Below are 72089 nucleotides of genomic sequence, written 5' to 3'. Positions count from 1 at the left end.
AGAAAAAAGCAGAGAAAAGCCAAGTTTATAAAATTAGAGATTATAGATATCATAGATATCACAGAAATCCAGCGGATCATTAGAGACTATTTTGAAAACTTGTACTCCCATACATTGGAAAACCTAGAAGAAATGAATACATTTCTAGATAAATAGGATCTCCCCAAACTGAATCCAGAGCAAAAGAAAACCCAAACATACCAATGACTTGTAATGAGATGGAAGGCTTTTCATTACTGTCTCTAACAAAGAAAAACTCAGGGCTGGCTGGACTCCCAGCTGAGGTCTACCGAAAATCTTTGAAGAAGAAGTGATGCCAAAACTCCTCAAATTACTCCATGAAATACAAAGGGATGGAACACATTCCAAATTTATAAAGCCAGCATTGCACACATACCCAAACCAGATAAGGACACATCAAGGAAAAAAACCTACACATCAACATCCCCAAAGAACTTAGATGCACAAATATTGGATGTACGTTTTCTCTGATATGCAAAAAAATAAAGAACAAAAAGGAAAAGGAATGTGGGAAAGATGAGTAGAGAAAAGGGACCAAGTGGTAGGGGTAGGGGAACTGAGCCATATTGCATCAGTAAAAATATGGGGAAAATGATAAAGATTTCCAAGAAGTCTTGATACTAACCCCAACAACTGAGACAACCAGTCATTAAGAGAATGGAACAGCTCTCAAAAACTGAGAGGTATCTCATTTCGCATAAAACCACTGTTTGCTTGTTTTGGGGGGTGGGGAGAGAGGGGACTTGTCAATTAGCCTACCCTTTAATAGAGACAAAATGCCACAAGATATTTGTTTGATGGCATCGGAGGAAGCCCTAAAAGAAACTCCAACACAAGTCTTCACAGGTGTCAGCTTTCTGAGGCAGGCAACATGGCTCTCAGTAAATTAAGTGTCCTGGTAGAAATGTGAAGTGATCCAAATCAAGCTAAAGGACAGCTGGAATCCTAGAGGTGATGACCCAACCAAGAGCTGCTCCTGGATACTACATTCCCCCACCCCCACTTTGGGTAGTAGTTATGACCGTTTGATTTTTTCTCGTGAAATTTATAAAATAGGTGCAGAATAACCATCTTAGTGTATTCTACTGTGATTAAGTTTTTTGTTCACACAGAAAACACCCTACTGCCATTCCAATTCCAGAAAGTGGGAAGATGTACTCAGGGGGCACTCTTCCTCTGTCAAAGCAGAATGACACCAATGCCTCAAGAATATGTTACACCCTTGAAGTGATTTTTCCCTAGGTTCAAAAACAAGTGAGTTTTCTTTTCTTGTTCTTCCTGGCCCAGGTGTTCTGATGCCAGGCCTGCACTCTCTTTTAAGATGTTTGTGATGGTGATTGGCCCAAGACTCACAAACTGCACAAAGGATCCAAAAGAAGAGGCCACCTCAGAAAGGGCAAAGTGTGGGCAGTGGGGCCCCTAGTGGATGAGACAGATGATTCAGACCCTTCAAGACCATTTTCCCATCTCCAAAACCTATAGGGAGCAATTTAAACCCATTATAGACTGCTTACTTGCCCAGGGACCCCGCTTTCCTACTGACTCCCCCTGAAACACTCCCAAATTGCCAGGATGCAAACCCTCAGGAGCCTATCACTTAGTCCAGAATCTTCGCCTAATGAATGAGACAGTTATTCCCATCCACCTGGTGGTTCCCAATCCTGACACTCTTCTTTCTCATGTCCCCCCTTTGAACACTCACTTTATTGTCCTGGATCTTAAAGATGCATTCTTTTCTGTGTCCCTCCATCCTGACTCTTATTAGCTCTTTGCCTTCACATGGGAAGGTATCATCAGCTGACCTGGACAGTCCTACCCCAAGGCTTCAGGGACAGTCCCTATCTCTTTGGGCAAGGCTTGGCATGGGATCTAACTGCTTGTGACAGCACACTTGGGGCAGCACACTCTTACAATATGTGAATGACCTTCTATGCGGTTCATCATTCAAGGCTTGTGAACTCACACTGCTCAGCTCCTCGATCTCCTGGGGTCCCTGGACTATTGGGCCTCTCCAGCCAAAGCCCAGCTTACTACCTCTTCAGTTAATTATTTAGGTACACTTCTCACTTCAACCTCTAAAAGCCTCACATCAGACAGAATTCAAGCTCTCCATGACCTACAACCACCCAAAACAGTGGAATACACCCTCTCTTTCCTGGGTCTGGCAGACTTTTTCAGGCATTGGGTTCCCCACTTTGCACTTCTTACCAACCCCTTATACAAGGCCACTAAGGAGACCCCTCATTGGACCCTCACCTCCCCTAAGCTAGTAGCCAATTCCTTTTACAAACTCAGGAATGCTCTTACATATTCTTACACTCTCTCTCTCTTCCTAACCCTAAACACCCTTTCCACCTCGTTATGGATGAAAGACAGGGTATCACCACTGGCCTCCTCGCTCAGCCAACTGCACCCTCCTATAAGCCGATGGGATACCTCTTCAAGTAGCTTCACTCTATGGTTCATGATGACTTCCGAGAAATGTTATAAAATTTTATGTTCTCCTGAGAAGTCAACTCAAATATATCTCTAAAAGACAACAAAGAGAGCCTAGCTTATTTAAAGTTTAAAAATGTTTTGCCTCTTTCCCTTAAGAGGGAATTAAAGGCTCTCTTACCTTTACATAATGATAAATTACGTTCACTAATTAATATTAATTTTAAAATTATGTATAAGTTTTTGTAAAATAATATTCAAGTAAAAAATTAAGATTAGTTTCAAAATCAAAACATCTTGCCTAAGATTGAACAAGCGGCCACCATACCTAAGTTAAAATTCTTTCATATCATTCCAAGATAAGACAATTGTTCAAGTTTATTTAAAATTAAATTCAGAAGATAGGCTTTTGTCATAAAGATTACTCTATTCCTAAAGTAAACAAAAACACTATATATAAATAAGTAAATGTTTCAAATTATAAAAATTATATTTCTTAATTTATAACTATTATAAAATTAAATCTTTTACTCTTATTAGTTTTATATTGTATTATCCTTACAAGTTTCAAAACTATTATCTCGTAAAGCCTTATGCAAGTACAAATTTTAATGTAACAACTGAAGGTAATTTATAATAATAAGGTGATTACTTATAAGACAAACAAGTTGTAATTCTGTATTTTAGTATCTATACTGGCCCCAGTTTATACTTTTATTGCTTAGCCCATTAGTAGAGACAAAGGAAAATCATAAGACTCATAAAAACAAACAAAACAACAAAAATCTAGGCCTCCTTTTGCTGTGGTGCCCTCTTTGGTTCGACAGCATGGACTTTAACAATCCTCCCTTGCATCACAGGTCACTCTTGCTAATTTTCCTGGCCAAATAAAAATATGTATTGTCACTTCTTGCTGTTTAAATACTTGTACAGTGCTGGGCCATTCTCTAAAGCTAATGGTGGTCCAGTTTATATCAACTTTTTTCTACAATTTTAAAAATAAAAAGGGGGAAACAAAATCCCATATAACCCCACTAAATCTCACAATTATTTTGAAAAGTTTCAAAGTTGTGATATTAAAAGTCTCACTCCTGCTGAGTGACACATGGAGCTTCACTGGGGTGGATGCCCTGGCCAAATTGAGTCTTCAAGGGCTACAGCATGCCAGACTCACCATCCTATGGTGGAGGTGATAGGATGCCCAGTGGCCCCATGGCGTGGAGGCAGGGCCAGCTGAGGCCCAGATGGGGGCAGTGGAAGACTGTTGGGATCTAGGCAGCGTCAGTCCTACCTGGGTAGAGGGCTGAAGGTGTTAAAGCCCAAGTGTGTTCTTAGCGCTTTCTCGCGCTTCTTGTTTCTCCACGTGGGCTGATGACCATGGCTCCAAAAGCAGAGATCAGATCTGGGAGCCAGTCTGGGCTCCCAGGCCTCATAGATACATTATGGGAGGACGTCAAAGTAGAGGTTGATTTTGAGGATGTGGTGCTGGTTCCCCCAGGAGAGCTTAAGCCTTTCTGTGTGGGCAGGCTTTGGGGGATGGCAGTAACTGTGGCCACACCAGACGTTGCTTTCCCTGGGGTGTGCCTTGCTTTCTGTCCCTTGGTCCCCATGGTGGTGCTCTGGCTAGGGGCACTGGAGGTGTTCTGTTCTAACTGTGCCCCATGTTGCTGCCTGTTGCTTGGGGTACCTCCTCTTTTGGAGGAGATACACAAGGCCTCAAAAGCTATAATGAGTTCAGGGAGCATGTCATGGCTCCCAGATCCTCTCGATGTCATTGGGACCAAAGGGTAACTAGAGGTAGCCTTACTGGCTGTACTGCTTGTCCCGCAAGGTGAGCTTAGGTGTTTCTGGGTGGGCAGGCTTTGAGGGATGGCAGTCAGTGTAGGAACATGAGTGTTTCCTTGCCCCTTTGTTCCCTTTTCTGTGTGTTTCCCCAGTGCCACGGTGGTACTGTGGCTAGGGGCACTGGAGGTGTTCTGTACCAACTGTGCCCCTTGTTGCTGCCTGTTGCTTGGGGTACCTCCTCTTTGGGAGGAGATACACAAGGCCCCCAAAGCTGTAATGAGTTCAGGGAGCAAGTCTTGGCTCCCTGATCCTCTTGATGTCATTGGGACCAAAGAGAAACTAGAGATACCCTTTGTAGTGCTTGTCTCCTGAGGTGAGTTTTGGTGTTTCTGGGTGAGCAGGCTTTGAGGGATGGCACTCAGGGTAGAAATTCTACTGTTTTCTTGCCCCTTTTTAACCTCTTTTGTGTTTTTCCTGGGTGCCATGGTGGTACTCTGGCTAGGGGCACTGGAGGTTTTCCGTTCCAACCTTGCCCCATGTTGCTGCCTGCTGCTTGGGGATTCTCCTCTTTGGGAGGAGCTACACCAGGCCCCAAAGGCTGACATCATTTCAGGGAGCAAGTCTGGGCTCTCTGATCTCCTTGATGTCCCAGGGGCCATAGGGAGACTAGAGATGCCCTTTTCAGTGGTAGTACTTGTCCCCTGAGGTGAGCTTAGGTGTTTCTGGGTGGGCAGGCTTTGAGGGATGGCACTCGGGGTAGGAACTCCACTCTTTCCTTGCTCTTTTTGACCCTCTTTGGTGTGCTTTCTGGGTGCCATGGTGCTGCTCTGGTGAGGGGCACTGGAGAGGTTCTGTTCCAAACTTGCCCCATGTTGCTGCCTGGTGCTTGGGGTTTCTCCTCTTTGGGAGGAGCTACACCAGGCCCCAAAGGCTGACATGAGGTCAGGAAGCAAGTCTGGGCTCTCTGATCTACTTGATGTCCCAGGGACTGAAGGCAAACGATAGATACCCTTTTCAGTGGGAGTGCTTGTCCCCTGAGGTAAGCTTTGATGTTTCTGGGTGGGCAGGCTTTGAGGAATGGCACTCGGGGTAGGAACTCCACTCTTTCCTTGCCCTTTGTTACCCTTTTTGGTGTGTTTTCTGGGTGCCATGGTGGTGCTCTGGCTAGGGGCACTGGAGGTGTTCTGTTCCAACATTGCTCCTTGTTGCTGCCTGTTGCTTGGGGTTTCTCCTCTTTGGGAGGAGCTACACCAGGCCCCAAAGGCTGACATGAGGTCAGGAAGCAAGTCTGGGCTCTCTGATCTCCTTGATGTCCCAGGGACTGAAGGGCAACTAGAGATACCCTTTGTAGTACTTGTCCCCTGAGGTGAGCTTTGGTGTTTCTGGGTGGGCAGGCTTTGAGGAATGGCACTCGGGGTAGGAACTCCACTCTTTCCTTGCCCTTTGTTACCCTTTTTGGTGTGTTTTCTGGGTGCCATAGTGGTGCTCTGGCTAGGGGCACTGGAGGTGTTCTGTTCCAACATTGCTCCTTGTTGCTGCCTGTTGCTTGGGGTTTCTCCTCTTTGGGAGGAGCTACACCAGGCCCCAAAGGCTGACATGAGGTCAGGAAGCAAGTCTGGGCTCTCTGATCTCCTTGATGTCCCAGGGACTGAAGGGCAACTAGAGATACCCTTTGTAGTACTTGTCCCCAGAGGTGAGCTTTGGTGTTTCTGGGTGGGCAGGCTTTGAGGAATGGCACTCGGGGTAGGAACTCCACTCTTTCCTTGCCCTTTCTTACCCTCTTTTGTGGGTTTTCTGGGTGCCATGGTGGTGCTCTGGCTAGGGGCACTGGAGGTGTCATTTCCCAAACTTGCCCCACGGTGCTCTCTAGTTTTGGGGGTTTCTCTACTTTCTGAGCCTGATATTTCCTTGCGTGATGTACGGCCCAAGGACAAGTCTCTCCTCCCATCTGCCTTTGAGGTCACTGCATGTGTCTGGGTGCTGCCACGAGGACCCACAGTGGAGTTTCTATGTTTCTCAGACCCAAGGGCTGAGTAGTTTAGGCTGCCCACGCTCAAGGGTGGCATCGGAGCTGCCCCCCCTGGACCTGGAGCTCCTACGTGTCCATGCTGACGACAGCTGACAAAGCTAGGGGCTCCAGGCTTCATCCCACCAGGAACCCCAGAACTGGGTGAGACGGTGGCTCCAGGGGTGAGAGGCTGCTTCCCCTGCAGAATGTGTCCTCGCACCCTTGGAGCTGGAGAGCTGGAGCTTGCTACAGGTGAGGGCCTGTGTGTACAGTAGGGCTTTGGGCCCTGGTGAGAGCGCCGGAAGCTCCTACCCAAGGTGGAGGGAGGCCCCAGATGTGGGGGCTGTGAAGGCATAGTGGTGTTCGAAAGTGTGACCCCAAAGGGGGCCACTGGCTGTGCAGCCAAGCCTGCCAATGTGCTGAGAGAGGGCCTGGGAGGAAGGGCCAAAGCAGCAATTGGCAGGCTGGGGGAGAGCGGTCCTGTAAGGTTGGTGATGGGAGGATGGCTCTGGGAAGAGACAGCAGAGCTGACCCACACTGGGGTGTGGGCCACCATGGTTGTGCTGCTGGGGGGATGGGGAAAGGTCTGGCTGAGGCCCACTGATGCCAGAGGCCTGGCCCCTCCCGGTGGAGAGGGGACCCCCCCATGGGCTTGTGGGGCCATGGCACAGCTGTTCCCAATGACCTGGGTCTCACCCATCAGAAGACCGTTGATGCGCTGCAGAGCTTTCTTCTTCTCCCTGTCTAGGTCTTCAGCAGTCACTACACAGGCCAGTAACAGAGGTGGTGGCAGCTTCAGAGGTTCCCCTCGGCGGCATTGCAGGAGAGGAAACTTGCGTTTCCGTGGCCCACTGGTGTCTCCCGTGGGTGAGGACTTCTTCTTGGGAAATGGGTGTCCCGCCCTGCCTTCTGCCACTTTCTCACCCTGGGCCTTCTTTGGGGCAATCCCTGGGGATGAAGAACATCCCAGGGGCGGCTCCCCGTTGGATGGGTCTGGAGCCCTCCTCTTCAGGGCTCGCAGACCTCGCGTGGAGCTGTAGGAGCTGCTGATGGGGTTTCTTTTGGGGCAGGAGCTCATGCAGATGGCCCGGGAGCTCTCAGCTCTGTCTTGGGAGCTCTGGGTGCAGAGGTTACTCCACAGAGGCCCAGGCCTGGGCACAAAGGCAGGCACACAGCTATGGGCCCCCAGGGGCCTAAAAGCAGATGCTCTCCCAGTGACCTGAGGGCGCCCCCTCTGATGTTCTGTGTGTACAGGGTGCTCTGCTTGCTCAGCCACCACTTGGCCACTGTCCCCAGGGGCTGTGATCACAGTCCTCCCTGGGCAGGGTTCTTGGGGTGCTGGAAGCTGGCAAGGAGCCACTTCCTGCCCCTGCACCCTACAAGGCGGCTGTCTGAGTCTGCGGCCTGGGATGCAGGAATTCATGAAAGCTGCAGTTGACAGCAGCATCCTCTTCAGGGGACCTGGCATGCCAAGGAAGGAGGCAATATCCAAGTCTCCGAGAAAAGATCCAAGGGCCCGCAGGACCCTGGAAAAGCACCCACCAGGCACATTTCGCAACCGCTGAGGAGCAGTTGCAGGATGGTGGCAAGACGACCTGCGCACAGCCCAGGAAGCCCTTAGTGGCCCACCAGTATAGGGATGTCGGCGCGGCCCATGATCGGGCTTCTGGTGGGACCCTTCTGGCAGGTCTCTGGCCCTCAGCGCCAGGGGCAGGGGTGAGGGACAACACTTGCTGTGAGAAGTCTCCATGGGAGTCTCAGCGAAGGCGCTAGTGGCTAATTCTAGCGTTGATCGCAGAAGGCCTTCTTCCGTGACTCACACAGCTTCAGGAGGAACGGCTGTCACAACTGTTGAAAGGGCGCAGCTGAGGATGGAATGCGTGGAGAACACGCGAGCGCGTGAGGAAAACCGTCAATACCGGACAAGAGGCAGGCGCGCGCCAGGAACGGCCGAGCGCATGCAAATTCCGCGTGCCTGTGCAAAGTCTGCATGCACGTGCAAAGTCCAGGTGCGTGCATCAGATGCGGAAGAAATAGGCAAGGGAACTGCGTGCCTGGTGGGTGCGTGGGTCCTGGGGGGACTGTTGAGTGCTGACACTGGGAGGTGATTCAGATCCCGCTGGTCCACCTCCTGACCCAGTGAGGTTTCCGGGTCATCTCAGAAGGGATGAAAGCAATGTCATTAGATAGGCGGTGCACCAGCAGGGGAGCAAGTGGTGGTGGCATCTCCAGGATCTCGCTTGCTGGGGCTGGGCAAGGACACCTTGTCCTCCCTTGAAGGTGTGAGCTAGGGTTTGTATCTAGCCTTGCTCTGGTGAGGGTGGGCGGGGCTTAGTTTGACAGCCAGGAGCTCTTGCAATGGCAAGAATCCCTCAGCCCAAGCCCCGCCCTGACCTGTCAGACTGTTGAAAGGGCGCAGCTGAGGAAGGAATGAGTGGAGAACACATGCGCGCCTGAGGAAAACCCTCAATACTGGAAAAGAGGCAGGCTTGCGCCAGGAAAGGACGCGCGCGTGCAAATTCCGCGTGCCTGTGCAAAGTCTGCATGCACTTGCAAAGTCCAGGTGCGTGCACCAGATGCGGAAGAAATAGGCAAGGGAACTGCGTGCCTGGTGGGTGCGTGGGTCCTGTGGGGACTGTTGAGTGCTGACACTGGGAGGTGATTCAGATCCTGCTGGTCCACCTCCTGACCCAGTGAGGTTTCCGGGTCATCTCGGAAGGGATGAAAGCAATGTCATTAGATAGGCGGTGCACCAGCAGGGGAGCAAGTGGTGGTGGCATCTCCAGGATCTCGCTTGCTGGGGCTGGGCAAGGACACCTTGTCATCCCTTGAAGGTGTGAGCTAGGGTTTGCATTTAGCCTTGCTCTGGTGAGGGTGGGCGGGGCTTAGTTTGACAGCCAGGAGCTGTTGCAATGGCAGGAATCCCTCGGCCCATGCCCCGCCCCTGAGCTGTCAGACTGTTGAAAGGGCGCAGCTGAGGAAGGAATGAGTGGAGAACACTCCAGCGCATGAGGAAACCCTCAATACTGGAAAAGAGGCAGGCGTGAGCCAGGAACGGTCGCGCGCGTGCAAATTCCGCGTGCCTGTACAAAGTCTGCATGCAAGTGCAAAGTCCAGGTGCGTGCACCAGATGCGGAACAAATAGGCAAGGGAACTGCGTGCCTGGTTGGTGCGTGGGTCCTGGGGGGACTGTTGAGTGCTGACACTGGGAGGTGATTCAGATCCTGCTGGTCCACCTCCTGACCCAGTGAGGTTTCCGGGTCATCTCGGAATGGATGAAAGCAATGTCATTAGATAGGTGGTGCACCAGCAGGTTGAGCAAGTGGTGGTGGCATCTCCAGGATCTCGCTTGCTGGGGCTGGGCAAGGACACCTTGTCCTCCCTTGAAGGTGTGAGCAAGGGTTTGTATCCAGCCTTGCTCTGGTGAGGGTGGGCGCGGCTTAGTTTGACAGCCAGGAGCTGTTGCAATGGCAGGAATCCCTCAGCCCATGCCCCGCCCCTGACCTGTCAGACTGTTGAAAGGGCGTAGCTGAGGAAGGAATGAGTGGAGAACAGGCGAGCGCCTGAGGAAAACCCTCAATACTGGAAAAAAGGCAGGCTTGTGCCAGGAACGGACACGCGCGTGCAAATTCCGCGTGCCTGTGCCAAGTCTGCATGCACGTGCAAAGTCCAGGTGCGTGCACCAGATGCGGAAGAAATAGGCAAGGGAACTGCGTAACTGGTGGGTGCGTGGGTCCTGGGGGGACTGTTGAGTGCTGACACTGGGAGGTGATTCAGATCCCGCTGGTCCACCTCCTGACCCAGTGAGGTTTCCGGGTCATCTCCGAAGGGATGAAAGCAATGTCATTAGATAGGCGGTGCACCAGCAGGGGAGCAAGTGGTGGTGGCATCTCCAGGATCTCGCTTGCTGGGGCTGGGCAAGGACACCTTGTCCTCCCTTGAAGGTGTGAGCAAGGGTTTGTATCTAGCCTTGCTCTGGTGAGGGTGTGCGGGGCTTAGTTTGACAGCCAGGAGCTCTTGCAATGGCAGGAATCCCTCAGCCCATGCCCCGCCCCTGAGCTGTCAGACTGTTGAAAGGGCGCAGCTGAGGATGGAATGTGTGGAGAACACATGCGCGCCTGAGGAAAACCCTCAATACTGGAAAAGAGGCAGGCTTGGGCCAGGAATGGACGCGCGCGTGAAAATTCCGCGTGCCTGTGCAAAGTCTGCATGCACTTGCAAAGTCCAGGTGCGTGCACCAGATGCGGAAGAAATAGGCAAGGGAACTGCGTGCCTGGTGGGTGCGTGGGTCCTGTGGGGACTGTTGAGTGCTGACACTGGGAGGTGATTCAGATCCTGCTGGTCCACCTCCTGACCCAGTGAGGTTTCCGGGTCATCTCGGAAGGGATGAAAGCAATGTCATTAGATAGGCGGTGCACCAGCAGGGGAGCAAGTGGTGGTGGCATCTCCAGGATCTCGCTTGCTGGGGCTGGGCAAGGACACCTTGTCATCCCTTGAAGGTGTGAGCTAGGGTTTGCATTTAGCCTTGCTCTGGTGAGGGTGGGCGGGGCTTAGTTTGACAGCCAGGAGCTGTTGCAATGGCAGGAATCCCTCGGCCCATGCCCCGCCCCTGAGCTGTCAGACTGTTGAAAGGGCGCAGCTGAGGAAGGAATGAGTGGAGAACACTCCAGCGCATGAGGAAACCCTCAATACTGGAAAAGAGGCAGGCGTGAGCCAGGAACGGTCGCGCGCGTGCAAATTCCGCGTGCCTGTACAAAGTCTGCATGCAAGTGCAAAGTCCAGGTGCGTGCACCAGATGCGGAACAAATAGGCAAGGGAACTGCGTGCCTGGTTGGTGCGTGGGTCCTGGGGGGACTGTTGAGTGCTGACACTGGGAGGTGATTCAGATCCTGCTGGTCCACCTCCTGACCCAGTGAGGTTTCCGGGTCATCTCGGAATGGATGAAAGCAATGTCATTAGATAGGTGGTGCACCAGCAGGTTGAGCAAGTGGTGGTGGCATCTCCAGGATCTCGCTTGCTGGGGCTGGGCAAGGACACCTTGTCCTCCCTTGAAGGTGTGAGCAAGGGTTTGTATCCAGCCTTGCTCTGGTGAGGGTGGGCGCGGCTTAGTTTGACAGCCAGGAGCTGTTGCAATGGCAGGAATCCCTCAGCCCATGCCCCGCCCCTGACCTGTCAGACTGTTGAAAGGGCGTAGCTGAGGAAGGAATGAGTGGAGAACAGGCGAGCGCCTGAGGAAAACCCTCAATACTGGAAAAAAGGCAGGCTTGTGCCAGGAACGGACACGCGCGTGCAAATTCCGCGTGCCTGTGCCAAGTCTGCATGCACGTGCAAAGTCCAGGTGCGTGCACCAGATGCGGAAGAAATAGGCAAGGGAACTGCGTGCCTGGTGGGTGCGTGGGTCCTGGGGGGACTGTTGAGTGCTGACACTGGGAGGTGATTCAGATCCCGCTGGTCCACCTCCTGACCCAGTGAGGTTTCCGGGTCATCTCCGAAGGGATGAAAGCAATGTCATTAGATAGGCGGTGCACCAGCAGGGGAGCAAGTGGTGGTGGCATCTCCAGGATCTCGCTTGCTGGGGCTGGGCAAGGACACCTTGTCCTCCCTTGAAGGTGTGAGCAAGGGTTTGTATCTAGCCTTGCTCTGGTGAGGGTGTGCGGGGCTTAGTTTGACAGCCAGGAGCTCTTGCAATGGCAGGAATCCCTCAGCCCATGCCCCGCCCCTGAGCTGTCAGACTGTTGAAAGGGCGCAGCTGAGGATGGAATGTGTGGACAACACATGCGCGCCTGAGGAAAACCCTCAATACTGGAAAAGAGGCAGGCTTGGGCCAGGAATGGACGCGCGCGTGAAAATTCCGCGTGCCTATGCAAAGTCTGCATGCAAGTGCAAAGTCCAGGTGCGTGCACCAGTTGCGGAAGAAATAGGCAAGGGAACTGCGTGCCTGGTGGGTGCGTGGGTCCTGGGGGGACTGTTGAGTGCTGACACTGGGAGGTGATTCAGATCCCGCTGGTCCACCTCCTGACCCAGTGAGGTTTCCGGGTCATCTCCGAAGGGATGAAAGCAATGTCATTCTATAGGCGGTGCACCAGCAGGGGAGCAAGTGGTGGTGGCATCTCCAGGATCTCGCTTGCTGGGGCTGGGCAAGGACACCTTGTCCTCCCTTGAAGGTGTGAGCAAGGGTTTGTATCCAGCCTTGCTCTGGTGAGGGTGGGCGGGGCTTAGTTTGACAGCCAGGAGCTGTTGCAATGGCAGGAATCCCTCAGCCCATGCCCCGCCCCTGAGCTGTCAGACTGTTGAAAGGGCGCACCTGAGGAAGGAATGAGTGGAGAACAGGCGAGCACCTGAGGAAAACCCTCAATACTGGAAAAGAGGCAGGCTTGCGCCATTAACGGACACGCGCGTGCAAATTCCGCGTGCCTGTGCCAAGTCTGCATGCACGTGCAAAGTCCAGGTGCGTGCACCAGATGCGGAAGAAATAGGCAAGGGAACTGCGTGCCTGGTGGGTGCGTGGGTCCTGGGGGGACTGTTGAGTGCTGACACTGGGAGGTGATTCAGATCCCGCTGGTCCACCTCCTGACCCAGTGAGGTTTCCGGGTCATCTCGGAAGGGATGAAAGCAATGTCATTAGATAGGCGGTGCACCAGCAGGGGAGCAAGTGGTGGTGGCATCTCCAGGATCTGGCTTGCTGGGGCTGGGCAAGGACACCTTGTCCTCCCTTGAAGGTGTGAGCTAGGGTTTGTATCTCGCCTTGCTCTGGTGAGGGTGGGCGGGGCTTAGTTTGACAGCCAGAAGCTCTTGCAATGGCAGGAATCCCTCAGCCCATGCCCCGCCCCTGAGCTGTCAGACTGTTGAAAGGGCGCAGCTGAGGAAGGAATGAGTGGAGAACACGCGAGCATGTGAGGAAAACCGTCAATACTGGAAAAGAGGCAGGCTTGCGCCAGGAAGGGACGCGCGCAGGCAAATTCCGCTTGCCTGTGCAAAGTCTGCATGCACGTGCAAAGTCCAGGTGCGTGCATCAGATGCGGAAGAAATAGGCAAGGGAACTGCGTGCCTGGTGGGTACGTGGGTCCTGGGGGGACTGTTGAGTGCTGACACTGGGAGGTGATTCAGATCCCGCTGGTCCACCTCCTGACCCAGTGAGGTTTCCGGGTCATCTCGGAAGGGATGAAAGCAATGTCATTAGATAGGCAGTGCACCAGCAGGGGAGCAAGTGGTGGTGGCATCTCCAGGATCTCGCTTGCTGGGGCTGGGCAAGGACACCTTGTCCTCCCTTGAAGATGTGAGCTAGGGTTTCTATCTAGCCTTGCTCTGGTGAGGGTGGGCGGGGCTTAGTTTGACAGCCAGGAGCTCTTGCAATGGCAGGAATCCCTCAGCCCATGCCCCGCCCCTGAGCTGTCAGACTGTTGAAAGGGCACAGCTGAGGAAGGAATGAGTGGAGAACACGCCAGCGTGTGAGGAAAACCCTCAATACTGGAAAAGAGGCAGGCTTGCGCCAGGAACGGACGCGCGCGTGCAAATTCCGCGTACCTGTGCAAAGTCTGCATGCACCTGCAAAGTCCAGGTGCATGCATCAGATGCGAAAGAAATAGGCAAGGAAACTGCGTGCCTGGTGGGTGCGTGGGTCCTGGGGGGACTGTTGAGTGCTGACACTGGGAGGTGATTCAGATCCCGCTGGTCCACCTCCTGACCCAGTGAGGTTTCCGGGTCATCTCAGAAGGGATGAAAGCAATGTCATTAGATAGGCGGTGCACCAGCAGGGGAGCAAGTGGTGGTGGCATCTCCAGGATCTCGCTTGCTGGGGCTGGGCAAGGACACCTTGTCCTCCCTTGAAGGTGTGAGCTAGGGTTTGTATCTAGCCTTGCTCTGGTGAGGGTGGGCGGGGCTTAGTTTGACAGCCAGGAGCTCTTGCAATGGCAAGAATCCCTCAGCCCAAGCCCCGCCCTGACCTGTCAGACTGTTGAAAGGGCGCAGCTGAGGAAGGAATGAGTGGAGAACACATGCGCGCCTGAGGAAAACCCTCAATACTGGAAAAGAGGCAGGCTTGCGCCAGGAAAGGACGCGCGCGTGCAAATTCCGCGTGCCTGTGCAAAGTCTGCATGCACTTGCAAAGTCCAGGTGCGTGCACCAGATGCGGAAGAAATAGGCAAGGGAACTGCGTGCCTGGTGGGTGCGTGGGTCCTGTGGGGACTGTTGAGTGCTGACACTGGGAGGTGATTCAGATCCTGCTGGTCCACCTCCTGACCCAGTGAGGTTTCCGGGTCATCTCGGAAGGGATGAAAGCAATGTCATTAGATAGGCGGTGCACCAGCAGGGGAGCAAGTGGTGGTGGCATCTCCAGGATCTCGCTTGCTGGGGCTGGGCAAGGACACCTTGTCATCCCTTGAAGGTGTGAGCTAGGGTTTGCATTTAGCCTTGCTCTGGTGAGGGTGGGCGGGGCTTAGTTTGACAGCCAGGAGCTGTTGCAATGGCAGGAATCCCTCGGCCCATGCCCCGCCCCTGAGCTGTCAGACTGTTGAAAGGGCGCAGCTGAGGAAGGAATGAGTGGAGAACACTCCAGTGCATGAGGAAACCCTCAATACTGGAAAAGAGGCAGGCGTGAGCCAGGAACGGTCGCGCGCGTGCAAATTCCGCGTGCCTGTACAAAGTCTGCATGCAAGTGCAAAGTCCAGGTGCGTGCACCAGATGCGGAACAAATAGGCAAGGGAACTGCGTGCCTGGTTGGTGCGTGGGTCCTGGGGGGACTGTTGAGTGCTGACACTGGGAGGTGATTCAGATCCTGCTGGTCCACCTCCTGACCCAGTGAGGTTTCCGGGTCATCTCGGAATGGATGAAAGCAATGTCATTAGATAGGTGGTGCACCAGCAGGTTGAGCAAGTGGTGGTGGCATCTCCAGGATCTCGCTTGCTGGGGCTGGGCAAGGACACCTTGTCCTCCCTTGAAGGTGTGAGCAAGGGTTTGTATCCAGCCTTGCTCTGGTGAGGGTGGGCGCGGCTTAGTTTGACAGCCAGGAGCTGTTGCAATGGCAGGAATCCCTCAGCCCATGCCCCGCCCCTGACCTGTCAGACTGTTGAAAGGGCGTAGCTGAGGAAGGAATGAGTGGAGAACAGGCGAGCGCCTGAGGAAAACCCTCAATACTGGAAAAAAGGCAGGCTTGTGCCAGGAACGGACACGCGCGTGCAAATTCCGCGTGCCTGTGCCAAGTCTGCATGCACGTGCAAAGTCCAGGTGCGTGCACCAGATGCGGAAGAAATAGGCAAGGGAACTGCGTAACTGGTGGGTGCGTGGGTCCTGGGGGGACTGTTGAGTGCTGACACTGGGAGGTGATTCAGATCCCGCTGGTCCACCTCCTGACCCAGTGAGGTTTCCGGGTCATCTCCGAAGGGATGAAAGCAATGTCATTAGATAGGCGGTGCACCAGCAGGGGAGCAAGTGGTGGTGGCATCTCCAGGATCTCGCTTGCTGGGGCTGGGCAAGGACACCTTGTCCTCCCTTGAAGGTGTGAGCAAGGGTTTGTATCTAGCCTTGCTCTGGTGAGGGTGTGCGGGGCTTAGTTTGACAGCCAGGAGCTCTTGCAATGGCAGGAATCCCTCAGCCCATGCCCCGCCCCTGAGCTGTCAGACTGTTGAAAGGGCGCAGCTGAGGATGGAATGTGTGGAGAACACATGCGCGCCTGAGGAAAACCCTCAATACTGGAAAAGAGGCAGGCTTGGGCCAGGAATGGACGCGCGCGTGAAAATTCCGCGTGCCTGTGCAAAGTCTGCATGCACTTGCAAAGTCCAGGTGCGTGCACCAGATGCGGAAGAAATAGGCAAGGGAACTGCGTGCCTGGTGGGTGCGTGGGTCCTGTGGGGACTGTTGAGTGCTGACACTGGGAGGTGATTCAGATCCTGCTGGTCCACCTCCTGACCCAGTGAGGTTTCCGGGTCATCTCGGAAGGGATGAAAGCAATGTCATTAGATAGGCGGTGCACCAGCAGGGGAGCAAGTGGTGGTGGCATCTCCAGGATCTCGCTTGCTGGGGCTGGGCAAGGACACCTTGTCATCCCTTGAAGGTGTGAGCTAGGGTTTGCATTTAGCCTTGCTCTGGTGAGGGTGGGCGGGGCTTAGTTTGACAGCCAGGAGCTGTTGCAATGGCAGGAATCCCTCGGCCCATGCCCCGCCCCTGAGCTGTCAGACTGTTGAAAGGGCGCAGCTGAGGAAGGAATGAGTGGAGAACACTCCAGCGCATGAGGAAACCCTCAATACTGGAAAAGAGGCAGGCGTGAGCCAGGAACGGTCGCGCGCGTGCAAATTCCGCGTGCCTGTACAAAGTCTGCATGCAAGTGCAAAGTCCAGGTGCGTGCACCAGATGCGGAACAAATAGGCAAGGGAACTGCGTGCCTGGTTGGTGCGTGGGTCCTGGGGGGACTGTTGAGTGCTGACACTGGGAGGTGATTCAGATCCTGCTGGTCCACCTCCTGACCCAGTGAGGTTTCCGGGTCATCTCGGAATGGATGAAAGCAATGTCATTAGATAGGTGGTGCACCAGCAGGTTGAGCAAGTGGTGGTGGCATCTCCAGGATCTCGCTTGCTGGGGCTGGGCAAGGACACCTTGTCCTCCCTTGAAGGTGTGAGCAAGGGTTTGTATCCAGCCTTGCTCTGGTGAGGGTGGGCGCGGCTTAGTTTGACAGCCAGGAGCTGTTGCAATGGCAGGAATCCCTCAGCCCATGCCCCGCCCCTGACCTGTCAGACTGTTGAAAGGGCGTAGCTGAGGAAGGAATGAGTGGAGAACAGGCGAGCGCCTGAGGAAAACCCTCAATACTGGAAAAAAGGCAGGCTTGTGCCAGGAACGGACACGCGCGTGCAAATTCCGCGTGCCTGTGCCAAGTCTGCATGCACGTGCAAAGTCCAGGTGCGTGCACCAGATGCGGAAGAAATAGGCAAGGGAACTGCGTGCCTGGTGGGTGCGTGGGTCCTGGGGGGACTGTTGAGTGCTGACACTGGGAGGTGATTCAGATCCCGCTGGTCCACCTCCTGACCCAGTGAGGTTTCCGGGTCATCTCCGAAGGGATGAAAGCAATGTCATTAGATAGGCGGTGCACCAGCAGGGGAGCAAGTGGTGGTGGCATCTCCAGGATCTCGCTTGCTGGGGCTGGGCAAGGACACCTTGTCCTCCCTTGAAGGTGTGAGCAAGGGTTTGTATCTAGCCTTGCTCTGGTGAGGGTGTGCGGGGCTTAGTTTGACAGCCAGGAGCTCTTGCAATGGCAGGAATCCCTCAGCCCATGCCCCGCCCCTGAGCTGTCAGACTGTTGAAAGGGCGCAGCTGAGGATGGAATGTGTGGAGAACACATGCGCGCCTGAGGAAAACCCTCAATACTGGAAAAGAGGCAGGCTTGGGCCAGGAATGGACGCGCGCGTGAAAATTCCGCGTGCCTATGCAAAGTCTGCATGCAAGTGCAAAGTCCAGGTGCGTGCACCAGTTGCGGAAGAAATAGGCAAGGGAACTGCGTGCCTGGTGGGTGCGTGGGTCCTGGGGGGACTGTTGAGTGCTGACACTGGGAGGTGATTCAGATCCCGCTGGTCCACCTCCTGACCCAGTGAGGTTTCCGGGTCATCTCCGAAGGGATGAAAGCAATGTCATTCTATAGGCGGTGCACCAGCAGGGGAGCAAGTGGTGGTGGCATCTCCAGGATCTCGCTTGCTGGGGCTGGGCAAGGACACCTTGTCCTCCCTTGAAGGTGTGAGCAAGGGTTTGTATCCAGCCTTGCTCTGGTGAGGGTGGGCGGGGCTTAGTTTGACAGCCAGGAGCTGTTGCAATGGCAGGAATCCCTCAGCCCATGCCCCGCCCCTGAGCTGTCAGACTGTTGAAAGGGCGCACCTGAGGAAGGAATGAGTGGAGAACAGGCGAGCACCTGAGGAAAACCCTCAATACTGGAAAAGAGGCAGGCTTGCGCCATTAACGGACACGCGCGTGCAAATTCCGCGTGCCTGTGCCAAGTCTGCATGCACGTGCAAAGTCCAGGTGCGTGCACCAGATGCGGAAGAAATAGGCAAGGGAACTGCGTGCCTGGTGGGTGCGTGGGTCCTGGGGGGACTGTTGAGTGCTGACACTGGGAGGTGATTCAGATCCCGCTGGTCCACCTCCTGACCCAGTGAGGTTTCCGGGTCATCTCGGAAGGGATGAAAGCAATGTCATTAGATAGGCGGTGCACCAGCAGGGGAGCAAGTGGTGGTGGCATCTCCAGGATCTGGCTTGCTGGGGCTGGGCAAGGACACCTTGTCCTCCCTTGAAGGTGTGAGCTAGGGTTTGTATCTCGCCTTGCTCTGGTGAGGGTGGGCGGGGCTTAGTTTGACAGCCAGAAGCTCTTGCAATGGCAGGAATCCCTCAGCCCATGCCCCGCCCCTGAGCTGTCAGACTGTTGAAAGGGCGCAGCTGAGGAAGGAATGAGTGGAGAACACGCGAGCATGTGAGGAAAACCGTCAATACTGGAAAAGAGGCAGGCTTGCGCCAGGAAGGGACGCGCGCAGGCAAATTCCGCTTGCCTGTGCAAAGTCTGCATGCACGTGCAAAGTCCAGGTGCGTGCATCAGATGCGGAAGAAATAGGCAAGGGAACTGCGTGCCTGGTGGGTACGTGGGTCCTGGGGGGACTGTTGAGTGCTGACACTGGGAGGTGATTCAGATCCCGCTGGTCCACCTCCTGACCCAGTGAGGTTTCCGGGTCATCTCGGAAGGGATGAAAGCAATGTCATTAGATAGGCAGTGCACCAGCAGGGGAGCAAGTGGTGGTGGCATCTCCAGGATCTCGCTTGCTGGGGCTGGGCAAGGACACCTTGTCCTCCCTTGAAGATGTGAGCTAGGGTTTCTATCTAGCCTTGCTCTGGTGAGGGTGGGCGGGGCTTAGTTTGACAGCCAGGAGCTCTTGCAATGGCAGGAATCCCTCAGCCCATGCCCCGCCCCTGAGCTGTCAGACTGTTGAAAGGGCACAGCTGAGGAAGGAATGAGTGGAGAACACGCCAGCGTGTGAGGAAAACCCTCAATACTGGAAAAGAGGCAGGCTTGCGCCAGGAACGGACGCGCGCGTGCAAATTCCGCGTACCTGTGCAAAGTCTGCATGCACCTGCAAAGTCCAGGTGCATGCATCAGATGCGAAAGAAATAGGCAAGGAAACTGCGTGCCTGGTGGGTGCGTGGGTCCTGGGGGGACTGTTGAGTGCTGACACTGGGAGGTGATTCAGATCCCGCTGGTCCACCTCCTGACCCAGTGAGGTTTCCGGTTCATCTCAGAAGGGATGAAAGCAATGTCATTAGATAGGCGGTGCACCAGCAGGGGAGCAAGTGGTGGTGGCATCTCCAGGATCTCGCTTGTTGGGGCTGGGCAAGGACACCTTGTCCTCCCTTGAAGATGTGAGCTAGGGTTTGTATCTAGCCTTGCTCTGGTGAGGGTGGGCGGGGCTTAGTTTGACAGCCAGGAGCTCTTGCAATGGCAGGAATCCCTCAGCCCATGCCCCGCCCCTGAGCTGTCAGACTGTTGAAGGGGCGCAGCTGAGGAAGGAATGAGTGGAGAACACGCGAGCGTGTGAGGAAAACCGTCAATACTGGAAAAGAGGCAGGCTTGGGCCAGGAAGGGACGCGCGCATGCAAATTCCGCGTGCCTGTGCAAAGTCTGCATGCACGTGCAAAGTCCAGGTGCGTGCATCAGATGCGGAAGAAATAGAAAAGGGAACTGCGTGCCTGGTGGGTGCGTGGGTCCTGGGGGGACTGTTGAGTGCTGACACTGGGAGGTGATTCAGATCCCGCTGGTCCACCTCCTAACCCAGTGAGGTTTCCGGGTCATCTCGGAAGTGATGAAAGCAATGTCATTAGATAGGCGGTGCACCAGCAGGGGAGCAAGTGGTGGTGGCATCTCCAGGATCTGGCTTGCTGGGGCTGGGCAAGGACACCTTGTCCTCCCTTGAAGGTGTGAGCTAGGGTTTGTATCTAGCCTTGTTCTGGTGAGGGTGGGCGGGGCTTAGTTTGACAGCCAGGAGCTCTTGCAATGGCAGGAATCCCTCAGCCCATGCCCCGCCCCTGAGCTGTCAGACTGTTGAAGGGGCGCAGCTGAGGAAGGAATGAGTGGAGAACACGCGAGCGTGTGAGGAAAACCGTCAATACTGGAAAAGAGGCAGGCTTGCGCCAGGAAGGGACGCGCGCAGGCAAATTCCGCGTGCCTGTGCAAAGTCTGCATGCACGTGCAAAGTCCAGGTGCGTGCACCAGATGCGGAAGAATAGGCAAGGGAACTGCGTGCCTGGTGGGTGCGTGGGTCCTGGAGGGACTGTTGAGTGCTGACACTGGGAGGTGATTCAGATCCCGCTGGTCCACCTCCTGACCCAGTGAGGTTTCCGGGTCATCTCGGAAGGGATGAAAGCAATGTCATTAGATAGGCGGTGCACCAGCAGGGGAGCAAGTGGTGGTGGCATCTCCAGGATCTCGCTTGCTGGGGCTGGGCAAGGACACCTTGTCCTCCCTTGAAGGTGTGAGCTAGGGTTTATATCTAGCCTTGCTCTGGTGAGGGTGGGCGGGGCTTAGTTTGACAGCCAGGAGCTCTTGCAATGGCAGGAATCCCTCAGCCCATACCCCGCCCCTGAGCTGTCAGACTGTTGAAAGGGCGCAGCTGAGGAAGGAATGAGTGGAGAACACGCGAGCGTGTGAGGAAAACCGTCAATACTGGAAAAGAGGCAGGCTTGCGCCAGGAAGGGACGCGCGCGTGCAAATTCCGCGTGCCTGTGCAAAGTCTGCATGCACTTGCAAAGTCCAGGTGCGTGCACCAGATGCGGAAGAAATAGGCAAGGGAACTGCGTGCCTGGTGGGTGCGTGGGTCCTGGAGGGACTGTTGAGTGCTGACACTGGGAGGTGATTCAGATCCCGCTGGTCCACCTCCTGACCCAGTGAGGTTTCCGGGTCATCTCGGAAGGGATGAAAGCAATGTCATTAGATAGGCGGTGCACCAGCAGGGGAGCAAGTGGTGGTGGCATCTCCAGGATCTGGCTTGCTGGGGCTGGGCAAGGACACCTTGTCCTCCCTTGAAGGTGTGAGCTAGGGTTTATATCTAGCCTTGCTCTGGTGAGGGTGGGCGGGGCTTAGTTTGACAGCCAGGAGCTCTTGCAATGGCAGGAATCCCTCAGCCCATGCCCCGCCCCTGAGCTGTCAGACTGTTGAATGGGCGCAGCTGAGGAAGGAATGAGTGGAGAACACGCGAGCCTGTGAGGAAAACCCTCAATACTGGAAAAGAGGCAGGCTTGCGCCAGGAAGGGATGCGCGCGTGCAAATTCCGCGTGCCTGTGCAAAGTCTGCATGCACGTGCAAAGTCCAGGTGCGTGCATCAGATGCGGAAGAAATAGGCAAGGGAACTGCGTGCCTGGTGGGTGCGTGGGTCCTGGGGGGACTGTTGAGTGCTGACACTGGGAGGTGATTCAGATCCCGCTGGTTCACCTCCTGACCCAGTGAGGTTTCCGGGTCATCTCGGAAGGGATGAAAGCAATGTCATTAGATAGGCGGTGCACCAGCAGGGGAGCAAGTGGTGGTGGCATCTCCAGGATCTCGCTTGCTGGGGCTGGGCAAGGACACCTTGTCCTCCCTTGAAGGTGTGAGCTAGGGTTTGTATTTAGCCTTGCTGTGGTGAGGGTGGGCGGGGCTTAGTTTGACAGCCAGGAGCTCTTGCAATGGCAGGAATCCCTCAGCCCATGCCCCGCCCCTGAGCTGTCAGACTGTTGAAAGGGTGCAGCTGAGGAAGGAATGAGTGGAGAAAATGCGAGCTTGTGAGGAAAACCATCAATACTGGAAAAGAGGCAGGCTTGCGCCAGGAAGGGATGCGCGCGTGCAAATTCCGCGTGCCTGTGCAAAGTCTGCATGCACGTGCAAAGTCCAGGTGCATGCACCAAATGTGGAAGAAATAGGCAAGGGAACTGCGTGCCTGGTGGGTGTGTGGGTCCTGGGGGGACTGTGGAGTGCTGACACTGGGAGGTGATTCAGATCCCGCTGGTCCACCTCCTGACCCAGTGAGGTTTCTGGGTCATCTCGGAAGGGATGAAAGCAATGTCATTAGATAGGCGGTGCACCAGCAGGGGAGCAAGTGGTGGTGGCATCTCCAGGATCTTGCTTGCTGGGGCTGGGCAAGGACACCTTGTCCTCCCTGAAGGTGTGAGCTAGGGTTTGTATCTAGCCTTGCTCTGCTGAGGGTGGGCGGGGCTTAGTTTGACAGCCAGGAGCTCTTGCAATGGTAGGAATCCCTCTGCCCATGCCCCGCCTCTGAGCTGTCAGACTTCTGTCTGCTGTCCTCCTGGACATACAGAATGGGAAAATTTCTTTTAATTTATATTAGATTTACTGGATACTAGTAATATAAAAGAAAAGGTAGTAGTCATTATAAATAAAAATATCTTCAAATTTAGTGAGCGAAAAACAAATAGCCCAATTAGAAAACAGCTAGAGGACCTCAATAAATAGTTTTCTATGTTGCATGAAGCCATCCGTGAAACATGTGAGGATGTTTTTTTTCAGCATTGTACCCAGTGAGGGGGTATATTGCGTACTGGGAACTTCCCACGGCAGTCCCACAGGGTAAGATCACCCAGATGCAAGTGAACTTCCCCTCAGCTGTGCCAAGACGTCTTCTGCAGCACTGGAGATGGGTGTGAGCCCTAGCAACTGAGCAGCCTACCTGTCCCCACCCCCTCTCTATTCTGTTTTGGTGAAGAACTTTATATAAAAAGCCTTTGATGTATTCCCATGTAAATAAAGCAAACCCAGGCTCCTTTCTTTCTTAGAAGGTGGACCCATCTTGTCAGCTTTGCCCATCTCTGCCCCTGCTTTGAAACAACTTTTCTGTGTTCTGTTACTTTTCTCATTTCTCAGCCAGCCCATCCCTCCAGAGGGAAACCCATTCCCTTTCCCACAAGGGACGTGGGCCTGACTATGTAATACATACAAATGATCACTAAGGCCCTGAAAATAGGTTTCTCATGATTAATTATTAAGGAAATTTCATTCAAAAACAAAGTGAGAAAATATTTCACATTTATCAGGATTGTTATGATCATAAGTTGAGAAGAAAACAAGTATTGGGAAGAGTGGGAAGGAATGTGAACCCTCATCCATTGCAGGTGAGACTGAAAAATGGTACAAACTGTTAGAAAAACAGTTCATTACTTCATCTTATGAAACATAAAGTTACTACGTCACCCAGCAATTTTACTGCTGGATACATACCCACAAGAAATGAAAACATGCACATTGATTTTGTGTGCAAATGTTCAATGCAGCTTTGCTCATAAGACCAGAGAGTGAAATCCACACAAATGACCACTCAGTGATGAATTGACAAGCAAAATGCAACATTTCAAAATAGCACTGAGATATAGCACATCACGGATGGGCCTGAAACACTCTAAATGAAAGAAAGTAGACAGAAAAGATCATCCATGGTGTGACACCATTTATAAAAAGCATCTAAAACAGGCAGATTTATTGTGACAGAAAGTAGCTTAGTGTCTGCCAGGGAACGTGGGCAGGAGGTGCTGGATGGGACTGCTAATGGGTATAAGCTATTTTTGTGGTGGTGGTGAACATAGTCTCCAATTAAATCATAGACATGGGCATAAAATTTCTTGGATACACTAAAAACTATTGAATTCTATACACGAGAAAGGTTAATATTGTAATATATGATTTACATTTCAATAAATTGTTATAAAAATTAAAATGACTACAAAAGAGTGATGACACCATACTTACCCTACAAAACATACCATCAACCAACTACTAGATTTTTCACTTTCCTGTAAGCCTTATTCATCTAGGTTGGGCTTGATGTTATCAGAGAAAAATATAAATCAGTAAAAAAATATTCTTAAGGAGGACTGTATTACAAATGAGTTTAAAAATTATAAGAAAATCCCCAGCAGATTGAAGTCGAGTACCAGGAATTTGCTTCCTGATGTTCACTCTCTTCTGACTCATCAGTGGCCTTGTGCTGGATTCTGTACTTAACAGAAAAGCTGAAGTATGTCCACAGTAGGAAATTGTTAATTCATTATGCAGCCAAAATTTGGCTTTGTAAACCCCTTATTATAACAGTTCACTTAAGTGAACTGTTGTAAATACCTAATATGAGTAGAATTATTCAACATTTGTCCTTTTCTGATGCTTATCACAGCTTCCTCCAGCTTCATTCATTTTGTGTAAAATGCCAAAATTTTTTTCAGGGAAGAAAATATTTTTGAGTTCTTATAAAAGAAAACAATGATGACTAAATTATCAAAAGACTGACAAACTATTCTCAGATTTTGTGTTTCATTAAATTTTTACTCCTTGATAAAGTGAAAAAAATGAATACTCCCAGGTTATCCTGATTTTAATAAACTATTTGTGTAATCTCTTCTATGGACATGACACAGTTACATGGTGTAAGTGAAATGGAGAACAATGTAGTTAGGTGGACAGAACTACAGATCACTCCTAAAGTAAGATATATTGAGCTATCTTTCCAAAGAATATCTTTTTTAGACTTGGCTTGAAAAAAGCAATAAAAAACTAAACTATACATATACACAGATGCATATGTATATGCAGTATATATAAAGTAATAGTGAAGAAGCACATGGTATTCATGAGTCAAGAATATACACTTAGGCTATGCATGGAGACTAATATTAGCAAACTAATAAAAAAAAGTTTGCTCTGGGTTTTCAGTATGTTGATATGAATAATACACATAATCTTTTCTCTTCAGAATTTTAGGAACCTAGAAGACAGGAATGCCAACTAGACCCTGTGGTAAATACTTTGATTAGACCGGGGCTACAGGACACAGTTATTGTGGTTCAAGACCAGAATGGGGTCAGTGAAGACTTCTATAGACAAATAAAACAATAGGTTTCCTTCTTTTGTGTCTAAACAAGTATCACATGGCCTGAACATGATCTGAAAGGACACTTGGAAGGCCCTCAATTTTAACTCATAATTCTTTTTTTCCTCTTTTCTTCTATCACCTTATTTGATAATTAAAGCACCATAGTTAAGATCGTTGGAATAGTGACATACCAATTAACAAGACCAAATTCTGTGTGTCCATGAGCATGTTACTTTTGCCTCCATGTAGCTTGTACCAGTAATGATTAACTATGGCTTATTTATCAGCTTTTCTTCTACACTTAATTGCAAATTCATTATACCATTGGCACAGTGCCTTGCATATAACAAGTCTCAATAATATATAATCAATAAAATTGTAGCAAGAACTGGAGAGACAAGTAAATAGTAGATTAAAATGAAAGAACAAAAAAACCCTCACACTGCCAGTTGATATTAATAAATAAAGAAGTATTTGCCATGATTTCATAGTTCAGGGAACAGGGAAATAAGGGAACATGAGCTCAGGGGTTGTGTGGTTTTACAATGAAGACAGGGAGAGGCAAATAAATAGCCATGTGCATCTCCTAAAAGAAAGACTGCAGCAGAAGATTCAAAGATTTTAGAAGTCAAAGTCTGAGATTCAGACAACCCCCTCCTTCTTCCCGAAGAGGTCAGTGTTCCCTACTTTTTTCTTATCGGCTTTTCTGGAGTGAAAATGACTTTGTTGGTAGGAGGAGGTAACAGATCAAAGGTATTTTTTGAGTCACTGATCCTGATCTTTGATGAAACTGATTCCCAAAGCCATTTGACTCTCTGCGAAGGTTGACCAATGTGATGATTTTATATGCTGTGTATAGATTTTTACCAAACATACGTAGGGGAGGCTTATCTTCCAGGTAGTGTTATTCAAGTCAGGGGACATTTTCTCCCCCTTCCATATTATTTCTGTCTGATGGCCAGGTAGTGGAGATAAAGGAAGGATCTGGAGACATATCTGAGACAAAGATAGTGGTTACATGTTGCATAGTATAACAACAACATTAAAATAAATTACATCTGTGAAAAACCTTAAAAGCATCTGGAATCATCTGGTTTAAGACAGCATTATGTGTGTGTGTGTGTGTGTGTGTGTGTGTGTGTGTGCATGCATGCTTACAGCCATGGGCATGTGTGATGCACATCCAAACCTAATCGTAATTAATTTAGAAGGTAAAAAATGATTCTGTCTAAAATCCAGTGATATCTTGAAGATAGCTGAAAATGCTAATTGAAAGTCAGTAACTCTTTTTTTTTGAAATCCATACATTTTTGTAGCAGAGAAATCAAAGCCAAACTGTGTTTGAAAACATTATCCATGTTTATCACTGTATCTTGTTCAAGAATACTCTATTGTCTCTTTTTAATTTTTAAAACTTGTGGTTACATGTGCTCTTTTATAATTGTATTTACTAATTTTACAAATTTATGTGTTTTTATCTTTTGTACAAGCTCTCCTTCAATATCCTTTGTCACTTTCTTTTATTTTTTGTGGTAGCACTTCTTCCCCCATTTTGGAATCTGATAACTTTGTTAATATTTTTTTCTATATTTTTAATTGGTGCATTAAAATTATAAATATTGGTGAGAATCATTATTACATATTCCTACATACACAAAATATAACAATATGATTTGTCCATCTTTCATTCCCCTAATGCTAATATTTTAATATCATGTTCTCTACCAGTTCTCAGAATTACTATAGTCAGTTTAGACACTTTTGCTCTTCTAAACATTTGTTAATAGTTTGAAAGCATACACAAAAGGTTGGAAAAGTAAAAATTTTATATTTTTTTTTGTGTGTGTGTCTGTAGTGATATTTCCTTTTATAGCTCTAATTTTGTTGATTTGAGTCTTTTCTCTCTTTTATTTAGTTTGGCTAGCAATTTATCAACTATGTTTACCTTTTCACAAACAACTATTTTTTGCTTTATTACTTTGTATTATTTTTATTCTCAGATACATTAATTTGGTCCTAGATCTCAACTATTGTCTGTATTCTAATAATTTTTGAGTTACTTTGTTCTTCCTTTTCTAGGACCTTCAGACATAATGTTAGATTATTTATTTTTTTTTCAAAAAAATTAAACATTTTATTGAGTACATGTTTATTTAGTAACAGCAACACAGCCGAATTCCTTCAAAACTGAATAAAACAACTTTGGATTATTCTCAAGTTAGAACCAAATTATAATTCTATACTCTCCTTTAATAACTCCCAAAATACACAAAATACTTGGAGGAAGATATTCACATTTCTCTCAAAACAAAGTAGGTTAAGGTAAAAAGCAGTTACAGGGCAATAATCTCTACATACTGCAGTATACCATGATGCCTTCCTGCCGCTTTAGAACTGTTACTCAAAATATTAAGATATCTTCAACCTTTTTCAGTTTTTTATTTCAGGAACTGGTGCAGTTTCTGACTGTCTCCTTCTCAAATCTGTTACAGCACCCTCAAAAACCACTGGTCCAACTCTCAAATACTGGTGACAATGCATGTGGACACATGTCAGTTCTGATAAATTTTGAGTGGATGGCATATTCTTCAAAAATACTACAAGCCCTGGATTATTTTTGCACAATAAAAATAACATTCCAATATTCCCTGAAGAGATTTTATATGACTCTGAAAACAGCTACGGTCCATCATAGTCAAAATCAATTTACTTTTTAACAGAATATTCACTGTTGCATTCTTTTCACCAGTTTTTAAAAGGGGTTGCTATGATGTATTATATGGGTGTATATGCTCACATATTCTAATTGTACATAAAACTAAACCTAATCAAAGGTTGCACATCAGTTCTTAAGTTTGATATTAAGATGTCTGAGCACAGACCTTCCAACTAGTGTTCACAGTATTAGAGAGATAAGAGAAAATCTTTGCAAAAGCTCTCTTTTGTTTGAAAACTAAGTTTATAGAAAATTCTAAAGGAATGTTTCCCTAGACATTTGGAATTATTAGAAATGAGGTGATAAAACAAATTTTTCAAAGTCAGACACTGATTTGCAGATCAAATTGATTACAGATTTTAAACTGCCCAGGCTAATATGCTATTCTTTATGCTATCCTATTATTTTTCATAATCCTGTAATTGCTAGATTTTGAATAACATCCTATTCACTCATAGCTTTTTCTTTTAGATTTGTATGCCACCTTTTAGACTTGTCTTAAGTTTATATAACTTAGTTTTAAAAAATCTAGCTTTATGTTCAATGAATTCAGAAACAACAAACATCAGAATAGTTTAGCCATACTTTAATAAGCAAAAAAGGGTTGCTTTGGCAATGTATAAAAGGATAACTATTATAGTTCAAATCATTAATCTACTTTTATTAAATATCAAAATGCAATAAGGCGATGATTACATCAAGATACTTGAAATTGCATTTCATAAATGGATAACTGGCCCCATACCTGACATATTGCACCCCTACTTTTATTTCCTATTTACTCTAAGGAATCAAAAATGTTACTTTATAAAAACAGATCAGTGGTCTTTCTAGAAACATTATAACTATGGTATTTATTACTTAAATTATAAGTGTCTAAAAAAGAAGACAGCAAAGACTAGGGATGCAGCTCAGTGTTACAGTGCTTGCCTAGCAGGCATAAGGACCTAGGTTCAATCCCCGGTACCAACAACAACAAAAAAAATCCTCTTAAGGTTTTCCTCTTTAATTAGTGTTTCTACCATCTCCTGTTCTCTTGAATGCAGCCATAATAGTTCAATTGAAAACCTCTCTACTGAGGAATAAAACAATGTGATCTACTGTTGAAGCTACCATTCAAGATGAGGCAATGATTCCCAAACTCAGCTCCTATCAGTATCATTTGGGAAAACTACTATGGTAGATTCCTGCCCTCCAGACCTGATAAAGCAGTCCCTCCACCCCAGCCTCCCCTGGTGAATGTAGTTAGTCTTACATAATCCAAATTTAGTATTACAAAATCCAAAGGGAAAAGTTAAAATGGAAGATATTGTTTCCATAGGTCCCAGATCATACACTGGGATCCAGTAAAAAAAGATAAAATGTTGAATCATTAGTACTGAAAAATCAGTGAGCATCTATCTGCAGGGTCAACAAACCGAGGCCCTGAGCCTCCTGCCAGGTAACCAGCATCTTTCCTGACCTGCAGGACTAAGGCAGACAGTGACCTGGGGTTGGGGTGGGGGCACAACTCCAAAAGAAAAGGCTTCCACACCATTCCTCTCCATCTCTACTTCTCAATTTTCCCATTTCATTCCATCCTTTCTTTACTCTGCCTTTTGTCATTCTCTTATTCCCTTCTCTTTCCTCTCCCTTTCTCACTTCCTCTCTTTTCCTTCTTTTCTGATTACTCATCATCTTTCTTCTCTACTTTCTCTTCCTGAAAAACTCTTCCTTACATAATTCTTATTGGAGATATATGCCAGAAAACATTCAGCCTGAGGATAGGACCACCAGGGCCAAACAGAACCTAGAGCTAACACTGGTGTGGTGTAACAGACCAGGCAGGATGTGTTCAAATCCATTCTTTCTTCGAAGTCTCACCTTCTCTTGTGAGGTTCGAAGGGCACACTATACTGGCTCCTCCTAAAAACCTAAGGCATAGTGAAGTCTAAACAGCATACCTGAGGCCTCTGACCATGAAGAGAATCCAGATCTTGTTCTCAGCCTGGTCTTCCTGTCACTCTACCACTGCCATCTGATTGAAAGCAATGCAGCAATGCGTAGGCAGTAATATCATTGCAGGCTCAAAATGTCCCCAAATCACTTGGTTACCGTATGCATGATGAACTCTTCTTCATAAGGAAAAAATAATTTTCTTAAAATATAAATCACAAAATATATTTCTAAAGGTTTCCCAAGTTCATTTAAGATGACTATTTTATACAAATGAAGTTAGACTACATTTTAATCTTTCCACTTTGGTGATACTGTAGCCCAGAGATAAATCTGAGGTCAAAACTGTGTGTTTTTTAACACACAGCCTCAAAGAATATATAGTATAATTTATATCAACTGCATAGATATACTATGTTTTCTGAAAGACTTCTTATACTGAAAAAATATTATGTTCTCCAAGTTATCCATCTGTAATTTAACCTTATTAGATCTGAGCACTTCATTTCTTAAGAATTCTCAAGGAAAAAATTACCTTAAAGATACAATTCAGAAAATTCACTTTAAAACTGTTATAGATGTTCTGTGATACCATTGACTTTAGGTTTAAAAAAAAAGACAGTTTTCACCATAACCCAATTTACGGTAAAATCCTCAATTAGGTCAGGTCTGAATAGACCAGAGGAAGAACCTTACAGCTGGTCCACAATGTAGGCCACAGGACAGTATAAATAAGCCACAATACAAAGGAGACCACAGCACACAATCCAGTTGGATTAAACCATGACCACACTCTACACAGAACCATCCTCACACTGGAGCCCATAGGGCTGAGAGAATCCATTCAATGAGAAAAATCAAATCTTAATAGACTCATATCTTGTCAATAACCCAATAGTTTTTTCTTATTTCAAAATCACAATTATAATTGACCTACTAGGCCAGGAATTGTGGCACTCTAACTTCAACCTTAAGGCTGGCAAATAATTTCTAGTGGTTCCCAGACTAGTCAACATCAAAATCACATGAGGTGCCTGTTAAAAACAGAATAATCATGTTACTTGTCTTTGTACCCTGATCCTAACAAACTAACTAAACAATGCCATACTGGATACATCAGAGAAATCTGCTTAAGGACTGGATATCAGATGAGGCCAGAGGACTGCTGCTACTTTTATTAGGTACAAGACTCTGGAGTTGCCAAAGCATTTACAGTGATGTCTGGGATTTTAAGATACTTCAGCAGAGTGAGGGAAAAAATAAATAAATTAAACAATTCAAATATTGCCCAGTATTAGATTGGAATGGTGAGTACCATTGAACTATGTGCTCCCTACTTTTTTGTAATTTTTAAATCTCTTCTATAATATTTTTTTTTAACAGACATCATCCTAGAGAGTATATCAGTCTCTAAAGGGTGAAGCTCAGGATATCTAGTTTTAACAAGCTGCCCACAGAGTCTTATATAGCTAAGCAATGGTCTCATTTGTAGACACTTAGAAAGGGTCTTATATACATCAGCCAAAATTTGCAATTTTAGGATTCTCATTTTCTCAGAGAGCTCAATTTCAACACAGTTCAGGTATTGCACCAAGGCATTCTGCCAAGGAAGTGGGCTCCTGCTCTCTCAACCCATCTGTTCTAAGAGTACTGGGCTGCTTATCCAGTTCTATTTATTTATTTATTTATTTATTTATTTATTTATTTATATTTTTATTTATTTATTTGGGGGGGTGAGAATCAATTAATAATCTGCCTTTTTAAACCTTCCTCTCTCAATCTGTATCTGACTGAACTACAAAGATAGCAGACAACAAAGTACTGACTACTTCTTTCTACAAAGTCCTGATCTACATAAAGGACACTGTGTAAGCCAAACAGCATGATTTTTCCTTCATGAGTTCCCTTCTCTATTTAAGCATTAAAATATAAAGAGAGAAAAAGAAGATAGCACATAGTGCTTGGTAAAATGAGATATGTGCCCAAGCATGGTATGTACTAACATTCAGAATCTACAATTAACTACATAGCAGTCAAGAACACCAAGAGTAATATTTTTCTCAACTTCAAGGCTTGCTTTGAAAAATTAACTGTCCTGGCCAGGTGTGATGGTGCAAACCTATAATCCAAGCAACTTGGGAGGCTGAGGCAGGAGGATCACAAAGTCAAAGCCAGCCTCAGCAATTTAGCAAGCCCCTGAGCAATTCAGCAAGATACTATCTCAAAATAAACTAAAAAGGGCTGGGGTTGTAGCTCAATGATGAAGTGCCTGTGGGTTCAATCCCTGATATAAAAAAAAAAAAAAGTGTGTGATGTTCAAAAAGGCAAGATTAACCCAATAAAAATTATTTTTTCTGTAGTTAGATGTAACATTATTCTAATCCAAATCATCCACCAAGTTGTCTAATTTACTTAAGTAAGGCTCTATACATTTGCTTTTCAAAAATACCTTGCAAAGCCATTTTGAGGTAGAAGAAGTTTAAATGAACCACTTTTTCTACTCCATTGTAACTAAATTTACTGATCCAGGAAGTATATAGCTTACATATTTTGGCCCATTGCAGTTTCCACCATCAGATTAGCATTACTATTAAGGTTATCACTTTATTATCAGCATAATATTTTTTGCTTCCAGAATGCCCAGTAAAGCTGAAAATTTTCACTTAAAGTGATTTAAAAAACAAAACAAAACAAAAAACTTGCCCAAATACCTTAGAACCCAGTTTTGGCAAGACAGTTTAATAATACATACAAAACAAAAACACTTTATTTCCCCCTTTCAGGCACACACACCACACACACATGCACACACACACACACACACACAGAATAATGCCTCAGAGTTTTCACTATTTTTCTTCTTTCTTATACAGCTCAATTTTTCGTGCAGCTTAGTTATAGTCTAAAAATAATTTTCAACATGATTGTCACAAAAATATTGTAGATCGGAGATGAAATGTATAAAGGTACATAGATTGTCAATGGTTACAATGGTTACATCACATTTCTTGAGAAACAGAACCTTTTCTGTCCCTGTAAACAATTTTTTTTCTCACATGTTTAAAGTGAGGTTAGTGCTGACATAAAATTATTGCTATACTCACAGCTTGAGTGTCCACCCTGTGTATGAGGTACGTTTTCCATCCATACACCCCTACCATTCTTACTCACTTGAGAGTAGGAGCCAGCAGAACTGTGCAGGCTACACTATAATATTTTCACCAACACTGGAATGACAGCAAGTAATGTTATGAAACATCAGAGATCAAAAAAGTCTATCATTGGAGCCCAAAATTTTAACTTCTTCTTCATTACATGAGTACACTGCTCATTTACCTTCTTCAGGAAAAACATTACTCTGGAAATGAGTAATTCCTTCCTAAACACTTCATTCAAGACTATTCCTTCACACTTATCTTCTGCCACTTTGTTGTTTGCATCCATTTAACTTAGCAGTCACCAAGAATTACCTTTCCTTTGGTGGTCTGTCATAACGATCTCGTATGCTTTTCATTAGTTGCTTGATGAATATTTTGTAAATTTTTCCACAGTATGTATGCACTGTCTTTTGTAGTTCCAGTTCTAAAGGTTTTAATAAGGAACGAATGTTGTTATCTTCAAAAGAACAATTTCTCAGTGCTTCATAAACAGCTCTAAATGCCGGCTGCTTATCATCATGGTAAACACCTCTGTTCCCGTGAAGAATAAAGATTCCTTCATCTTCTGCTTCTTGGCAATTGCTTCCATATATACAATGATCTGGTCGATAATTCCATTGACACGGAAAAACAAAAAGGCTTTCTGGATTATGAAAAAACATAATATTCAGTAGATCTTGATCACCCCACGTGATGTTTAATTTGTATTTTTTAAGCAATGGCATAAGTATATCTCCCCATTTTAGGTGTACAGTTGTCATATCATTCTTGAAGTACTTCCTTCTCATCCGCGTCATGTTCATCAGCATTACTCCAGAGTTCACTCCGGTCTTCCCATAGTATGGATGCCTGGCAAAGCGATTGTACCATCCAATTCGAGGCTCCTCATGTTCTGGGGCCATTGCAGCAATTTGTGTGGAATTGAATTTCTTTAGTAAAGACCAAATATCATCAACTGGTCGTAAAAAAAGGATATCAGTGTCGACATACAGTAGCGAATCAACTTCTTTCAGGATTAATGGCAAGAATAACCTCTGGGAAGCACATGGTTTAAAGAGTTTTTTCCACTCCGCTGCATTCTGACTTGGAAAGGTAATGGGGTATAAAGTGTAATTAAATGTTTGTAGAAATGACCAACTGTCAAGTCTGTCTTTAAAGCTATCATGTAGTTGGTCCTCAGCAAAAATATGGAACTGAAGAGGTTTGATGCTGAAAATGATAGCTGACTTCAGCATGGTTAGAGTTTCTTCCAGTCTTTCACCACAGGCCACTACAGCAAGATGCATTTTCTCAGGAGGCTCTATTTTCAGACTGTACCTGTCCGACCGGCCGGGACGCGCCGCGGGGCCCGCGCTGCCCGCCCCTCTCCCGACACCCCGTCCGCAGTCCGCGAGCCAGGAAGCCGCTGCGGCCTGCGGCTTCCAGCCACCGCCGCCCGCTCCTTCCTCCAGGGACACTGCGAGCTGGCTGAAGGCGCAGAGCAGCGAGCAGAGGCCGCAGGCCAAACACAGCACCACGACGCGCAGGTAGCGCCGCATCGCCCCGGTCCCAGTCCCGCGCCGTGGCCGCCTCCGTCGTCGCCGCCACCGCCGCCGCGCCCGCCCGGGCGAACTTAGATTATTTATTTAGGATCTTCCTATTTTGTTTTTTAATGCAGGAACTCGGTGTTATAAACTTTTCTCTTAAAACTGCCTTCATATTGTTCCAGAGAATTGAATATGTTGTATCTCTGTTCCTGTTTGCTTGTAAGAATTTCTTGATGTCTTCTCTCATTTTTTCTATAATCCATTCCTCACTTAAATAGTATTGGTCCATCTATATGTGTTTATGTAGTTTCTATAATTTTTCTTTCTTCTGATTTATAATTTAATTACATTATGATCTGATAGATACACATGATTACTTGATTTTTTAAAAATTTAGTAAGACTTACACTGTGGCCTAGAATATGGTTTATTTTGCAAAAGGTTACATGAGCTGCTAAGAAGAAAGTTAAAATTCAAATATGTTTTGGTGAAGTATTCTGTAGATGTTTGATAGGTCCAATTGATTTATATCATTATTTAGGCTAGAAATATCTCTATTGATTTCATGTTTGGGTGATCTGTCCATTGCTAAAAGAGATGTATTGAAATCACTCAGTATTATTGTATTGGATTAAATTTGGGATTAATGTCAAGAAATGTATTTGTTGTTGTTTTATGTGATGAGATACACTGACATTTTGGGCATACATATTACTATTGCAATATCCTCTTGCTAGATTTTCCTTTTATCACTGTATAGTGATATTCTTATTCTCTTCTGATTAAATTTTTCTTGAAATCTGTTTCAGGTATAAGAACAGCTACTCATGCTTGATTTCAGACTCCATTGATATGAAATATCCTTTTCCATAATTTTATTTTAAAACTGTGGATGTCTTTGCCTAAAAGATGAATTATTTGCAAATAGCATATAACTGGATCTTGATTTTAATCAATATTGCCAACCTCTGTCTTTTAACTGGGAAATTGAGACCATTTACATTTAGTGTTATTAGGAAAGGTTGTTATTTCCTAATTTTCATTTCTTACTTTTTATTTGCTTAGTTACTCTTCTAGAGAGCCTCATCCATTTGGGTACTTTGGGTTTATTTTGTGTGGTGCTGGCTTAGTGCAGTAAGTCTCCCTTTCCCCCACATACACATATACACAAACACAGAATGGAACACATAAAAGAAAATAGTTTAAATTTTAAAAATTGAAAAAAATTGCTGAGGTGGTCATAGATGAGGTTGATGTACTCCCAAAACAGGACTGATGCAAAGTTCTATATGGGAAGCTTCAGTTGTCTGGGTTTAGCCTTACTTTATTTTGGAAATTTGTTAGAAGGTATTTGATATTGTATCCATTCTTCCTGTTGATAGTCAGATGCCAATCTTTGCTTAACATCTGGGTCTCAGGGACCTCCTGAAAATTTCACTCTTAGAGTAAGGGATCTAATCTTCCACAAGTCTCACATAGTCCACATCCATCGATGTGAATTTCCAAATATCAAATCTGAAGTGCAGACATGAGTGACTGACCAATTTCTGGCCTCTTCTCAGCTGCTTGTTGGGCCAGCAGCAACAAAGAAAACTCCATTCTGTCTCCCCTCGGTATTTCCAGCCCGGATCTCCCTGGGCATAATTCTTTCTACACTAGTTTCAGTCACATTGGCCCAAGCACACTCTGAACCCCACAACAGGTGACTTCTGGGTCAGGTTGGCAATGACTTTTATGAGCTTGTAATCTCTGGCCTCTGAAAGCTGTGACATGGCCACTTGAAAACAGATGGATTATGTAACAATTTTTGTTTTGACAGCTGAGAGATTATAATCACTTTTCAATCATCAACTTGTGCCACATTCTCTGGATCAGGTAAGATAAGCCTCTTATTCCACAAGTTCTCCTAAATCAGGTCACCATGATTTTTCCTTTATGCTTGTGTTATCCTTACCCTCAGCAGTGGGCTGGGATAACATATTATTTATTGTTTTATAATGAGAGTTTCTGAATTTCTGTGTTTCCATGATTCTTTTACTATTCAATATTGAATTTCAGTGAATTTCTTCAGTCATCTACTGGCTGAGAAACAATACTCTAGTTGCTTGAATCTTCAGCTGAAGAGCAATTGGACAGTATACCCTTCCTCTAATCTGCCATCGTTCATCTCCCCTTACTAGTTATTATTTTAAATATTATTATTTTTTTCTTTTTCCTTCTAGAATTTCCATAATGTATACATTACACCTTTTGTTCTTAGACGTTCTTTTCTATTATTTTAATATTTTTTCTCTTTGCTTATTATTTTTTTTTTAAAGAGAGAGTGAGAGAGGGGAGAGAGAGAGAGAGAATTTTTTTTTTAATATTTATTTTTTAGTTCTTGGCGGACACAACATCTTTGTTGGTATGTGGTGCTGAGGATCGAACCCGGGCCGCACGCATGCCAGGCGAGCGCGCTACCGCTTGAGCCACATCCCCAGCCCTTTGCTTATTATTTTGGGAGGTTTCTATTGAGAGATCCTCAAGCACAGATTCTTTCCTTAGCAGTGTACAATCTACTAATTAGCCCATCAAATTTATTGTCATTTCTGTTACAGTATCTTTGATTTCTAGCATTTCATTTTGGTACTGTCTTGGAATTCTCTACTCTAATAACCTTGCTCATTTATTCTTGTATAGTCTACTTCATCCGCCATAACCTTTAGTATATTAATAATAATTGCTTTAAATTCCAAGTCTGATTCCAACATATCTACCATGTCTGAGTGTGGTATGATGCTTGCTCTTTCTCTTCAAAATGTGCTTTTTGTCCTTTGTCTTTTAATTTTTTATTGGTAGGTAGACATGATATACTACATAAAAGGAAGAGTTATAAAGAGTCCTTTAGTAATGTGGTGGTGAGGTGCAGCGAGAGAGAACTATTCTATACTTTTATGTTTAGGTCTCAGTATGTTAGTGAGATTCTGCCTCTGTATTGTGAACTTCATAGTGCTCCTCATTTGCCCCTTTGACCCATGTGGGACAGAATAGTTAGTATGGGTTAGGGTAGACATTTCTTTTCTACATGGATGTTTAGAGCCAGCTGGGGTTGGGTGTTCCCTTTTCCTAAGGTCAGTTAGGCTATGATCAAACCCTGGCAGGTTGAGATCTTTTCAAATAGATTCTCCTGAGGTCAGACTCTGCCAAGAAGTGAGAACTCTAATATATTTTAACATGGTTTCTTCCTTCCCCCCGCCAACCCTCCCAGTGGAAGCCGTGGGATTTAGCTCTATTATTCACTTGGTGTAATTCCAGGAAGCAAAACTTACCAAAGTGTGGAGATCCTCTATCACAGGTCCCCTTGAGTCTTTCATTCATAGACACGTCAGACTGAGCCCCCAGCAATTCATCAATTACAGTTTGCCACAACAACACTGGTTCCTGGGGAGGCTTTGGTTCAGGAAGTTGTAAATCTCTGTACTTTTCTATTCCTCCAATCTTGGGGAAGAAGTTTACTCCATGGGTCAAGTTAGAGTTGTACATTTTGAAATTCACTCAGCTTTTTATATTCTGTTATAATGGAATGGTGACCTGAAGCTCCTATATTCTGCATCAGAAACCAAGTGTTTTCAATAGCTCTTTTAGGATCAATCATTTGTCTTTATGAGAAAGAACCAAACCACAAGAGAATTTTGGAAGTTGTTTTTATATATTAAGGAGATAAAAGAACCTGAGTTATTTTTAAAAATATATTTTGTGATATAGAGCTTGAGATGTTTTATTTCCTGTTTCTGTAATGGAGAAATCATGAGTTCAATGTAGTCCATTAAGAATCTGAAATTTGACAAATATATCTGTCATTTTGTTGTTACCTGATAACTAAAAAGTACCCAAAACCATTTAAGAAGGCTCAGAGACTGAATATCAATCAGATGGAAACAATATTCTGATAAAATTGAACTGAAATCATTGGTGGACAAAGAGCCTTGAACATTGTTTTCTGCTTTCTCACATTGTGAAAAAGGGTTTGTGTGTTTTAGATCAAACATATGCATCCTCAAACTTTTATTACATAATCTATCTCTGTAATCTTTTAAAAATTCTTGGGAATACATATTAATTTATGTAGCCTCTCAAAAATTAACTAATTGTTTCCTAATTTGTACATGGAAACAATATAGTTTACAGTATTTTCTCTATCGGGTATGTACTGTTAGAACAGCCCACAAAGACTTACATTCTTATGGAGAATTGGTGTGCTGTAATTGTTGGGAATGTTAATGAAATTGAATTATTATAGATCATGAAATGTGAAAAGAAGATAGTTTTGAAAAATTACCAGAACTTATTTTTGAACTCTTTTGTCAACGTTTCTAGCTATTTATTATTAGTTATTATTTTATAGAATAAAAATGAAAGGCATTTAGGGTAGATAGATATTGTAATAATTAATAGAATTGTCTATGAAAATTTCTGTGAAATTTTCTGCTTTGCAAATTGTGCAAGAGATACTTCACTTAACTGCTCTTATGATACTAATTGGTATCATAATAATGTGTCTCTTAAATAAACCAGATCATATTCAGCTCTTTTCTGTTATTCAAAAATCCTTTATATCTACAAACCTAAAAAGAACTATGGTATGGTTTCAGCATCATGCCCTTTCAGAGATTCAAATGTTGGGATGGCATAGAAATTACACAATTATTCATAATATTTAGAAGTAATACTAAATTTTCGTTTCTAAGTTCTTACTGGATCTTTTTTCACATGTATATCCTGAATCATAAAAAAGTATCTGTTCCTCTGGATGTACATTAAATTCATCAATATTGGACCTTTTTTCATATGTATATCCTGAATCACTTGAGAAAGTATCTGTCCCTCCAGATGTACATTAAATTCGTTAATCTTTGAGATATTGGGGTTCTAGGAGCCAGGGTTGATTATTTAATCCTTGGTATCTTTGAGAGCACAACCATCTTCTACCCTCTGCTAACATAAATACAAGTAGTATGTAAATAGTTATTTTTATATGAATGATTTTATTTTTTACTATAAATGTATGAGCTTAAAAGAGTAAAACTTCACTTTCCATTTAAAGAGGGGCTCTACCTCTATGAGTGAGGACATTTCGGGACAGTTATCTGGAGGGAGAAAGTCTGCAAGCTTACCAAACGCTCAATTCAGTATTAGGAGTTAAGGATACATGCTGTAATTTCTGAATGAAGTAAATATAATGCAAATTTTCTTTATGTTTCATGATAACCTGAGGCATACTCTTTGGAATCATCTTCAGACTGTGAAAAATTTCTGTAGCTCTGGGACCTATTGACTTCAATTTAATATGATCTTTAGAGATTTGTGTCCCTCTCCTGAGCTATAACCTGGGGCCATAAAGTATTCAGGGAATAGTGGGTAGACAGTTAATGATTGCAAGGTGGCCAGGAAGACTTCTCCATTCCTGCAGAATAAATTTGTGAGAAATTCTTCCCTCACATAGGGGCAGTTGCTCTCTGTATCAAGTCTGTTTGAAGGCGGTGAAGACATAGTGGAAAGAACACTAAACTTGAGTCAGATTTGGTTATGAATTGCTATCCATTTTTTACTTTTATTAGAGTTTGAATTTCAGTGTCCTTATATGAGAATTGGAGTTCATTGGAAAAACCTCACAGAGACTTAGGAAAATAAATTAGGAATGCATAGAATTGCCTTATAAAAATAAAGCAATATGACAATAGTATTATTTAAAGTCATCATTATTTATGAATGAGTATAAGATTCATAAATTTAGTAACTGCTCAAAAACACATTTCCACACTTCTATGGGTAGGACCCAACTCTTCTCACTTGCAGATGTAGAAACTTGGTAAGTTCTCTTAAATGAATTGTCTCTCAGTTCTTCTCCAATCTTGAGGCTTTTCTTCAGTGGAATTCTGGCCGTCTCCATGGCATGTGCTTCTTTCTTTGAGAACACATCAAAAATTGTACTGAAGGGTTCTTATTGTAAGTACTATAGGTATAATCATATTCTTATTATTTTTAATGTGGAAAAACCTGCCAAGTTTAAATCAAACACTGTGTCTACTCAGATATATTAAAGTTGATAAACTATGTGATAAAATCAAAGAATCTAAATATTATGAGAAATATAAAGGGTAAAGGTAATATAGCCTCAAATTCTAAGTATGAATCTTTCATTATGTTCCTGAAAGAATCTTTTAATCAGCACTTAGATCCCAAAGTGCTGGTGAAGTCCTTAACAAGGCAACCTATTTCACTGAATTTTTTTTTCTTTCAGTATTTCAGCGAAATCTAAGTTTGTATCAGTTTTACAGGCTTTTACTGGTTATTTACCATAGAGAAATACACAATAAAAATATACAGAAGCTTTTCAGGTATTTAAGGTCAACTGTCATGTCTTTCTTCTATAAATAAAATACCCAATGGGAGCTCTGACAGCAGAAGGGTTAGAAGGACTGGCTCTGGAATGGAACCTGGGTTTTAATTCTATATCAGACACATTCTGACTGAATGATCAAGTCACTAAAGCTCTCAGTGTTTTAATTTATGCTCTTAACTAAAAAAGTTGTTTGAAACTTAATTAAGGGGAAAAAAAGAAACTACTGAACTTAAAAAAAAAATCACAGGAACTTGCTAATGTTCAATCAACATTAACTGTTATTTACATTGTTTTGTTTTGTTTTTACAAATGGGGTGGTTTAACACTGTTTTATTATTTTATAATCTACCATTGAATGTACTTAGTTTATTAGTGTTGTTTTCAAGGTATATTTGCTAGAAGGACACATTATTATTTAACAATTAAATTATTGTTTATTATTTACTAAGTCCCTTAATGTTTATATAATTGAAGTGGTGATATTGAAGTATTATCATGAAAGACTTAAACATGGAAGAGATAACCAAAAAAAACAAACAAACAAAAACAAAACAACAACAAACAACAACAAAAAACACTGAACACAAAGCCTTTAAGTCTTGGTTGGAGTCCATTCTCCGGGAGAGCTGACTGGAAAGGGATGTAAGTGTTTCTCATTTCAGCGCATCTCACTATTATTTTATTTGGAAGGCAGTGCAGATGATTTTACTCTGGTTGCTCCCTCTGAACTACCAATGACTGAAACATGAGAGATTGACAGAAGGATCTGAAGGCTGTGATCCAGAGGGAACAGATGAGTGCAATCTTGATAATACATGTCCTGGACACCTTCCTACACAAACACACATCTATTTCTGAGGCTGGGCACTTTGCTCTCTTGGGAACCAGAGCATGTAGCTTGGGTTTCCTTTCATAGTACTACAGAAATACCACCATGTTCCCTGTGGACAATGTGCTTATGTTTTCCCCTCATTTCTTTTGCCTCTTATTCACTGAGGTACTGACATCCACATGTTGCAAGCTGCTAGATTTTTAGTTCTTTGAAAATAATCCTTGGATAGGACTTAGAAAGTAAGAGAATCACAGACTTTATGTCTAACACACAGGTTTTCATGTAAAAATTTGGATAAACTCACTGCATAAACACATGGAAGTAGAAGTCCTGCTATTCCATGTTTTTGTAACACTTTATTTTGCCAGTTTGGTTTTCCCCCCATTATAATAGATGTAAGTGTCACTCCTTGTATTTAATTTGCATTTCCTTTGACTAATGATTTTGAGTATTTTCTCATGCATTTATTTGCCATTTATATGTCTTTTTGATTAAGTGCTCCAATTATTTTCCAATTTACTTGAGGGGAGAAAGTGTTTGATTTGTATTAAGTTTGAATAGTTTTTTTTTTTTAAAAAGATATTTTGAATACTTTGTCATATGCCCAAGTTGTAAATATTTTTGAGTAATTTTCTTTTAATTCTCCTGTGACTCTCACAAATGATTTCAATTTTTAAAATTAAATATTGAATCAATTTTAGACTTAAATTTTCAAAAATAGTAAAGCTCCCATATATTCAGTACCCAGCACCCTTAATGGTAAGATTTCATATAACTTAAGCTCTTTTATTAGTTGGGAAATTAGCATTGTTACAATTATTCATATATAAAAACCTATTTTAACATCATTATTTCCCATATAACTTTTTTGTTCTGTCTTGTTTTGTTCTTTTGGTGCCATGATTCTTCCCAGGATTTCCCATTGCATCTAACTGGTTTTGACAGAAAATTTTAATTTATCAAAATTTATCAAAACTTTGTAAAAATGCATAGATTGTATTTTTGATATATAAGAAATCTTTATGAATACCCATGTCACAAAGATATTGTTTCATTTGTTTCCAGCAATAGCATACTATCAAATTTTTCACTGAAATCCATGATCTCTGTAAGATTTTTATGTAAGGCATTAGGTATAGAATTCTAGAATCATTGTGTTTTGTTATATTTATGTTTTGCTTTTCTGTAGCAATGTTCAAATGATCCAGAACTGGTGCTAAAAAGACTTCTCCATTTACTGGCCTTTGCATAATATGTCAAAAATCAATAACTGCACATTTATAGGTCTCTTCCTGGGTTCCTCATTTTGTTCTACTGAGTTCCAAGTCTCTGCCTTCACCAGTATCACATTATCTTGATTAATTAACATTAATCAACATGTTTTAAAATGTGGTCACGTGAGCCTTCCAACTTTGTTTCTCAAAATTGTTTTCTATTTTAAGTCTTTTAATTTAAATATGAACTTTAGAATCAACTTAATATCTGGAAAAAAGTGGGGTTGTGATTGAGATTGCATTGAATATATAGATTTGTTTGGAAAGAACTCATTTCTTAACAACTTTGAGTCATCCAACCCATAAATAGTTTTTTTTCTCCATTTATATATGTTTTCTTTGATTGTATTCATAAACATTTTATTTTCAAAATACTGATCCTACACATAATTCACTATATTTCACACTATATATTTTGTGCTAATATAAATGGCACTATTTGTTTGAATTTTAATTTATATTTTTTGTTTACTAACATATGGAAATTCAGCTTGTTATTTATATTAATTTTGCATCCTGTGACCTCGTTAACTCTTGTAGATCCTTAGAGTTTTATTATGTAGATAAATGTTGTTTGTGAACACAAATAGAAATACTTGTACCTTCTGCCTTTTGGTTTTCTTTCTTGTTATTGACTAGGACTCCTGGTATGACATTAAGTGTTTTTTGAAACATGGAGTCCCTCATAAAGACCTCTTTATCAGGTTCCCAAAACAATGGGTTAATTATCGGAATTTTGGCATCCAATACTATTCTATAATTTTAATTTTTCTTGTACTCAAAATCACAGGAGTAAAGCAGGGAAAGACACACACACACACAAAAAAAAAACCCTTGCATTATGTTTTTTTCTCTTATTCTCAATCTGACTTTTTCTGTTTACTTTTTGGAGTTCTTGGGAAAACATTTTATATTATTTTGTCTAAAGTTTTAATTACAATCTGTGAGACATATTGACTATGTGACTTTAATACAAATTGGCTAAAATGAAAAGTGCTAGATTATAGTCAGGGATTTTATTGTCTTTATATTTTATGTAGATCTTCCCCTAAAAAGGAAGGTAGATTGTTAAAACATGAAACCAACACATCCATCAGAGATCTTCTTGTTTGACACCACTGTGTACACTTGGAAGTACTGTCATCTGTTTTGAAATTCAATGTTCTGACAAAGATGAGGAATCTCTCAGTCGTGACTGAGTTTGTCCTGCTGGGCATCCCACACACAGAGGACCTGGAGACCATGCTTTTTGTCCTGTTTTTGTCCTTTTACATCTTCACCCTCATGGAGAACCTGCTAATCTTGCTGGCAATTATCTCCTCCACTCGGCTTCACACCCCCATGTACTTCTTCCTGTGCAAGCTATCTATTTTTGACATATTTTTCCCTTCTGTGAGTTCTCCCAAGATGCTGTTCTACCTGTCAGGGAACAGCAGAGCCATCTCCTATGGGAGCTGCATGTCCCAGCTCTTCTTCTACCATTTTCTGGGCTGCACTGAGTGTTTTCTGTACACAGTGATGGCCTACGACCGCTTTGTTGCCATATGTTTCCCTCTACACTGCACCATAATCATGAGCCACAGAGTGTGCGCCATCTTGGCTGCAGGGACCTCATTTTTTGGCTGCATTCAGGCCACCTTTCTGACCACTCTCACCTTCCAGCTGCCCTACTGTGGTCCCAATGAGGTGGACTACAACTTCTGTGACATCCCAGTGATGCTGAAGCTGGCTTGTGCGGACACCTCAGCCCTGGAGATGGTGGGGTTCATCAGTGTTGGCCTCATGCCCCTCAGCTGCTTCCTCCTCATCCTCACCTCCTACAGCTGCATTGTCTGCTCCATCTTGCAGATCCGCTCTGCAGAGGGCCAACGCCGCGCCTTCTCCACCTGCAGTGCCCACCTCACGGCCATCCTCCTCTCCTTCATGCCAGTGGTCCTCATCTACCTGCAGCCCACTCCCAACCCCTGGCTTAATGCAACTGTTCAGGTCCTGAACAACTTGGTCACCCCCATGCTGAATCCTTTGATTTACAGCCTGAGAAACAAGGAAGTAAAATATTCTCTGAGGAAGGTGCTACAGCAAGTGGCCTTCCTTCCTGAGAAGTAATAGAGGATTAGTAACTAACATTCTAATGGCAACAGTGTCTACAGAAGGTGTTTCCTTTTGTGCAATGTGGAATACAGTTATTATTACTGCCTCCTTTTACAGATGAAGCTAGACCTAGAGACATAGAGACAATACTCAAGGTCATATAACTAATGGACTGTTTTACCTTAGAAAGGAATATCTCTTCCCACTTGGCAAAGTATGCTAAACTTTCTTTTCTTTTCCTCTCTTATTATTTGGTTCCTACATCCTCTGTTTCTCTTTTCATCCTCCGTACTCCAGCAGTTCTTCATCTTCACTGCATGATAGTTCTATTATTCCCTCACATGTCTCATCTGATGGTCTAGGAGTTGCTAAAAAAAAAAAATTAGAGAGTTTTATGCACATGATTTCATATGGCATCCTGTGACTCCAGAAACATCAAGAAGTTATCTAAAGGAAAGAACCTTTGAGTAGGACCAATGTTGGGTCTCTTATGGATGAATCAGTGCACCAGTGGCTTTATCACCTACAAATTCTTTCTGTAATAGTAAATAAAAGAGAATGTTATATGTATAATATGACAAAATACATTCTACTGACCTGTATAACTAAAAAGAACAAATAAAATAATTTTTAAAAGAGAGAATATAGATATATGGGAAGAGTCCATGAAGGGGTAAAAGATTTTGTTGTTTTTCAGTATTAGAAAATTTGAATTGGGTTTTGTATCCCTTGGCTCAGCCAAGGGTTAATGCAAAGTCCAAGTTGCTATGGAAGTGTGGTTTGGAGGCTTTTCTTATTCAGAGGCTTTGGCTTCAATGCCCTCCCCCTGGCCTGCCTTTCATCTTTATTCTAGGAGGCTTGGCATGGGAAACTGTGATTATAGTCCAGACTGCAATGTGATGGAAAGAAAAAAACTGTAAGGAGTGATAGGAAAAGAAGGGGGTGAGGAGAAGGAAAGAGGTGATGAAAAAGTAGGGGATGATTGGTAGAAGAAGAAGGAGGAAGATGAGGAGGAGGAAGGAGGAAAGGAGGAAGAAGAGGAAGAAGAAGAAAAAGAAAGAAACAGAATTAGATGCAAGCCTTTTCTCCTTTTGTTTCCTTTTCTGGATCAAAGATCAGTCAAGGAATCTGCCAGACTGAATCAGCTAGAGCACGGATTTGACCCTCTTGTCAGGGTGGTGAGCCAATGCATGTATTGGAGGAAGAACACTCTTTTCTGCTCAGTTTTCTGAAGTTCTTTGCCATTTGTTTTCTCTTACTTGGATGTCCTTTTCAAAGTCTTCAACTGGACAAGATTATTTTCATTCCAAACTCAGTTCAAATATCATTTTCTATGTGAAACTTTATTTTGAGCAGGATCCGATTCCCACTTTCTCCATGTTTTGGATGAGCCTTAACAGAGTCTCATCATAATCACTCTATTTTGTCAGAATGCATGTCAAAAGAACATTTTCCAAGAGAAAAAGTGAGGCAAGCTCAGGAAGGATAAAGGCAAAAAAATATAGGGTCACTTGGGAACTGAACAGATAAAGATCTGAATCTAAGGTAACTTCTTGTTCTGGTGAATGGAGCAAAACTCAGTTTCCTACTATCTGTCAGTTGCATCTTCAGAGTAAGAGCATATTCTTCTTGTAGCCTCTTACATGAGGCTTCAATGATAGTCACAGTCATTCTTTTTAAAAAGGCTTTATCATATAGAGGAAATATGGCAATAGTCATGTTTTTTATTTACTCAATATATCAATATTCACGGTGCCCTTACTTAGGGCAAGTGCAGGGAAGTGACATGTTCAGAGAAATAGAGTCAGCAAAATGTGGTAAGTGACTGATGTAGACATTCAACAGATACTGAGGATAAAATGGCCCTCTTCTAATCCCTTCTCCTACTTACCTGAAGTTTAGTCCAAAAGAAAATATGTGATTGGGTAAGGAAATTTTCATTAAGGAAACATAGTATGTCCGGAAGAATTCATCTAACCTTTATCTCTCTCATTTACAGGTTGTGAGCCTTACTTACTTGTGTTGCTATTGTAAAGATTAGATGACATGAAAGTAAAATGCACATTCATCTTATTGTAGGCACTCCAGAAATTTAATAAATATGACATTTTGGGTGTTTTGTCAATGTTTTCATGGCTAGCACCTTCATGTCTCTGAAAAAAAAAACTTTATAATGATATGGAAAATTCTCATTATGTGATAGTTGACATGGGTTTAAATACTACAAATTCAGGGGGTTTTGTGTGTGGTTTTTGTTTGTACCAGAAATTGAATACAGGGGCACTTTACCTTTGAGCCATACCCCAGCCCTTTTATTTTATTTTATTTTTATCTTGAGATAGGGTCTTGATAAGTTGCTTAGAGCCTTGCTAATTTGCTGAGGCTGATCTCAAAGTTGCCACCCCCCTCCCTCAGCCTTGCAAGCCTCTGGGATTATAGGTGTGCACCCAGCTGTATGTCTCCAGTATTTTAACACTCAAATGCCACAGTCACAAAGGTGATTTCCATGACTATAGTATTAAAATATAGCCATTCACTTCATCAGGCTTTTCCCACTTATCTTACTACATCTTTGATTCGTAATATGGGCTATTAATAGGCAATATGTTGTATATTTCATATTGCTTACTGACTATATCCCTAACTAAAACAAAAACTCTGCAGAAGATGCTTTTTCAATTTTGTCTATTACTGTACATGACACCATATGCCTTAGAGAAAAATGAATTTTTGTAATCACACTCTTGTCTTGCTCCTTATGACAATAACAGGTCTCCATTAACTGCATTCTTTTTGATATACACCAATCCTGACTTTTTTATTAGATTTAAGTATTTGCCTTAGTTCTAAATAGAAACTTCCCATGGAGGGGAATTCTCTTCTTTACACCAGAATTCTCACAGACCATTATATTCATTCTCTTCCTTAATGCTAAATCTTACTAAATTATGCTTATGTTCTTTAGAATTCTTTCATGCTGAAGAGTTAAATCTCTACTATTCCACTTTCACTCCAAAAAATATTTATTTTAAACTTTGTTCAAATCATTATGAGGTTTCTATCTCTTGACAGAACTATGGCTGATGTATTTTCTACCTAAGATGGACAACAAAGCAAAAATGTTTGCTCTAGTTAGATCCATCCAACAGGTGCTAAATACTCTAGGCAGAACAAAAGTCCAGAAAAGTAAATAAGAGTCATTCACAGTGAAAAGGAAAAAATACAGTGATCTTTATTTATACACAATGTAAACATTTATGTGGAAAATTTTATGAAATCTACTAAGAAACTATCAAAAATAAAACACACAAATTTAACAAGGTTTCAAGCTATATAACAGCTGAACCATAAAGTTCAGGTAGGGAAGTGTTTTAACCTAGAAGATTTTGTTTACGATTTCTACATTTTAGGCAAAGTAGTAATTAATTTTTAATAAGACTCAGGAAATTTTAAAAGTGTTTATTGTCCTGGCCACTGATATCAAATATAGAATACTTCAATAAGGGTAAAAATTTGTTCATGCTCCCCTGATGTCAATCCCCAAAGACCCTGAGTCCAGGCAACAAGGATCTCCTTATGTCACTATATATTTGTGCTTATGTTTCTGTAATTTGAAAAGAACAGGATCTGCAATATGAACTCTTAGATGTCAACATTTTTTCACTTAGCATAATTATTTTGCCATTCAACTGTGTTTTTTTTTATGTGTTCAAAGTCCCTTACTTTTTATTGTGAAGGAATATAACATCCCTAGGCATAATACAATTTGTTTATTTGTTGATTGATATTTCATTTGTTTCCAGGTTCTTATTTTTTACTGTTATGAACACAACTATCCTGTACATTGATAAGTCTTTGTAAAGACATGTGTTTTAATTTTTCTTGGGTAAATATTTAAGAGTGACATTATTCTGTCATCTTTACAACTTTACAAGAAACAGACTGTTTCTCAAAGTGATTTTCACCATTTTACATTCCTATTCAGCAATGTAAGACATTTCCAGTTGCATGCTATCATATAGAATTATTTATCTAAAGTGCTTAATGTAATGCTTTGCATAATGTAGGTGCTCACAAATTTTAGTATAATTTAAGATACCGGAATATTTTAACATATGCATGTAGTGCTTTATTTTATACCTCTGTAACATGCAAGGATAAAACAATAGAACAACATTCTGTTTCTTATAATAAATCTGTTTACCCACATGTAATAGTTCTCATCCAAACTTACTAAAATGCTGGAAACAACTTTTGTCTTCAAATACACACACACTTACGCATGCACACACACACACACATGCACATACAACAGTTGGGATTACTCAGCTTATGGTAATACCACATGTATTTGAAATTTAGTCAAAATTTGCCTGTTGTAAAGAGGAAGAGGAGCAAAGCTTTAGTAACAAAAGAAGAAGGCAAAGGAGGAATAACACAACACCCAGGCCCTCATTTGCTGCAATACAATAATGACATCAGGGGCTGGGATTGTGGCTCAGAGGCAGAGTGCTCACCTAGCATGTGTGAGGCACTGGGTTTGATCCTCAGTACTACATAAAATAAGATATTAAAAAAAAAAGACATCAAAGAAAGCCTGAGGAAGACAAAACAATGATATTTTTGATAGGAATCAATTTAACACAAAGAAAAAATAAGCACAGGAATAAATGTGAAATTATATTAATAAGTTGACAGTCTAGTTTAAACTTGACTGTATTTGGAAATAAATAAAGGTATCACCAAGGATATACTTAAGTTACTAAAGAAGTAAAATAAAATAATTCAGAGATATGCTAAAAATTATACCTTTCGTTAGTTATTGAGCTTGTAATTGTCCAGAAATTTGTCTCATTCCAAAATTCATGGTCTCTATGCTTCTACTTTAATGACAACCATGTATGATATATTATATTTAGTATTAATAACAAAGTACATTTTCTAAGTTTGTTTAGAAATGACATATGAATGGTCAGTACTACTCAGTTAATATCATTTCAGTGAAACTCAGGAAAAGGTCTTGTCTCTTAAAATTATGCCATATTGCCATCTATAAGAACTCAATGAGGTGAAGAAGCTAAGGTAGCCAATGAGAGGTCATCTGGAGAGAAGAAATCACCTTTGCCCAGTAAACTCAAGGCATTTCTGGTTGGCTATAATACAAATTAGGGGGAGACAAATGCATCATTGATATTTTAGCTGTAACAGATATAATTTAGAAAAGAATTATCAGAGTAAGTGTTTAAAGATATGGGTCTAGTCACAGTAACTCTTTACAATCATTAGAATGGCAAAACTATAAAGTCTGGAAACAATATTAAAGATACTAAGAAATAATGGAGATGAAACTCAATGGGAGGGCACTTAGCATGCACAAAGCCCTGGATTCAATTCGTAGCATCAGAAAATAATAAGAGAGAGAGAATGTGGAGTAACAAAAACACATATAAATATATATTGCTCATGGAAATGTGGAACTACATAAAATCATGTTGCAAGTATTAACTTTTTAAATAAAACTAAATGAGCCAACTTTTTGCTCAGAAATTGCACATCTAGGTATTTTTCTTACATCTAACTTTTTAAAGTGGCTATTTATTATCTTCATTTTAACTGATTAATAAAATCATAAAAATTGGGCATATTATTGGGTAACATGAAATTTTTAGATGTGTATACATTCTATAGTGTTTAAATCCTTTCTTCTAGGTTTTTTAAATGTACAGTGCATTACTGCTATAATCACCTGCTGTACACCAGTATTCTCCCTTCTATCTAACAGCAATTTTATACCTGTTGTTGAACCTCTCCCCTGTCCTTTGCTCCTCTCTCAGCATCTGGTAACCACCATTCAACTCTTTCAACTTCTATGAAATCAACTTTCAGATTCCATATATTACATTATGTGGTATTTATTTTTCCTAAGAGAAACTAAAACATGTTCACAAAATATTTGTTAGAGAGTGTTTACAACACCTTTATTCATAACAAAGTGTGAATGAGGGGGATCCAAGATGGTGGACTGGAGGGAGGGTGCATTCTTTGTCTCTCAATGACTCAGGATTCAAGCAGAGGAAATATCGTTTCTATGCAAGGCAGCCTTCGCTACCTACTGATTCCTTGCTGTTTATCCCTCATTCATCCACCAAGATCGCCCACCATCTACCAACATGTTGCCTGCCTTTTGAACACAGATCACTTCCTGACAGTTGCCTATCATCCACCATTTGCCCATTTTCTTGCCTCTTGCCTGCCTATCTCCTGATAATATCCAGCAGCCAATGGTCTGCTGTTAGCCTGCAGACAACCTGCAGACCACCAGCAGATCACCTGCTGCCCGCTGCCCCCTGCTGCCTGGAAGACCACTGTCACAGTTTCCACAGGTTTAGTTACATGTGGCTGCTGCCATCTTGAGACACCACCCAAGGCCCTAGGTTTGCCACCACCACCGCTACTGGGGTGTCGCAACCCCCTTGCCCGCAAGGAAGACGCAACACCGGGAATCTTCTTTCAGCCGTTTATTCAGGTCCTTTTCTTCCCTCCTTCTACTCTCTCTCCTTCTCTTCTTCCTCTCTCTCCTCGGATGCCTCTCCCGGCCTTAATAAAGCACCTCAAGCCCCAATGCGAAGCTGCCACGTGGAGCTTTCTCATAGGGTGTTAAAAAACCACGCACCAACTCTCCCAATTAAGGAGTTGTTTGTCACAAACCACAGTCGAGCCAGCGCCATCTTGTAATGGCGACCGCAGCCCGCAGAAACGGCTCACTACAGTTCCCCCTTTTGTTTTCTAAAAACAATACAGGCGAGAGTAGAGGTCCTATCCCACTGTGCATAAGTGGCTGCATAGTATGGCTCAGGCCCAAGGAGGGCCCTTCCCCAGATCTGAGACCATATCAGCCGACGCTTTTCTCGTGGGACGGGGCGTGGACGCGTCTAACCCGCATGCAATAGGACATGCTCTCCTTGAGGTCCACTTCAAGGATCACTCAAGTGCAATGCCTTGCCTCGCATCCTGTATCGTGATGGACGAAGGGGGATAGCCGAGGCTGAACTGTGGCTGTTTAGAAAAACAACGACAAACAAGTTGGTAACACCCTAAAAGAAAGGCACGGGTCGTAAAGCGATAGAAAAGCACTAGTGTGGAAACCCTTCTGCGTGCAATGGCAGCAAAGCCGGCAGAGTGCAAGGGCTTTCCAACACCAAGAGAATAACAAAGAAAGACATGTCGTTCCCAGTGCAATGTTCGTAAAACTTGGGGTGCAACGACCATGTCAAAGATTTACTGTTTAATCTACGCAAGCCAGACTTGAGGTGAATTGCCATTACTCATACTAAGCCTTCAACCAGGAACCTTTATCAGACCCAAGCAGGTCAGGACGTTCCCACATGACCGTTATTGGCTGAATATGAAAACAGACACCACCAATCTTTCAAGGCCTTGTGAGCTGGCCTCTTTGGCGTGCACACAAGAAACCAGGGCCGGTACCAAGCCCCGGGGGCCAGGGGGAATCCGAGCCAGCAGTTCCCCCTCTTTCGTTTGTTGCACGTCAAAGGGAATCAAGTAGCCCCTGTCTTAGGTCATCCACTGCCCTTACACTGCTTACCCGTCTTTGGGGAGGCCCCATTCCCCTGTCTTAGGTTGCAGTGCAAGCGTGAAAGTTGCCCGTCTCTGGGTACTACAAGATCAGCTTGTTGTTGCCAAGGCGTTCAGTGGTATCTATTCAGCCAGTCATTATAGGGTCTTTAATTGGTTCCGGTTCGACAAGGCATAGAGTCAGAGGAGAGGAATAATAAAAGTAAAGAAGAAAAAGGGTGAAAGGAGGAAGGCATGAAGCAGGGATTATTGTAAGAAAAATCATCTTCGAATTGGTCGGAGACAAACTTCGTCTGTGTCATCGGCACCAGCACCAGTGCCAGAGCACTCAGCAGGATGAAGATCCTCATCACGGGATTGCTGTGGTGTTTCTTGTTGCTGGGTAGCTGGCGTCAAGACTCTTCTTGTCAGACGTTCAGGAACCCAAAATGGTTCCGTACGGTCCTGGGGGAAAACACATACAGATCCTCGTGCCCATGTCAGCACGGGGTCGGGACCGTTCCATTGGCCCGTAAGAACATCTTTCCACTTAACATAGCCAATCACAGAAGGCTGAGGGGACACATGTCTATCGGCCGCAGAGCGACCATGAGTGTCCAAATTCAAAAAGTTGATGGTAAAAAGGGCTAAGGACAGGCGTTCTTTAGGAGTATGTTCAGCTCCTATTCCCCCTTTTTGTTTTTGTAAAGTTTCCTTTAAGGTGCGATGAGCACGCTCAACAATGCCTTGCCCTTGAGGATTGTAAGGCAAACCATGAGTAAGTTGCACTCCCATAGCAGAACAAAAAGATGTGAATTGTCTGCCAGTATAAGCAGGTCCATTGTCAGTCTTAAGGGACGTAGGTGCACCCCACGCCGCCCAGGCCTCCAGGCAATGAGTAATGACATTACGTGCCTTTTCTCCTGATAAAGCAGAAGCATGAATAATTCCAGAGTACGTATCAACAGAAACATGGACATACTTGAGGTTACCAAAGTCGGGTATGTGTGTCACATCCATCTGCCAGACAACCAATGGTTTCAATCCCCGTGGGTTCACTCCATAAGTAGGGGGATGAAGAAATGTGACACAATGGGGACAGTGTAATATAATCTGTCGAGCATCTGCTCTTGAAATGGAAAAACGCCTGCGCAGCGTCAAAGCATTAACATGGAAATTTTGGTGAAACAATTTAGCCTCCTCTAAGGAGGAAGCCAAACAGATCAACTTACCTCTAGTGGCTGAGTCCGCACAGGCATTACCCTGCGATAACGGACCAGGGAGAGAGGAATGAGCTCGGATATGCACTGGATAAAAAGGAGCAGTGCGGCTACAGATAAGCTGTTGAAGCTGATTAAAGTAAGCAGATACATTACGGGTATCACTAATAGCTCCCACAACCTCCAAGATTTTTAGTGCTTGCACCACATAGATGGAGTCCGAAATGAGATTAAAGGGAAAAGGACACTGTTTAAAGACTTCAATAACAATTTGCAGTTCTACCCATTGTGGATTTCCAGGAGCAAACTGGTGCTGGATAGGGGGAGAATCATTAATTACATAAGCTCCCACTCCAGACTTGGAACCATCAGTAAAGATGTTAACAGCCCCCGGAATTGGACTGGATGAAGTCACCCTAGGGAAAATGATAGGATGTTCCTTAACAAAATGAAGTAACGGATGAGAAGGGTAATGATTATCAATATCGCCTTGAAATGAGCAACACAGAATAGCCCAGTTATCTAAAGTAGCACACAAGACGCTAAGTTGAGCTTTAGTATAGGGTATAATAAGAGAAGAAGGTGACTGTCCAAAAAATTGAATGCTTTGTTGAATCCCTTTAAGTGCTAATGATGCAACAGCATCAGGATAATATTCTAAGGACTTTCCTGGGGACACATGTGGATGTATCCATAGCAACGGTCCTTCTTGCCATAGTACTCCAGTAGGCTGCCGCCTAGTGGCAAGCACACATAACTGGAAAGGTTTATCACTCTGGAGCCTGTATAAAGTAGCATGTTGTATAGCCTCTTCTACTGTCATAAGGGCTGCTCTAGCCTCTTTAGTGAGGCCACGAGGGGAAGTAAGATCTGGATCACCCTTAAGAATAGCATACAAAGGCTGCAGCATAACATTAGAAATCTGTAAATATCCTCGTATCCAATTAATATCTCCCAACAGTTTTTGAAAATCATTTAGAGTTTGGAGATCTTGAGTTCGTATGGTAATTTTTTGTGGTCGTAGTTTGTCACGCCCAATTGTTGCTCCCAAATATTTAATAGAATCCCCTGTTTGAACCTTCTCAGGTGCAATATGCAGTCCATATTGAGCTAACAACCTCACTAGGTCTTCATAGGCCTCGTGAACTGTCTGTTCTGATTTAGCAGCCAATAATACATCATCCATATAATGCATGATTTTGATGGAGGAATACTTTTGTCTGAGAGGTGCGAGTGTCTTCCCCACATACATTTGACACATCGTGGGACTATTAGCCATCCCCTGCGGCAACACTACCCACTCAAACCTTTGATCTGGTTCCTCGTGGTTACACGAGGGAAGGGTGAAGGCAAAACGCTGCGAATCTTTAGGATGCAGGGGAATAGAAAAGAAACAGTCTCTGATGTCAATAACAACAATGTGCCAGCCTTGAGGAACAGAGGAGAGCAAAGGCAGTCCTCTTTGAATGGGCCCCATAAGTTGCATTTGAGCATTAACTGCTCGTAGATCATGCAGTAGGCGCCACTTTCCTGATTTTTTCTTAATGACAAATATGGGAGTATTCCATGGAGAAGTAGAGGGCTGAATGTGACCCAAGTCAAGTTGTTCTTTAACTAGAGCATGGGCTGCTGTCAATTTAACCGAGGGAAGAGGCCACTGAGGCACCCAAACAGGCTCCTCGGTGAGCCATGTTATGGGTATTTGAGTCTCAGCGGCCCCTAAGAAAAACCCAGACCAAATCTATCAAGCTTTTGATGATCCTGTATAGGATGTTTGCGTCCCTGCAAATGTTTTCCTAGTCCTAGACCTGGCTTATATCCCATATTTTGCATAATTTGTTGGGACACTGGGGAATAGTCATTACCAAGAGTGAACCCCATGTCCTTCATCAGGTCACGGCCCCATAAAGAGATAGGTAAATCAAGCACATAAGGCTGAAAACTACCACTATGTCCTTCTGGGTCCTTCCAGAATAGATGTCTGCAGCTAATCTGAGGAGCTTGGGCATATCCAAGTCCTCTCAAAGATTGATCAGAAGTCTGCACTGGCCATCCCTTAGCCCAGTCCTTAAGAGCAATGACGCTACAGTCTGCACCTGTATCGAGTAAGCCCACAATAGATTTACCCTCTATGCTTAATTCCAGAGTAGGGCGATTGCTCATATCCAGCGACAAATAAGCACAATTCCCTCCGGTGGTACCATTCTCATTCCCTGTTCGTGACCTTGAGTCTGCAGGGAAGTGATCATGTAGATTAGGCAAAACTAGTACTTGAGCAATCCGATCTCCTGGAGAGATGGACACAATGCCCTTTGGAGCTTCCACCATAACCTTTACTATCCCTACAGTATCAGGACCTATGACTCCAGGGAAAACATGAAGACCTTGCAAAATGGAAGATGCACGTCCAATTAGCAAACCTACAGTGCCAGGTGGTAGAGGCCCTTTGAACTCAGCTTCCACCAATTGGACTCCCATCTTAGGTGTTAACACGAGTCTAGAGGTGGAACAGAGGTCTAATCCCGCGGCACCTGTAGTGGCTCTCCGCGTCTCATTGGATGGCGTAAAGATGGCCATGTCTCGGGTTCGGGTGTGACATTCTCCATCGCCCCATATATTTGCGGGCCCTGGGGTCGAGGGCCCCGTCGGCCGTTTTTTGGCCCAGCTGAAATAGGTTGTCCATGGATGTCCCTTATTGATCTACACTCTCTTGCCCAATGCCTTCCCCTTTTGCACTTTGGACACAATCCCGGTGGACGAAGGCCAGTGGAAGGGCCACCGTAAGGAGGTCCAGTAAAATTGACATTTTTGGGACACTCACGTCTGATATGACCGGATTGACCACATTGGAAGCATGTTCCAGCGGCAGGACCGCCCTTTTTTGCAATCCGAAGGACAGCAGCTGCAAGACCTGCATTAGTTAAAGGTCCTCCAATCTCTCTGCACACCTTCATCCATGCTTCTATGCCCCTGTTCTTATAAGGAGCGATTGCTACTTTACATTCCTTGGTGCATTGCTCAAAGACCAATTGCTTAATAAGGGGCATGGCTCTATCAGGATCCCCAAAAATCTTTCCAGCAGCATCCACCATCCTTGCTACAAAATCTGAAAAAGGTTCTGTAGGGCCTTGTGTAATCTTGGTCAAATTACCAGATACCTCTCCTCTATTTGGGAGTGATTTCCATGCCCGAATGCAGATGTTATTAATTTGATCATATACCTCAGGAGGGAATCCTGTCTGTTGATTAGCAAATCTGCCTTGCCCCAAAAGCATGTCCTTATCCCAATGCGGATGTCCTGCTGCATGGTTTTGGGCGGCTTGTTCTATTGCGCCCTCTAGCACAAATGCTCTCCAGTCCAAATATTTACCTGGGGAAACACAAGCCCGAACAAGACTAGCCCAATCAGAGGGAGTCATACAGTATCTAGACAGACTCTCCACCTGAGTTAGTGTAAAGGCGGCGTCCACCCCATAAGTGCGCACAGACTCCGCCAGGGTCTTCACAATTTTGAAATCTAAAGGCTCATGGAACCTTCCCCTATTATCGTCCTGAAAAACTGGATAAGCAAGACCCATCTCAGCGTTAACAGCCCTCCATGTTTGAGCATGGAAAGCTCTCCCTGAAACACCCCCACCATACGGCGGTGGATCCGGAGGATCACATTTCTTGAGCCCCTGTTTATCTTTGCTCCCTTCTCCTACAGCTAAACTCCCTAGCTGGCGAGACAGCCTTCCAAGCTCCTCCTCCTCATTCTCCTCTTCCTCCGACCCACTTTCACATGGGGGCGCGCGCAGCGCACCGAGATCTGGATACAAGCGTCTCCTCCCCTGTTTCACGCTCCGCATGCTTCCATCCTCCCGAGATACCTCATTTCCTGCCGTCTCTGATCTCTCCTCATGTAATTGTTCTAGAACTTCCTGTCCTTCAATAAGTGCGTCATGATATCCATCACCTGTGAGGCAACCACGGACTATTCTCCAAAGGGGCATCACCCCGCCCTCCAATATGCCCTGCTCAGAAGCAAAGTCAAGATCCCTGCCCAATTCATCCCAACTAGGTATGGTAAGGCTGCCCGAAGCTGCAAACCACGGTGCAGCAATACCTATCTTCTGCAAAAATTTCTGTAAGGTACGATGCTTCACCTTCAGGCCCCTGGAACGTAACAGACCATCTAGGGCCGAGAAAAGCGGACTTGAAGATGCGGCACCCCTGACACAACAACAAGAAAAACACAGAAAACAAAAGACACAGACGACAAAAAGAACACAGAAAACAAAAGTGAAAGTACACATTGCAGCTGCAATAAAATATGAGGCCTACGGGGTCCCGCTCTCGGGGACGAGGGGTCCACTCAGGGACGAGGGGTCCACTCAGGGACGAGGGGTCCACTCACGGGACGAGGGGTCCACTCACGGGACGAGGGGTCCACTCACGGGACGAGGGGTCCACTCACGGGACGAGGGGTCCACTCACGGGACGAGGGGTCCACTCACGGGACGATTGGTGCACCACTCCTGACGACTGAAAGTTCTGATTTTCCCGGGTCTCGGCACCATTTGTCGCAACCCCCTTGCCCGCAAGGAAGACGCAACACCGGGAATCTTCTTTCAGCCGTTTATTCAGGTCCTTTTCTTCCCTCCTTCTACTCTCTCTCCTTCTCTTCTTCCTCTCTCTCCTCGGATGCCTCTCCCGGCCTTAATAAAGCACCTCAAGCCCCAATGCGAAGCTGCCACGTGGAGCTTTCTCATAGGGTGTTAAAAAACCACGCACCAACTCTCCCAATTAAGGAGTTGTTTGTCACAAACCACAGTCGAGCCAGCGCCATCTTGTAATGGCGACCGCAGCCCGCAGAAACGGCTCACTACACTGGGGCACAGCCACCTCAATCTTGGGGCATAGCTACCTCAATCTGGAGACACCAGCCAGGGTCCAGAGACACATCGTTGGTTTACATGCAGGTCTGGTTGCATCTGAGGTCTTTTTGCTGGGTATTCTAGTGGTTGCCATCTGGCTGCCTCTTTGCAGGGTCACACATTTATGTAAGTGATTCCTGGTGGTCTCCCTGAAAGTTGAAATGACATTTAGCTCTTGGAACCCCAGCATGGCAGAGACTGGGGAATCTGAAGCCCAGGTCTGTCAGATTGCAGCTGGGCTTTTGTGGGCCAGACTGGGTCTAGCTAGCCTGTGGAAAGCCTGAGACCAGGCGCAGTTCCCCAGGGACAGCTCAATTGGAGAAACAGGAGAAAACTCAGCTCTCTCCAGCTCAGTGAGTCCTAAAGTGCAAAGGAAAGGAAGGGGATGGTCACAATGAGTGGAAAGACTGTAAGAGGGTATAAGAGAATCTTGCTATGAGCTCACCCACCCAACCAGTCCAGCACCCACCAGACTGGAGCTAACATCAAACTTCAGACAACCCCACCTATCAGTGGAGAAGGGAAGCTGAGAAAAATTTTCAAAGCCAACGGAAGCTGCCATTAATTTTCCATTGAGACTTTCCTTTTTTTTTCTTTTGCCTTCTCTCACATCTCTACCAACTTTAAATCTAAATATTTTTCATTCATCAATTCATTGAGGAATAGGATGTATGGATAGTATATCACAGTTTTGTTGTGTATCCTTATATTTTTACATTTAAAAAAAAAACTTTGTGTATTTTTTCTCTCATCTATCTCTCACCTGTCTCCCTGGATTCTCTCTCTTACTTCTCTCATACTAACAGCCAACCTGTATTAATTACTCCCTCACTCTTACTATAAATTTTAACCTGTAGCATCTACCTCATAATCTTCTCATCTTATACTACTGTTTCCTCGTTGTCCGTGGTTAGAAACAGTAAACCCTTTTAGCAAATTTACTACTTATGCTGTAGAGAATAATTGAACACATCATTTCTGTTTATTGCAACAAAACTGTTGATGCCTTAATAGGAGCTTTTTGTTTTAAAGTTGTATATTGTTTGCTTGGGTCCTGTTAATATCGGTCTCCCCCTTACAGGTGAGGCTGGAAACCTTCATGGACACTATAAGCCTACAGCATAGAAACTGTACTGCCTCAGATTCATACAGCTAGATGGGAAGACACAAAAACAACATGAAAAAACAAGGCAACAAAGAACCTTAAACAAACCAAGATGTTCCAACAACAGAATCCATAGACGACACAGTAGATGAAATGTCAGAAAAGGAATTTGGACAATACATAGATAGGCTAATTATCTAAAAAAAAAATGAATGGCATCTCAGAGAAAATGCAGGAAGTGAAAATTTATTTCAATAAAGATGTAGAGATTTTTAAAAGGAATCAAGTAGAAATCCTCAAAATCAAGGAAACAATAAACCAAATTAAAATTTCAATGGAAAGTATCACCAGAAGACTAGACCACTTAGAAGACAGAACCTCACACAATGAGGAAAAAAATATATACTTTTGAAAATAAAGTCAACCACACAGAGAAGATGGTAGAAAATTATGAACAGAACTCTCAAGAAATATAGAATAAATGAAAGACCAAATTTATGATTTATTAAAACAGACAAAGGTGTAGAGATACAAACCAAAGGAATGCACAATTTTTTAAAGACATAATATCAGAAAATTTCTCATATCTAAAAAATGAAATGGAAAATCAACTACCAGAGGCATAAATGACACCAAATGTACAAAAGTACAGCAGACCCACATCAAAGCATATTATAATGAGAATTATTAGCATACAGAATAAAGCTACAAGAGAAAAAAATCAAATTACATATAGTGGAAAACCAATTCTGATTTTGGCAGATTTCTCAGCCCAGACCCTCAATGCAAGGAGATCCTGAAATGACACATATCAAGCTCTTAAAGAAAATGGATGCCAACTGAGAATTTTGTATATGGCAAAATTAATCTTTGGATTTGAAGATGAAATAAAAACTTTCCATGATAAACAAAAGTTAAAAGAATTTACAGCAAGAAATCCTGCACTATATTATTCTCAGCAAAATATTTCACGAGGAGGAAATGAAACACAGCAATGAAAATCAGCAAAGGGTGGAACTACACTAAAGGAAAAGCCAATCAAAGGAGAAGCCAAATAAGTTAAAAACAAAAAATAAACCAAAATGTCTGGGAATGCAAATCATATTTTAATAATAACTTAAATGCGAATGACCTAAACTCATGAATTAAAAGACACAGACTGACAGATTGGATTCTAAAAGAAGACCCAAGAATATGCTGTCTTCAAGAGATTCATCTCGTAGGGAAAGATATCCACAGACTGAAGGTGAAAGGTTGGGAAAAAACATACCACTCACATGAACTGCATAAACAGTCCTGCATAATAGGGGTTTTCATCATCTTATCAGACAAAGTGGACTTCAAATAAAAGTTAGTTAGAAGGGATAAAGGAGGACATTTTATACTGCTTAAGAGAATCATACATCAACAAGGTATAACAATAATAAATATTTATGCCCCAAATAATGGAGGATCTCTATCCATCAAACAAACCCTCTCAATTTCAAAAATCAGAGAGACCACAACATAATAATATTGGGTGACTTTAACAATCTCTCTCACCACTGGATTTTCCAAACAAAAACTAAAAAAAAAAAAAAAAGAAAAAAAAGAAACTATGAACTAAATAATACAATCAGTGATTTAGACAATGGGCATATATAGAGTATTTCATCCATAATTGAGCAAATACACTTTTTTCACAGCAGCACATGGACCCTTCTCTAAAATAGACCAAATGTTATGCCACAAAGCAACTCTCAGCAAATATAAAAAAAAGTAGAGATCATACCCTGCATTTTATCAGACCCTAATGAAATGAAATTAGAAATCAATGATAATTTTTTTTAAAAAAAAAAGCTACTCCAACACCTAGAGACTAAATAATATGCTATTGAATGAACAATAGATAGCACATGGCATCAGGTAAGAGATAAAAAAAAATTCTTAGAGGTAAAAGAGAATACCAATGCAACATATTAAAATCTCCGGGACACTACGAAGGCAGTGCTAAGATGAAAGTTTATTGCATTGAGCTCATTCATTAAAGGAATAAAAAGTCAACAAATAAATGACTTAACATTGCATCTGAAAGCCCTAGAAAAAGAAGAACAAATCAATACCAAAAGTAGTAGAAGACTGAAAATAATTAAAATCAGGGCAGAAATCAATGAAATTCAAACAAAAGAAACAACTGAAAAAATTAACAAAATGAAAAATTGGTTCTTGGGAAAAATAAATAAAATTGATAAAACCTTAGCCATGCTAACAAAGAGAAGGAGAAAGAAAATTCAAATCACTAAAATTCGTGATGAAAAGGAAATATCATGACAGATACTATTGAAATGCAGAAGATAATTAAAAGCTATTTTGAAAATTTATACTCCAATAAAATAGAAAATCTCAAAGACATCAACAAATTTATAGAGACATGTGATTTATTCAAATTGAATCGGGATGATATACACAATTTAAACAGATCAATTTCAAGCAATGAAATTGAAGATGCCATCAAAAGCCTAACAACAAAGAAAAGCTCAGGACCAGATAGATTTTTCAGCTGAGTTTATAAGACCTTCAAAGAAGAATTATTACCAATACTCCTTAAATTATTCTATGAACTACAAAAGGAGGGAAACCTTCCAAACTCATTCTATGAGACTAGTATCACCCTGATACCAAAACCAATAAAGACACATGAAGGAAAGAAAACTTCAGACCAATATTCCTGATAAACATAGATACAAAAATTCTCAATAAAATGCTGGCAAATAGCATACAAAAAACATATTTAAAATATAGTGTACCATGATCAAGTGAGGTTCATCCTAGGGATGCAATATACAAAAAAAAATCAATAAACATAATACATCATATCATATCAATAGACTTAAAGACAAGAATAATATGATTATCTCAACAGATGCAAAAAGCATTTGGAAAAAAAAACAGCACCTCTTCATGTTCAAACCACTAGAAAAACTAGGAATAATAGAAAATACTTCAACTTTGTAAAACTATATATGCTAAACCCAAGGCCAACATCATTCTAAATGGCATTCCCTCCAAAAAGTGGAACAAGAGAGGGATACCCTCTTTCACCACTTAAATTCAACATAGTCCTTGAAACTTTATCCAGAGCAATCAGACAGACCAAATAAATTAAAGAGACATGAATAGGAAAAGAACTCAAATTATCACTATTTGCCACTGACATATTCTATATTTAGAAGGTCCAAAAAATTGCAACAGAAAACTTCTAGAACTCATAAATGAATTCAGCAAATTAGCTGGATATAAAATCAATACCCACAAGCAATGAAGCCAGTACAAGAGAAATTAGGAAAACTACCCTATTCATGAAAGCCTAAAAAAATAAATTACTTGGGAATCAATCTAACAAGAGAAGTAAAAGACTTTTACAATGAAAACTACAAAACACCAAAGAAATAAATTGAAGAAGACCTTAGAAGATGGAAATATCTTCCATGCTCTTGGATAGGCAGAATTAATATTGTCAAAATGGGCACTACCTAAAATGTTATACAAATTTAATGCAATTCCTATTAAAATCCCAATGACATTCTTCATAGAACTAGAAAAAGCAATCATGAAATTCATTTGGAAAAATAAGAGACCCAGAATAGCCAAAGCAATTCTTAGCAAGAAGGGTGAATTAGGAGGCATCACAATATATGAAATCCTTAACTAGTGAAAGACATGTAAGGACTTGTAAACAAATAGCAAAGTCTTATTGATTAAAGAAACCCTAGATAAACTGCATTCTTACATCAGAAGATTTAATACTATTAAGATGTAAAACTTTCTCCAATTTATTTATGGATTCAATGCAATCCAAATTAAAATTCTAACAGGCATTTTGTCAAATTTGATAAGCTGAAACTAGAGTTCACAAAGAAATAAAAAAAAGCTTAGAACAAGATAAAAGCAATTATGATACAGAAACAATACTGGAGGATTTACATGACAGGATTCAAAGTACATTATAAATCTAGATTTAAGAAGACACAGTGCTGTAGACATCGGGCTGCCCAAGAATAGGCCCACACTTTGAAGGTCAACTGATCTTAGCAAAATGAGTATTGTCAACATAACTGGATGGCACAATGCATGCAAGCATATGGGTGAATTTCAAAGTACTGTACTAAATTTAAAAAAGGCAAGCAGAAGTATATTCTGTATGGTTGTCTAAATACAAAATTCTTGAAAGTGCAAATATCTGCAGGTGACAAGGGGGGATTCCCAATTGCCTAGGGAGGGGTGAAAGAAGGTTCAGAGCAAGGGACCACAGAGCATGAGGAAAGTTTTTTGGGGGTGTATATGTTCATTTTCTAAGTTTGGGGGTAGTTTATGGCTAAATACATATGCCAAATTTATCTAGAATCATACTGCTTAAGTATGCTGGTTATTGTGTGTCAATTGTATCCTGATAGAGCTCTTAACATTTTGATAAAGGAAAAAACAACTCACAATGTATTAGATTGGCAAAAAAGTTAATGTCTGACAATAGTTCTGAACTAAAAATTTGCATAGGAGACCAGAGCTGGAAAATTTCCATAGATACACAACATTTTGAGAAAATGCCTCCGAACCTGGTTATATTCACATTACAAAAAAAGAAATTGGCCACTTATTCTTTTTCTTCACATATTATTCCAAAATGCCAGATGGGTTAGCAATTAAATAAATTGCTCCTATATTTGGAGAAGATCAAGTGAGTTTGGGCTAATTTACAGAAAATTTAAAATGCTAAGTAGAAAGTACTTTTTGTTTTTTTTATTAAGTAATTTAATTTTTTATATGTTGACAATTTTCCTAACACTCAGGAGAAAATGTTGTTATCTTATGTTTTAAATACTTGAGGGATTAATAGGAATGCTGCTATATTGACAACAAACACAAACTTTTGTAATTTTTTCCTTCCCTATAGCATCTAACTACTGGGATGAGAAGTCCCTAAAGGGAATATTGGCTCACAATCATCTCAGGAGGTTCAAACAAATCCAAATAAAATTTTCCTTTAATAATAGAAAACTAAAAGTCTGTGGAATCATTCTTCTTACTCTGTTTTGGCGGATCTTAAACTCTTCTCTTCATTAATAGTCCTTGAATTCTTATTCAGAGTCACTTCTACTATTTTTCCAGGATCTGAAAGGTACTTAGATCTTAGTATTTGATTATAAAACTATTTGAAAATTGTATTATGGATGTGTGCAAGTATGCACGTGGGTGTGTGTATTTACATATATATATATATGTGTGTGTGTGTGAAAATTATATATATATAATTATATATATATATAAAATTTTATATATATATATATATATATATATATATATATATATATATAGAGAGAGAGAGAGAGAGAGAGAGAGAGAGAGAGAGAAATTAGGGTTAAAAACTCATAGAGGACCAGCAGCACTTTCCCTAGTGACAATATTCAGGTAAGTCAGAAAGTTCTACCTGGCTTTGGTAAAAAATACATTGGTTAAAATTGAACTTCCAAAGATGCTTAAAAATTCTTCTCATCTATGCTGATAGAACTATGGATTTGTCCTTGATGGACAAAACTGAGCAGGCAGGCACTCTCTGCTTCATGGCCAGCAGGTGGGCACAGACTGCTTGGCAGAGACTATTTCTCCTTCCACTTACTTGGACACTGTCCTGATCTCAAACTCTTGGCTTCCTTCCCTATTATAAGTGTATTCCTGTTAATATCTCTTATTGTATTGAACTTTGACATTTACATTCTCAGATGCATTAAATAGCATAATATTATAATGCTTACTCCAAATCAGAAATCTGTTACTAAAAGGATATTAACATTAATCTACTAATCCACTTTCTCTAAAAAATTGGTTAATCTATGTATAAAAATTCAAGCTCCTGACTTTTAGCCCATCTCATTAACCACTATATCCAGGGTTAAAAAATTATGCTCTCCCCATTTTATGTTTTCCCAACAGTGAATTCAGAAGTGTCTGGAAAGCTAGCCTGAAAAGTGAAAAACTGGCATCCCTGACATTGTCTTTGTTTGCTCTATTCCATATAATCTTTCTATCTGTTCCTCTGTCCCTTATTTATGAAAAACCTCTGCCAGGGTGTTCAGTAAGTTAGAAGTTTTTCATCACAAATGATAAAAATCCTTTGAGGTTGGCTCTTACTCTATTAGGAAAAGTCAAAGAATCTTTGTATCAAATAACTTGTCCAGCAAAATAATGTCAAATCATGTTTGTTAATGACACATACTCTACACAGGAATATGTTTTAATATTTGTTAGAAGTACATCAACGTGGAAACATGGTACTGTATTCAATCTTTTCCTTTATTTGTAACAATTGTTATATAAAACTGTCTAAAAAAACAAACATAAAAATGTTAAGAACATAACCAAAGCAAAGACAAAGAATTGAAAGAAAATATAATAATTTTGGTATCTTGGGATGAGTTACTTCCTTTGAATTTTGTAAGAAATTAAGAATTAGGAAGTGTGCAGAAGTCAATGTATAGGTAGAAGTTGAAAGAAGATAGAACAGAGAACAAATAGGCACATGGTCTCCACTAGGTCCCAGATTCTGTATTCGAGGATTCTAATCCACTATGACAGATGCTCAGTTGGATTACTACTCTGGAACTACAGCAGTGGGGAGTTATTCAAGAAGGTAAAGGAGTAAAAAGGAATAGAAAAGAGAACAAAGAAGAGGCTATAAACATCCTTCTATCCAGCACAATTTCTGATAATAGCAGTAAAAATAGCAATGCTAAAAATTTATTGATGACTTGCTAAGTACCCACCATTGGTGTAGGGTCTCTGCAAACAGCGTCCCTGGGGGATCTCTTCTAGTTTCATAGTTTTAAATATCATATATGCACTGATGACTCAGAAAAACCATGTCCCAGATACACATCTCCCTTGAACTCTAGACCTATATATCAAATTTTCTATTTAACATATGCATTTGGCTTTATAACAGGCATAGAAATACCTCCAAAACTTGCTTGTCTAACACCATTATTGGGCATCTTAAACCCATATTGTTGATCCAAAACTTGCTACTCTTCTCAAGCACCATATTCAACATGTGCCACCCCCACCAGATTACTCTGCCTTTGTTTTCTTTGTTAAAGATGTTTGGTTAACATTTCCACCATTTCTGACTCAAGCAATCCTCTCACAAATGGAGCACATTTTGTTTATGTGACTCCTGAATATATTCCTATGAGACTTCTTAATGAATAATCTTAATAGAATAATCAAAGACTGTGTGAGACTTTGAGAAATATGAGTCACAGCACACAGTACTCTAACTTCTGCAAATTCACCAATAGTACCTCATCACACCTAGAATGAGATTTGTAGTTTTTCACCAAGACCAAGCTCCACTATTATACTTCTCCTCCTTGTTCTCTCTGCTGCAACCACATTGGTCTCCTGGCTGATCCTCAAAGATGCCAATCACATGCTCTCTGAGCCTGACTGAAACAAGGAGACCGCTATCCTGAATTCAGGAATGCAACTCAAATATCACCTCTGTAGAGTCCTCACCAGACTGCTCTCCCTAATTACCAACTGTGCCTTTTACATTGCTATTTTATTTATAATATTTCCTCACTAGTTGACTCTAAATTCTATGTTTGTGCTTTTATTGATCTTCTCTATTAGAACATAGGCTTTATGAGAGGAGGAACTTGTGTCATTTAATATGTATCTTCTGGACAGAGAAGAGTCTCAGCAGCTTGGATAAATAAACAAATGAACCATTTTAAAAATTAAATATGATAGAAATTATTTTTCTTTTGCAGATGAGGAAAACTGAAGTTTAAACAGGAAAAAAAAAAAAAAACCTCTTCAAGGTCACAAAGCCAAAGCTACCTAAAAATGAATCCAGTTTCATTCAACTTTAAAACCTGAGCTCTTTACCACTTCATATGACAAAAACACAACTATAGTATATGTGTTCTTAAATAGTTACAAAGTAGCTTTGAGCAAAGAAAGAGATCATAGCAAAAGAAACTTCATGTACTCAGAAAACTCACCTGGAGAGCAAGACTTTTTACATAGCTGAGAAAGGTGAATGGTTGCCTGGAAGTATAAATGGGAGCAGGCACAGGAATAAGAGCAAAAAAAAACAGAGAGAAAAGAAGGAGATCTGTGGAGCACTGCTGAGCTTGGCTTGACCAGAGAGAGTTGTTTTGAAAAACGTTAGAGATTAAGGTCACTCACATACTGCCCAAATATTATTTTTCACAGTCCTTCTTTGTACTTGCTCCAAAGTGTCACTCATGCCCCACCAAGTCTTTGTATGTTCAGTCATGTTTTATCCTATTTTTAGTAACCAGAGGTCTATTTTCTTTTTATTCCATTGATTCTTTTCAAAGCAGACATGTTTTTATTTTATATCACTTTTATAATTGAAAAGCTAAAGAAAGAGTTTCCATGCCCCAAAGAGTTTGTCGTTATTATTTTATAATACATCTACATTGTAGGAATTGAGGGGCAGGATAGCATGTGTATGTGTGTGTGCACACATACATGTCTTCCATTTCTGATTTTTCCACCTTAAGGGTATTGAAGGGACAAAACAATCTAATTTTTACATGAGGACAAAATGCTATCAATGCTTCAAAAGTATATAAAACTACCCTGGTATTTTCTAACTTCAGGGAAAAAAATTAAAAGAAATTAATTTAGAACTAATAGTAATGAGTAACATAATAACTGGAGTTGTGCAGAAGTTACCAAGTATTAAGGTTCAGATGGAAAAAAAATATTTTACCGAGCACATTGGTTTTTAAATAAGACTAACTAGATGCAAATCCTGGCTCTTGTGCTTACCAGGTGACTTCAGAAATTTTACATAAACTCATCTGTAAAATCATGAAATAAGATTACTTTCAAGCTTTGTGACATAGAACAAGTGCTTACTTAATCTGTTTCTCACTCAGTACATCTGTGAAGTGGAGACAACAGCTCTGTCTCTACCTTGGGTTGTTTTGAAGATGCAATGAAGTGAACACCATGTTCTTCACCTTCGCTTGGCCCATGAGAGATCTCCATCACTGCAGGCCCTTGCTTGGCTACTGCTCTTTTTCTCCACAGTCTCTGAGTACATGATAACAGCGCTCTTCTAGCACTGCCTTCATCCCTTATCCCCAGCCTGCTTCACTCCTCTCACATCTGTATCATAACATGAGTAGGAAGAGGGAACAGCAAATTCAAAACCAGGAACCCAAAGAAGAAGTGGAAAGCTTGGAGGAGAGCAAAGCCCTTTGAGATTGGAGTCCCGCGGGGACTGAGTGAGCTGGATACAGAAGCTGAAGTCAAAGGGGAAACTCAAGGGGCATCAATAAGACATCAAGTTCTAAGATATCAGAAGAGAATACAATTTAAAAACAAAATTGTTTATTTACATATGGACACAATACCTTTGTTTAATTTATTTTTTAAATTTTTTATGTGGTGCTGAGGATAGAACCCAGTGCCTCCCACATGCCAGACCAGTACAATACCATTGAGCCACAACCCCAGGCCCAAGAACACAAATTTTTGTAGAAAGAAAACCAACTAAATGGAACAACAGCTCTGTGAAGTTATTTTTCATTCACAGGAACAACTAGAGCTCTATTTGTAGAGATTTAATGAGTTCTTCTTGTAAATATTATATGGGAGTAATAAAAGCTGAAGTTAAATGAAGCATCACCATCTTAATAAGAATTAAATTAAAAGTAGATTATAGCCTATTGGGTTTAGATTATGAAATCTGGGGGAAGTTGAAAATTAGGTCATTCCTCAGTTCTCAAACTGCTAAATGTTGCCAGATGACAATGTGTGTCCAGTGAGAACGGCCCCCTTGTACCACTCTACCTATAACAATAGGGAGAAGAATGGGCACAGGAAATGATTCCTCAGCAACTGTGTTTGTCCTTGAGGGACTAGCAGATATCCCGGGACTCCAGCTCCCTCTCTTCCTTCTGTTTCTATTGATCTACGTGGTCTCAGTGCTGGGAAACTTGGGCTTGGTTATTTTAATCAGGATCAGCTCTCAGCTTCACACCCCCATGTATTACTTTCTCAGTAACTTGTCTTTCATAGATCTCTGCTACTGCTCTGTCATAATCCCCAAGATGTTAGTGAACTTTGTGTCAGAGAAGAATTTCACGTTCTTTCCCGAGTGCATGGTGCAGCTCTTTGTATTCTGCTTCTTTGGCATTGACGACTCCTACATGCTGACCGCCATGGCATATGATCGTTATGTTGCCATCTGTAACCCCTTGCTCTACAGTGCCACCATGTCCCACAGAGTCTGTCTGCTATTGGTCACCAGTGTGTATTCGATGGGGGCCTTTGGGGCCTTGGTTCATACCAGCTACATATCTAGCCGCTCCTTCTGTGGAACTAACGTCATCCCCCATTACTTCTGTGACATCCTCCCTCTTCTGAGTATATCTTGCTCAAGAGACTACACCAAGGAGCTTTTAGTGATGGTTTTGGTTGCATTTAATGTATTTGCATGTGCTCTAGCCATCTTTATCTCTTATGCCTTCATCCTTTCCAGCATCCTGCGTATACACTCAGCTGAGGGAAGGTCCAAAGCCTTCAGTACCTGCAGCTCTCATCTTGCAGCTGTTGGGATCTTCTACGGCTCCATCATCTTCATGTATTTTAAACCAATTACTAGTGACAGAACTCAGGAGAAGGTGGCCTCTGTGTTCTATACCACAGTGATTCCCAGCTTAACCCCCTCATCTACAGTCTTAGGAACAAGGATGTCAAGGAAGCCTTAAAAAAAGTTTTGAATGGTGGATACTCTCTAGATCTGTGTAGAAAATAACATATTTTAAATGGTAATTTTAAACATACATTTTCTCTTATCTTTTATTTTTGCTTGTTTTTAAGAGTAACTGATTTTCAAGTTCAAGTGCAACTTAGTGCATTTAAACATTAAAATGTCTAAATGGTTTACTTTGGGGTAACTTCACTTCTTTTTATTGCCCCTACTCCAAACAACCACTGTTTTTTCACCCTTCCTAGCCTCTCTTGCCCATTGGTATAAGTTTAAGTGTACTAAAACATAGCTTAGTATGGTATATTAACCTGAATCTAATGTTTAGGAAAAAAATAAGAAGTCAAACTGAGAGCTAATTTGTAAAAGACATAATTATGATTGTTTTTAAATTCCAATATCATAAAACAAGCACCACATACCAACAAAGATGTTGTGTCCGCCGAGAACTAAAAAATAAAAAAAAATATTGGAAATTCTCTCTCTCTCTCTCTCTCTCTCTCTCTCTCTCTCTCTCTCTCCTCTCACTCTCTCTTTAAAAAAAAAGAATGTCTTCATTCTTAGAAAATATATGCTGAAGTATTTAAGGACAAAGTGTCATGATGTATAACCATCTTTCAAACAATACTGAGGAATGACAGAAGAAATAAAAGTATGTTGGAAGGATAGAGGGACTGTAACCGTTTAGGTTTACCTAAAACCTCCCTAAACACACTCCCCTTCACCCCCAGACCTGTTTACCTCCAGACCTGATTTCTTGAAAGATCTAATGAATTTTAGAATACTATGAATCCAGTTAATTAGTGCCTACATGCTTTGTTAGTTCACAAAATGCATTTTTAGGCTGATTAAAGAAGACGAAAGAGAGATATTGTTAAAAACCCATGACATAGGTACAGTCCAAGAGCTGTATATTCAATAGATAGCATCAACCTGAAGATTTTAAGAAGTCAACCATGGCCTGGTATGGATTCTGTGATCAAAGAAATGGAGCTCACTAGGCTAAATTTGTCATGCTCATCATTTAAAATGTTTCTTTTAAAAGAAAAAAGTCTGAGATCCTCAAAATATGTCTCCAAGCACTCATACTCCTATTTCATTAGAGTGTACCCTGCACTATTCTTTGCTTTCCCGAATAAATATCTTCTTGTGCCTCTTTTGATGCATCCTGAAATTCATTTTTGTGGTTCAGGTCGAGAACCTGCCAGGGCTGAGCTGAGTTCCTCTTTTTCCATTGGGGGACCATCTCGGACCTCATTCTGTGATAATACAACTAGGATTACATATAGATGCATGTGTATGTGTTCGTTTTATTCATTAATTATCATATGGAGAGAGAGAATGATACAATCAATATGACAAAATATTAATGAGTGAATACAGGTGATCCTCATTCTTCTATTCTTGCAACTTTTCTGTTGCTTATAAATTGCTCAAGAAAATAAATGAAGCAGAATAGATTG

General features: G+C 42.7%; 3 protein-coding genes across 3 annotated transcripts; 2 read left to right on the top strand and 1 right to left on the bottom strand.

Annotated features, from left to right (window-relative positions):
* Positions 1-29743: 29743 nt before the first annotated feature.
* Positions 29744-34460, bottom strand: LOC308632835 (glucoside xylosyltransferase 1-like; the record flags this gene model as incomplete). Its single annotated transcript, XM_081265185.1, has 2 exons — positions 29744-29943; positions 33235-34460. 2 exons carry the CDS (start codon positions 34458-34460, stop codon positions 29829-29831), a joined length of 1341 nt encoding a protein of 446 aa, XP_081121311.1. The 3' UTR covers positions 29744-29828.
* Positions 34461-44109: 9649 nt separating this feature from the next.
* Positions 44110-45042, top strand: LOC308632983 (olfactory receptor 10D1B-like; the record flags this gene model as incomplete). The annotated part of the gene is made up of 1 exon (XM_081265397.1): positions 44110-45042. The coding sequence occupies one exon, from the start codon at positions 44110-44112 to the stop codon at positions 45040-45042; it is 933 nt and encodes a 310-aa protein (XP_081121523.1).
* Positions 45043-69727: 24685 nt separating this feature from the next.
* On the top strand, positions 69728-70627 carry LOC308633036 (olfactory receptor 8D2-like; the record flags this gene model as incomplete). The annotated part of the gene is made up of 1 exon (XM_081265481.1): positions 69728-70627. The coding sequence occupies one exon, from the start codon at positions 69728-69730 to the stop codon at positions 70625-70627; it is 900 nt and encodes a 299-aa protein (XP_081121607.1).
* Positions 70628-72089: the final 1462 nt, after the last annotated feature.

Source organism: Spermophilus citellus (assembly GCF_964194105.1).
Source record: "Spermophilus citellus genome assembly, chromosome: 2".
In the NCBI taxonomy this organism is placed as follows: domain Eukaryota; kingdom Metazoa; phylum Chordata; class Mammalia; order Rodentia; family Sciuridae; genus Spermophilus; species Spermophilus citellus.
The sequence above is the reverse complement of the archived record's forward strand: the minus strand, read 5'-3'. Positions and strand labels throughout refer to the sequence as shown.